Below are 64800 nucleotides of genomic sequence, written 5' to 3'. Positions count from 1 at the left end.
CACGCTCGTGGCGGCCCGGGGGCCGATGAGCTCGTCCCGGCCGTGAGCCGGCGGGGCAGAGGCGGCTGCATCCCCTCATCGCACCGTGCTGAAGCCCTCAGCGCCCCGCGCAGCGAGGACGAAGCCAGAGGTGGCACCGGGCGACGCGTGAATGTACAGCATACGTGTATTCGAACCCTCGGCTCTCACCGCTGCCAGGTTATAATTAATTCCTATTTGCGGCTCGGTCCAATTTCCTTCACGCAGCCCCCAATTCAATCCAATTGCCATATGAGATTTCTGTAATCGCTAATCTTATCAGGCCCATCAGTGTGAAGTGAGAACGCTGCAATTAGCAGGACCAGGAGCAGGGCGGAGTGGAGCAGCAGGTGATGTGCTGCTCAGCGAGTATTTATTTCACCTGTGCCAGGGGAAAGACGGTGCTGGGCCAAGCGTGTGCTGGGGCTGTCCCTTGGCCCCTGGCCTGAGCTGTGAACGATGTTAGCCAGGGGAACGGGCTCAGCCCTCCCAGCTCCACCGCTGGGAGGCACGGCTGCTCCTGCCTCGCTTCTCACCCCGCCTGGGTCCCCGAGTCCCAAAGGGGAAACTGAGGCCCAGCAGCGATGCAGGGGAGTGCTGAGATGCCAGCCGTGGCAGGCAGAGCCTGTGGGTGAGGCACCAAGTGCTGCTGGGCTCCTCCAAGGGGCCTAGCACGGCTCTGGCCACCCTCTGGAAGCACAGCGCCGAGACACCGGTGAGGAGCCAAGAAACGCGAAATTGGTGCTGGCGGAGTGTCCTTAAACAGAGCTGCCTGTGCCGCTGTTTGTCACAACAGTAGGAGTTAAAGACGAAGTGTCAGCCTGGATTCTGGGTTTCCTGGCTCTGCTTGCCGGTGCCTCAGCCCCGCTCCCTTTCCCAGCCCGGCTCACGCTGCCGCTCGCTCCGTGTCTGCGCAGACGGAGACTTGGGCTCTAGGGGCAGGAGGAAGCTGTTCACATCCTGCCTGCCCTCCCACCAAGCATCACCGGCCTTTTGGCAGTTGCAGTGGGAGAGGCTGCTCTGGTCCTGTCCTGTCCCAACCCCGTGAGGACCAGCTCAGCGCCCACCCCACCAGGCACCGCTGCAAGCCCCGGAGCGCCCCGTGCTGCAGCCCCTCCTGCCTGGGCACAGGTCGGGGGAATTCTGCCCCACGCTGCTGTCCGTGTGGTTTTGGGGCACTGTTTTCCTCCCACCGCCGCTGGCTGCCTGCCTGCAGCCGCAGGGGCGTTGGGTGGTGGGATCAGGCCCACCCGCCAAGCTGCTCACTGGGGCCCGGCTGCCTTGGTGCCACCAGGGCCCTCCCTGCGCCCACCGGGACCGGGGGGACAGCAGCGGGGGCGAGGAGCGGCCGCTCGCCCTGCTCGGCTGGCGCAGGTGGTTCTCGTGGTAGGGGCTGGTGCAGATCCACCCCTCTGGGCACCCCGGGAGCATCGCCGCACACCGGTCCTGTGGCACGCGGGACGCCCCCGGCAGCATGTGGAAGGGCCATCAGGGTCCCCATCGTCACCACAGCTGCAGCGTCCACGGGGCTGAGTGGCACGGGCGCTACCAACAGCTCTCGCTGCGCCGCCCCCAGCCGTCTGTCGCTGCTGACACTCACCGACAGGAATAAACTCCAGCACCTGCCATATGCTTCGCTACCTCTGCTGCCTGTGCTCACTTGTTACTCTCTATTTCAAAAGACGGGGCTGCATCCGCGTGGGCTGTGCCCCTGTCAGGAGGGAGGAGGGGCGGGGGCAGCGCCCGGGGGCACGGGGTCTCTGACGGCTCTGGGTCCCTGCCTCCTCCCCAGCCCACGGGTGAACCCCTCGCCTGGACACTTTTCGCCTTGCGCGGTCCTGTGCAGGCACGGCCGCTGTGCTGCTCCCGTCCCGTGCGGCAGCTCCATGGCTCGGCCTGGCTGCGAGGCAGGATCGGGCCCCTCCACGCCAGCTCTGCCCCGGCAGCGTGCCGCTGGCTCGCAGCCGCCGCCGCGCCTCACGGGGCACCGACAATGCTCCCGGCCGGGCGGTGCCGCCGAGCCTCTGTGCCGGAGCTGGGCACGGCGCCTGGAGCTGCGCTCGCCTGCCTGGGAGCAGGGCGCCGGAGGCACGGGTCCATCCCCTGCACCCCGAGGTGGGACAGGGACGTGAGCCAGGGTGGTGGCGGCTCCGGGTCCTGCCTGGCCGCTGCCCCGTCCCTGGGGGATGCAGCACAAGCCCAGGGACTCGGCAGGATCGGCCTCCAGGAAGGAGATTGAATCCCCTGCAAAGGCTCTGAGCCGCCAGTCTATTCCCTTCCCTCCTGAGCTGCTCCGTATGTTTAATGATCCCTGCAGCTGGGAAAATTAATCTTGTTTCAGGAGTGGATGTACCAAAGCGCAGCTTCCAGGCGTGGGGTCTGGTGGGGCTCCGAGCAAGGGAGCAACCTTGGCAGACGGTGCCGGCCGCTGCTCGCCCTGCGTGTGCCGTGCCCCCGGGCCGAGCTTCGACCCTCGCGAGCCCCGGCGCCGAGCAGGAGGACGGGGGGCTCAGAGCACAAACAGCGGCCGCCTGCCTTCCCGTGGCATCCTGCGTCCTGTGCGTAGTTCTAATTGCACCATGCAGCTTTGATTCCTGGTTTTAATTGCAGCCTAACGAGGCTGGGGCAGCAGGAGAGGAAAACATCGAGCTTAAGGGAAACAAATTGGGAGAGAAAAGAACATTTACTGGTGACTAATAGGTCTGTGGATCGGCGCGTGTGTGTTTGCCTGCCACAGCGCGGGATGCTGCCAGCACGAGGAGGAGAGGGGATTTCTTCCACGCGTTTGGCAAGCCGAGCCGCCGTTTCATCCTGGGGCCTGTGCTGTCTCTGGGTTATTTTTAACCCCTGTTGCACAAAAGCTGCCCCCTCATCCCCAAACAGTGGATTGTGACTGCTTGCACAGGGATTGGGGCTAAATCTTCTAATTCTAACAAATGTGCCAGTTTATACACTGGGCTGAGCTCATCAGAGGGAACCAAGACTAATTTGGTGTGGATGACAAGAGGAAACTTCTGGAGCTGGCTGCCGTCCTGGCACCCAGCGCCGGGGTGCCCGCTGCCCTGAGCCAGCTGCACCGTGGCCAGGGAGGGAGTCCCAGGGGAGTGAGCGTGGGGCTGGGGGGGGAACGGGGACCTGGTGGGGATGGGGACTGGGAAGCAGGGATGGGGACAGGGTGGGGTGTGGAGAAGGAGCTGGGGCTGGGGATAGGGACGGGGATGTGCAGGCAGAGCCATCTCTGGCCCCAGCGGTGCCTGGTGCCGTCCCGCTCTGCTCCCCCTGCTGCGGGTGCCTCCTCGGTCGGGCAGCGCGGCCCCACGGGTGCTCACACAGAGCTGCTGCGGCTGCGCACCGCAGAGGGCTGGGATCTCGTTACCGAGATCTTTGACTTTGAGCATCTTGGAAACCGATGCTCGCTAATAAGACAAGAAGAATGACAGCAAATAAGCCCAGCCGCAGGAATGTGGCCTTCTCATCTAGCATTTTTTATTCCCCCACGTTCTCCCCCTTCCCTTCTTTGCCAACGGATTGAAGCCACTTTAATAAAATTATTAAATAATAAAAAAAAGCTGTAGCCCCCACCTCGACGCAGCAACCATGGAAACCGGATCAAGGGGACACCTGTACATTTCCATTCTGGGCTTCTGCTATCTGAATATACAGAGGAGCACTAATTAAAAACCCATCGCTAGTGGCAGCAGAGGGAAGGCGCTGGGCCCAGGAGAAGGGGGCGCGCGGCTTGGAGGTGCGCCAGGGATGGTGGGCGGAGGAGTGGGTCCCCAGGAGGGGACAAGCCATCCCCTGGTGCCACCCCGATGCTCTCATCTCCCTCCTGGCTCCTGCAGCAGGAACGTGCGTGTGCCAGCCGCCAGTGGTGGGGAGGATGAGGCAGCCCCAGCCCCGCTGCTGCCCTCGGTGCCAAGGGGCCCAGGGGACCCCGTCCCCAGGCCTGGGGACACGTCCCAGCGGGGCAGGGCAGAGCCGGGCCGTGGGGCCGTTGGGTCGGGGTCTGAGCCCCGCGCCAGGAGGAGCTGTGCTGCTGCACCGCTGCGCGGGATGCGGGGCTGGGGCAGGCAGAGGGGGAGCATCTCTGCCGGCGTCGCCTCCCGGGGCTGGCACCGGGCGCTGCGTCATCGCCTCCCCGGCGGCGCTTTGGCACCCAGGACCCCCGGCCGGGGGCGGGGGGGCAGCGGGCGGCGGCACGGGGGCGAAGCGAAGTGTGAGATCTCGCACCTCCCACGGGGAGGGCGAAGGCTGCGGGAGGCTGCCAGCCGGCGCCGCCAGCTGCCTCCCTCCCTGTGCCAGTGCCAGCGCCGCGCGTGGTGCCGCGGGGACGGCACGCGGTGGCCAGGCAGGGACGGCGCCGCGGGGCGCGCAGGACGCAGCTCCCCAGCCGCGTGGGGCAGGGCCGCAGGGCGTGCAGGCTGCTCTGTGCCCTGTGCTGTACACCCCAGCTCTGCACTTGATTTCAGGGGTTTATTGCCTCCCTGGGAGGAAGCTCCTCTCCATCTCGCACGTGTGCACCCAGGAGGAAAAGGCTGTGTTTAACCTGCAGGTTTATTTTTGCCGACAGCTAACGGCAGCGCCTGGAACATTCCCCTGTTTGGAGTTAAATTTTGCTACAGCTTAGTTTTAGTCATTGTTGTCAAAAGCTGTCTCCTCCACATTTATTTCTCGAAAAAGCTCCTGGCGTTGAGCCCCCAGGAGCCCAGTGGCCCAGGCCGGTGCCTCCACCCACGGAACATGGTGGCGGCGCTCCCTGGGTGCTGGTGGGCAGCGGGGCTGTCCCCTCACCTCAGCACGGATGTGGGACCCGTGCCATCATCCAGGTGGTGCGCAGAGCGCGGTTCACAGAGCCCTGACCGCCGCTGGACTCAGCCGTGCCCGCTCCCCGGCTCCTGCCCAGCCGCAGAGCTCGCTCCCCCAGCACGGGGCTGCAGCTGTGGGGTGGGGGCTCCAGCAGGAGTGGGGGCTCCTTGGGCTCCAACCAGCGGCTTCCACCAAGGGGTGGTGCTGGGGGGCTCAGCGGGGGCAGGTGGGTCCCGGCATTGCCCGCTGCCCGCCCTGCCACTGCCCCTCCCTGCCCACTGCTGGCCCCGCAGCCCCAGCAGACAGCTCAACTTTGGGGAGAAGAAAATTCCTCGTTTCCATGGGAACCGGAGGAGGAAAGTTTCTGGGGCTGGGGCTGGGACGGAGCCAGCTGGGACGAGAGCAGCAGGGCCAGCGGCACCCCAGGGCTGGCCGCGCTCTCCCTGCTCCCCTCCTCTCCCAGGGCCGGCGGGCGCCCGGCCCCGCTGCCAGCGCCTTGCGAGGCACAGCCTGGGCGAGCGGCTCCGGGGGCTCCTCGCTCCCCCCGCGCTGTGTCGGGCGCGAGCTGACATTTCGCTCTGCAGCTCAGCGCGTGGCGATGCAGAGATAGCTCTAATCTGCTTGTCTCCTCCTCGCCCTCTTCCCAGAGGCAGGAGCTGTGGCCGGGGACAGCAGTGGGGCTCTGGCTGCTCCCGCTGGGCTGGGCTGGGGGACGGAGGGGACGGAGGGGACGGAGGGGACGGAGGGGACGGAGCTGTCCCAGTGCCTTCCCCGCCGCTCCTTCCAGTTGGGCTGCATCTGCCTGGCAGGGCCGGAATGCCGGCAGCAGAAACCGAGGGCGGCTTCAGAGCACCCGGGCTTCTCCTTCCTCCTCCTCCCACTGCTCCCCGCTCTGCCTGCACCCAGGCCGGCAGCAGCCCCCAGCAAAGGGCTGGCCGGGCCCCAAGGCCTGCGCGTCTCCTTGGGGTGCCCGAAGGGGCTGCAAGGGCAGCGCAGGCAGCGCCCCAGGCCTGGCGAACAGCCCCAAAGCTCTGGCAACCCAACCAGCCATGGAAAACCGCCACCTCCAGCCCCATAAATTGGGACCCTACCACCCACCCCAAGGCACCCCTGGTCCCTGGCTGCCCCGTGGGCTGTCAGAGCCCCGCCAGGCACCGGGACACCCTGTGCAGCCCTGGTTCCCAGTGGCTCAGCCCCAATTAGCGAGGCCCCCGTTAATTTTTCCTGCTCAGCAGCTCCCACCAGCTGCTAACGAGCTCCCACCGCCTCAGCCACCGCCAGCCAGGGGCAGGGGTCCCACAGCCCGGCGGTCCTGGCACCCTCCTCGCATCCGCAGGGCTGCAGTGCAAGGCCACAACACCACGGACGCGGGAGCAGGGGTTAATGATGCCCCGAGATGGATCCAACCTCGCCACCTTCCCACCTTGCAGCTTCTCCTGCAGCTCCCTTCTCCCTGCCATTATCTGCATGGATGCCTGTGGATTTCATTTCCATATTCATGGTGTTTTAATGACCCTGTAATGTCTTTATGGTCTGCAATTAAATGTGGAATCTTTTTTTTTCCTTCTTCTGCAGATTAGCATCTGCATAGGATCATTTGTGGCATTTGAGCAGAGGAAGGGAAGGCTGTGCAAGAGGGAGACGGGGTTAATTAAACTTCAGAGATCAGCGGGCTCCATGCCGCTGCCGTCTGCTCGGGACGGTGCTGGGTGGCCACGGCTGGGGGGGATCCCGGCCACCCCCGGGGCAGCTCCTGGGGGCTGGCAGGGCTCAGTCAGGCACACACAGGCTCTCATGGGCAGCTCAAAACGTGCCTCGAGCTCCCAGCCAGCAGCAGGCCAGGATCTGGCTGCTCTTGGCATCACCCCGGTGTGGGGGGGTCCTGTGCCCATCCCACCCCCAAGCCCCCCTCTGCAGCCCACCCCCAAGCCCCTCGACAGTGCAGGAGGCTGTCCGTCCGCCCTCCAGCATTCCGAGGCAGGCAGGCAGACAGACAGACCGCAGCCGGGAGCGGAGCTGCCCCAAACAGGGTCAGAGCTGGGGGCGGTGGGGAGGTGGGGGGTGGCTGCGGCCCCCCCCCGCAGAGCAGAGGCCGGCAGGGCTCCCATCACCCCATCGCCGCTCCCGGAGCTAATGCAATGGGCGTCTCGAGGCCGCAGCCGCCGCGGGCGATGGGACGTAATTGGGTTTCAGTGCTGCGAGATGGATGGGGCCGCGCTGCCAGCGGAGCGGGAGGAAGAGGAGGGGGCAGGGCTGCGCTGCAGGCAGCCCCCCCCCGCCACCCGCCGCCCCTCTGCAGGCTGCCACCAGCCCTGGTCTCGCTTCACCTCACAGGGCGTTGGGGACAGGCAAGTCCATGGGTGTCCTGGGGGGGCTCAGCACCTCCCCGATGGAGGAGGGGGGCAGAAGGCAGCCCCCAGGCACTCCCTGGCCCTGTGCTGCCCCTCGCAGCCCCCCTGCCTCCCTCCAGGCCTTTTTGGTGCTGCGGCTGTGAGCAAGATGCTTGCAGGGGTGCGGTGCAGGAGCGGTGTGCTCAGCGCCCTGGGCAAAGACGGGGCTGACAAACGCCTCCCCCCGCGGCTGCTCGGTGCGGGGGGCAGCGCCCAGCCCCTCAGGAGCGCTGCCGCCGCACCGTGCCCGCTCTGATGCCCTGCCGCACATGCAGAGGTTGTGCTCGTGTGGGAGCTGGGGTTGGGGCTGGGGGCACCAGCAGGGCCCTCCCTCCGCTGCCCTCAGACACCAGGGGGTCTCTGCGCCCTTGCTGGCATGGCTGGAGCTTCTTGCCAGGCTTGTCCCCACCTCCTTTCTTCAGAGACAGGTTTGGGGCCAGATCCTGCTCGCTGGAGCCCGCAGCATGCTCACAGCCCTCTGGTGCTGCTGTGAGTAAAAATGGAGTTGGGGGCTTGGAGGGTTCGGATGCCTCTGCATCCATGCGTGCATCTCCGCACATCGCCTCTGTGACCTGCAACATTTCCTCTGTTTTCCTTTGCAGGAAGCGGTTGTGTTCGTTACCTGCACAGCACCGCAATGGGGGCAACCAGGTAGGGAAATCGGGGGGCAGGAGCTCGCCCCCCGCGTGCGTTTCCAGCGGAGGCATTTCTGGGAGGCACAGGGGAGGCTGGGGCTGGGAAGGGCTGGGGGGCTGCGAGCCCTGGTGCTAGGGGGGATTCTGCCCGCTTGGCCCTCCCTTGGGCTGTGCCCTGGGTGCTGCTGCCCTGGTCGGGGTGTGCAGGGAGAGGACCCACGCTGCACCCATCCTCGGGGTCCTCTCTGTCCTCCCTGTGTCCTGGTCGGGGCTGGCAGTGCCGGTGGTCCTGAGGTGCTGCAGGTTCCCCGAGTCCAAACGCTTGCCTGAAAGCCTAAATGAGGAGGTTATTTGTGAGTAGCATAGCTCCATCTAGCATTCGTGACAATTGGAGCTCCTCTAAGGCTTAATTCCTAACTACTATTGTGAGAAGTGTTGAAAGCCTGAAGGCAGGCTGCGGCACCCTGCCCGGGCTGTCCCACACGCCCTGCGGCGAGGCGCAGCGTCCCCTCTCCCCGGGCAGGGGTCAGGCCTTGCCCGTGTTCATACAGCTTTGTCCCACCAAAACTGCTTTTTGAACCCACGTAAACTCTTCTACACCTGCAACACCTTCAGGCCAAAATGTTCCTTTGCTGAAATGTGAGGTGTGGAAGCATTTTCTTTGTTTCAGAGCTGCAGACCTCGCCCCAAAGAAGCACGGATCATGAGGCAGAGTGCGGGCAGGGGAGGGCAAGGAAGGCACGGTCGGCTCTGCCCGGTTCCACAGCCAAATCCCGCCTGGCTTCACCCAGCACCTCCTGCCCTCCGTTTTGCTGTCCTCGTCCACAGAGCAGCAAACCAGGGTGCTGGGAGATTCAAGGGCTCTGCAGCCTGGTGCCGTGGGCTGGTTTTGCGCCACGTTCCGGATCCGCTGCTGGCTGCAGGGTGAGTTACTGCACCTGCTAATTCTGAGGACAGAAATGAACGGCCTGGGCAAAGGAAGTGTTGAGAAGGGTTTTGCCATTCCCCCGGGCAAGCGCAGCCGCTTGGAGAGCCTCAGCCTGGCAGTTGTCATCAGAGTCATTAAACAGAGCACCAGAAGCTGGCACAGACACCGATCCAGGTCACTGGAACTGTGCTTCTGGCACGGAGCTCGCGCACTGGGTAGCGCGGGGCAATCGCTGTGGAGAATTAGGAGAAGTGTGCTGCAGCGAGCCCTTCCCTCCAAACGTCTGGGACAGCGCAGCTGGCTTGGCGAGGCTGAGGGAAAGCTGATGTCAGCACGGACCTGGGCTTGCACAGGAGCCTGCGGCCTCTCGCCTGCATTCCCTGCAGGTCTGGGGATGGATAGCACACGGCATGGCTGCGGGCAAGGGCCCCGTGGTAGAACCTGTAGCAAGGGCACACACGGCAGCTTCAGCTGCCTCGGAGTGGGGCTGCCTGAGCCTCATCTCCACCCCCCCGGACAAGCAGCAGGGCTGTTCCCAGAGTGAATCACCAACAGTCAGAGGGCCTGAGAGCTCCTGCACCACAACAGTTCCATTTCCCCTGGTCTTGACCCCAAGTCCAGGCTTTTCTGCTTTTTGTGGTGATGGTGCATACGGACACAATATTAAGAGCAAGGCAGGAAACAGCGGGTTTTGTGGAAATCTCTCTGAAAGCGAGCGACAAGGTTACTTTTCTAATTGAATAAACAGCATCTGCGCGCTGCTGGTCCTCTGAGCACAACGACACGGACCTGCGCGGGGAGCAGAGGCCTGCGGAAGCGCTCTGCCTCGCAGCTCGAGGGCCGCGCCGCCACTTCAGGGGCACTCGCCAGCACTCCGCTCCCGGAGCTCAAAGGCAGGAGCGGAGCCCAGCGCAGCCCGCCGGGGTGCCCGGCGGGGCAGCAGGGACGCGCCGGGACCCCCCGGGGCGGCCCCCGGGGGTCGGCCGGGCCCAGCGCCCCGCGGGGGGCTCCATCCCCGGGGCCGCCCGGTGCCAGCGGGGGGCGGGCCCCCGGCCGGCCGGCTCCCTGGGGACGCGGGCCCGGCGCGGGGGGCGCTCGGTGCTGCGGCTGGGGGCCGGCCCGGCCGCGGGGCAGCTGCCCGAGCCTCCGGTCCGCGGCCCCGAACCCGGACCGAGCCGCGGCGGCGCTGCGCTGAGCCCGGTGCGAGCGGCGCCTGTCACCGGGGCCGTCACCGGGGGACCGGGCCGGGCCCGGCCGGGGGGGGCACCGCGGCTGTACCAAGCCGTGCTGCAGGGCCCCGGGACCGGCTACGGGGTGGGCCCCGGGGCTCCCAGAAGGCGCCGCCGGCAGCGGCCCGGCCCCGGCCCCGGCGCGGCGCCCCCTGACCCCCGCCCCCTGACCCCCGGCCCCCGCCCCCCGCCCCCTGACCCCCGGCCCCGCCCCGCCGCGCCCCCGCCGCTCCCCCGCCCTCGCGGCGCCGCAGCCAATCAGCGGCCGCCGCCGCATCCGGGCCCCGCGGCCCCCCCGCCCCGCCGCACCCCCCCCGCCGCCGCCGCTCGCGCCCGGCCATGGCGGAGGTGAGCGCGGAGCCGCCGGGGGGCCGGGGCCGGGGCCTCCCCGCTCCGCCTGCGCCCGGCCGGGGACCGGGGAGCGGCGCCGGGCAGGGGAAGCGGCGCCGCGGCGGGACCGGCTCTGGGCCCGGCGGGCAGCGGGGGGGCTGCGGGGGGCTCCGGGGGCGCCGAGGAGCCGCCGGGCGGGAGCGGGGCCGGGGCCGGGCGGGGCCGCACGGGGGGGGGGGGGTCCGGCGGCAGAGAGCGGAGCCGCAGCCCCGGGGCTTTAGGGCGGGCGGGCCGGGAGGCCCGGGGGTGTCCCGGGGGAGCTCGGGGCCGCGGGGGCTGCAGGAAGCCCGGGGGGGGGGGGTCTGCGCGGCCCGGTGCCCGAGCGGGGCCCCTGCTGCCCCGGCCGTTGCGACGCCCCCCCCCCGCCTGGGCGCCTCCGAACCGGCCCCGCTGCTGCCCGGAGACCCCCGCCGGGGGCGCGCGGTGTGGAGCGGGCGTCGGGCTCGTCGCGGGCTGCCCGGGAGCCCCCCGAGCACGGCTCCGTTTTCGGGGCGCTCCGCGGGCGGGGGCTGCCCTCCCCTGCCCGCCCGTCCCTGCACCGAGCACCGGCGGGCCGCGGGCCTCCGCGCCCGAGCGGCGCCTCCGCAGAGCCTCGCCCGACTCGAGGCCCCGAGGTGGCCCCGCGCGCGCGGCTCCGTCCCGGGGTCCCGCGGCCGCCGCTGCCTCCCCGGCGGGGTTGGGCCGCGGAGCCTCTGCTGCGGCCTGGGCAGCGGCTTCCCGAGCAGCGCAGGAGACGACCCCCGTGTCTTGTCCTTCGCTAATTTTTTTGCTCTTTCAGATGCGTAGGCTGCAGAACAAATGTTTCCATCCGTACCGCTTCCCTCTGGCCACAGCTGGGGCTCGTAGGAAACAAATCTGTGTCACGTAGCACGGACGGGGCAAAGGAACCAGGAAAGCTTCTCTCACCGACCCTGAAACCCCTACCAAACTAGCTGAGGAAATCGCTTTAGCTATTAAAATAGTAAGGCTGGGAAAGGAAACCTTCTCTCTTCTTCCTCACTTTCTTGCAAGAGCTGCTTCAGCCTGGAGGGCTTTGTGTGGCAGGTCTGGGACGATCGCAGTCCGCGCTGCGCTGGAACACGGCCTTGCCTGTGCGAGAAGCTCGGGCTCTTCCTCTGCAGCGCTGCCTGAGGCGTGGCTGTCGCTGTGTCTCCTGTGCTCAAAAGCTTGAGTCCAGAACTGAGAAGGGAGAGCTGAAGTCACCCAAAAATGCAAAGACGAGAGCGGGTAACTGGCCGAAGTCGGTGTAACTCTTGGGAGAGGAAAGTTGTGCTGGTGCCTGGCAAGCAGAGAGCAACGGAAGGAAAGCAGCTGCAGGGAACGCGTGTCAGCTCCCCAAGGCTAAGTGGCCTGCTGATGTGTAGGCGCCGCTCTCCAGCATCGTGGGGCACCCTCCAGGTAGCGGAGTTCACCGCTGTGAACTCTCACGGGGGTGGAACCATCCCCAGCAGTAGGCGACACCGTCCGTGCCTCGTCTGAGAGCCCCCCGTGGTCTGGGGACGCCTGGTAGTGCCTCCTCAGCGCTCCCGCTGTCTTTCTGACGCGTGCAGTGCTCTCGTCTTTCCCCCGTTCCTCTGGCTCGTCCGTCCTCTTGCGTCTGCGGTCTTCTGGATTTGTGAATGATTTGGGGGTTGGTTCAGTGTCACGCATGTTTAAATCTGGGTGTACAAGTGGGCCGCTGGCTTTGTCTGCCACTTGTTTCTTCGTTTCTCAGTCCAAACGCAGCAGCGCTGACGGTTTTGTGGTGCCTCCCAGCAGTTCCCACTTGCCCTAATGCTGTGTTACTGCTCTGGGGAAATAAACTCATGAGTAGTTGGGGGCTTGTCATCCTGGCCTACTGGCTGTTAGTCCTCATTCCAGCACTGATCTTTAATACAAGATCTCATTATTTCCGAGGTATTCTTGATACCTTCTCAAGCCAGCCCTTCCACTGCTGACAATTTCAGTCTTCGTTTTCCAAATCCTTAGCATGCAGCTCCGTATCGATCCTCGCGTGAGGGAGGCGCGATCAATGTATCGATCGTGGTCTCAGGGAAGAGCTCTGCAGATCACTCGAGGCAAAAGGGAGGGAGTGTAATCCACACCCGTGCCCTTTTCATGAAACTGGGATTATTTGCTTGGGAGGGTTTCTCCATGAGGGCTTTGTGCGTGGTCACATCCCAGCAGAGAGACGCTGACGCCTCCCAAGGTAGGAATCCATCTCCTGGTGCGGCCGTCCCCACAGCGGAGGTTGGCCGAGCCCTTTCCGTCCTCGTCTTTCGCTAGCTGCGAACTCCTCCTCCCTTCTCTTCTTGGCTTGTGTGGCTGTTGGGCTCCGTCTGCAGCCAGACGAGGTGGTCTCCAGTGGGGTTCTCCTGCTGCTAATGACCAGGCACCGGGGACGGTGAATTGCAGCGCGCTTTGGCTGGGACCGGAGGCATCTCTTCAACACCTGGGTAGAGGAAGGAGCAAGAATTGCACGGACGCTTTCAGGATCCTCGCCCTCCCTCCCTCTCTCTGTCTTTCTCTCATGTGGGAGCATCTTCTGATGCCTTCCGTACCAACCGTCATCGTCGCAGTAATTACGTCTAGAAAATAACCGGCTCTGTAGTTGTTACAGACTTTGCAACGCGCGTTTAAACACCCGAAGGCGCTAATTCAGAGCCCAAAGTCCGGGGTGGCTTTTATGGTGTATACCTTGCTCTATTGGTAGAGGATCCGTTTTGATTTGAACCTGTGCTGTATTTCCTTGAGTTCTTAGAGAACTCAAGGAAATTCCTTGTGCTGAAGCACTGAGGATGTCCTGGCTCCCCCTGCCTGAGTGGGGAGCAGTGGGAGATGGCTGAGGGCCGCGAGGAGGTGTCACTGCTGACTGGGGGACCGACGCTCTGAGTTCCTGCTGCAGTCGGAGGCTCTCAGTCAGCTCGAAGGCATTGCCTAATTACCTCCTTGCTCCCTACCTAGGCTGAACTTGATGAACAGCATTTCCAGGTGCATCAGCCCAAGGAGCTGCAGATGTTCGGGCTTGTTGTCCAGGCCTCAGCCCATGTTGCTGCCTAAACTTCTGACCGAGCACCGAATGCCAGAAAGCAGGTGCCTCTTCTCGGTGTTTACCTGTCTCATCCTCTTTCCACCTCACCTCTGCCACTTCCAGACCCCCTCGCTGCCTGCTCAGCTCTGAATTTCCTTGCTGACCCCTCTGAGCCTCCTGAATGCAGCGAGGCGCTGGGGGCAGCTGGAGTGCCGTTGATAAAAACGCTGTGTTCAAAGTGTGTGCTTAGAATGACGGCTTAGGGTCAGAATCCTTCTCTTAAGTAAGATGTAAGCCATAAAGACCTGCGGTCTTAAACTGGTGAAGGGATAAATTATTAGTGGGAAGCTGAAGGTAAACTGGAAACGCTGCCACATGCACTTAGAGACCGAGGGGAAGGTGATGAACCCCGAAGAGAGGAGCCGTGGGAGAGCTGTTAAATACACCTGGCTAGAGCTCTTTTTGCACAGCGGTTTCCAGTGCTACCCTGTGTGGGTTTATTAACTTTTGCTTTGAAATTAAATTAATTGCATTTGCTGGAGGGGTTAAGTGGCTGGAGGTGCGTTACACTTTAAAAATGGAGAGTTGTCTCAGCCGTGTTTTTCTCTTTTCTTGAAGGCTTCGGTGGGCAGGCAGAGTCCGAGGGTGGTGCCATACCCAGCCCACAGCCTATGTCCCGGAGAGCCTGGCCTTCAGAGTGCAGCAGGTAAAGCCACGGTCTGTGCTTCTGTTTGTTGGTCTGGCTGCCAGAGGAAATGAGGCTCCTGTGCTCAGCCTGTCCGTTCCCTCCCCTTCTCCTTCCGACTTCTTTGGAACCTGTTGGGTGATTCCAATCACACTTGACAGGCGAGAAAAGTCTTAAAAATGCCAAAGCTCCCAGAAGCATCTGTCTGCTGGTTCTCCCAATAAATAGTAATTATCCTAAAAGTGCCTCAAGTGAGGAGAAGGCTGCAGTGTGCATTCAGATGTTATCATATCAGGGAATCCAGTCAGGAGGGAACCATAAATACTCAGAAAACCTTCAGATACATCTTCCAGGCAGTCATGGGGCCTGGATGTGTAGCAGCCAGGCTTTGCAGCGCGGTGCTCACGGAATGACTTCTGCTGGTTGTGCTTCTCAGCCCCTCTCACTCCTTTCTGCCTAATCTCTTCCGCTGCCTTATCACGGCCGCACACGCACGAGGACGGGTCGTCCCGAGCTTTGTCACATCTGAAGATTTGGTTCAGGATGATCCAATACCCAGCTTCTTCTAATCCCTGCAGTTGTGTCAATGGGCTCGGCTGATCACCGACTGAACCTAGCAGAGATCCTTTCACAGAACTATGGTGTACGGGAGGAAAGGGAAGAAGAGGAAGATACTCAGGAGAAACAGAAATCCTTAGAAGAGCTGGAGAAGAGTTTCAGTGCCTCTCAGGTAAAGGCGGGAGGGGAGGGGAAGGGAAATTACCTGCTGGATTTTCTTGCTTTCTTTGAAAGTGCTGGTACCATAGATCTTTGTGAGAAACTGTCTTACTTGCTCTGATGGCTGTGTGCTGTGTTTAGGTCCACCCATCAACAGGTCTTAGGTTTAAATTTGGATAGCAAATAATTGGTTTGCCAGCCGGTGGCAGCAGTAAATTTTGGAGACTTTGTCTGCCAGGTAGCTGCTCTGACCACATGGACTTCCTTCACCCACCTTGCTGAGGAGCCGTCAGCTGATGGGTGATGTCCATTCCGCAGAGATGATGGGATGTGGTCCTCCAGTGGGTAGTCTAAACATATTCTAAAAATACCGTTGACTGTATTGTTTTGGGGTGGAAGTTCCTGGCTTGTCCATACCTGTAAGACCAGGTTGTGGTGGGTTCTGGTGGACATGCCTCCTTCATTGCGCAGCACTGCCCAAGGCATTCAGAGCCCCCAGAAGAGCAGAGCTGCTTCGACTGCCTCTGCACGTGTGTTCGCTGCAGCTGCTGTTGTACTCGGTGATTGCTCCACTCCTGATGAAGCTTTGTCTTCCTCTCGCTCAGAACAGTGAAATGCCATTTGAGGAGCTGCTTGCACTTTACGGCTATGAGGCATCCGATCCCATCTCAGAACAGGGCAGTGAGAGCAATGATATTACTCCAAATCTCCCAGATATGACTCTGGATAAGGTAAGAGCAGCGGTCAGCTCGGGTGTGTGCTGTTAGGCTGCGCTGTAGGGTGCTGAGCTGGCTGAGAGCTTCAGGTGTCTAGTAGCTCTCCTCAGGTGGAGCTTGGCGAATGCCAGGGAAGGGGCCTGCCTAGTTCTGGTGCCCCAGCGAGGGGGCAGGAATGTGAATGTGCAGGGAATAGAGGGGACTAGGGGAAGGATAGCTGTTTTAAAAAGGACGCTGTAAAAACCCTTCATGGAACGTAGGTAACTATGCTTTGCACGTAGGTGGGTCTGTGGATGGTCAGGGCAGGTTTGTATCTTCCTTCTGAGCCAGCTGATGTAGAAAGTTGTTTCCTTATGGGATCTTTGAGCTCTGTACTCTGGGTGGGGGTCTGCAGAAAAGGCCTCTTGCTCCTCCTCGCTCTGGCTTCCATAGGAAGCCATTCTCCTCTTGATGCTTATAGAAGTGCTTCTAGGGAGAATAATCCAGGGGTGGCAGGGAGTGCAAGGCAGAATCTGTCTTTGAAGAAGCTGTGGGAGGGTGAGGAGGGCTATGGATGTGGCTGCCCTTGGCCAGAAATATTTTACTGTAGGCCTCACACACCCCCACCCCCTGCTTTTTTTTTTTTTAATTTAAAATATTTTTCACTTTCTTGTTGTTGTTAAAAGGAACAAATAGCGAAGGATTTGCTTTCAGGGGAAGAAGAGGAGGAGACACAGTCTTCAGCTGATGATCTGACTCCATCCGTCACATCCCATGATGCGTCAGACCTATTCCCAAACCAGCCTGGCTGTATGTGTTGCTAATTTCTAAGTAATTGTTTTGTACTCAGATGTTTTGTGCAGGATAGGGCAGGGACATATTTCTTTACTTTGTCACTAAGTTTCCTGAGTTACATTTTTCCACATTCTTTCTGTGGCTGCAAATAAACCTGAGTGCCAGTGGGTTCACCCAGCACCGGTTAGGACACTCATTTTTAGCATAGATGAGCAGGGGGATCAGGAGAAAATTGTCTTTAGCTGTAACTCACAACATTGGTAAAGTGAGAACTGTTTTGCTGCCTGTTGTAATTACGATCTGCTGGGTCTGACACCTCTACAAGTGAATACATTCAGTAGCACTACTGGTCTGATACATTGCGGCAGTTTCAGAATGTGGAGGAAGCCAAAGTGCATGGGAGGCATGGTATAAAGTGATCTTATTCCTTTTGCTGTCTTGCAAAATGAGGGAGTCTGAGTTCTCCAGGTTGGTTGGCACCACCTGCGTGGCAAGTGTGCAAATTGTCTTATTTAAAATCAGAAAATGGAAATATGGGTAAGTAGTCACTGAGGACCATGCTGAATGTAACTTTAAGACAGAAAATAAAGGGAAGGGGAGGGAACATAGAGCAGTAGTAATAAACCATTTCATAACAACAGATCTCTTCATTTCCCACAAAGCAAACAACTTTCTTGCTGATGAAGACAAAGAGCCCTGTTCATCTCCATGTGCTTCCTCCATGGCTGAGGATTCAGAGGAGGACTCCATCCCATCCAACGAGTGTAAGAAGGTAAATGATCAGAATGCATCCAGAAGGGAAGCTGAGGCAATGGGCCTGAGGAAATTTGAGGAAAGCATGACACCAGAGCACTGTGGTATTTCCCTCAAGAAGTTTTCTTTCTTCATCTTCCTTTTCCTCAGTCTTGCATTTTGTGGAAGGCAGTGGCAGGCATGGGTTGCAAAGTGTATTTTTGGTGTGATCTTGAAATCTTCATCTGAAACTATTTTCTGCTTCAGATATGGAAAATGCTGTTGTTGCCTTGGTAAATCAGAACTGCAATCCATAGCCCTATAAAAGTGAATTGCTGTGCGATATTCCCAGTGGGTTTTACTGAGGGGGAACCATCATATGAAAGAGAGGAGCAGACTTCTGAATTCATCCTGGTTATGAAGGTTGCAGGAGACCTTTAGCATTCATTTTATCTCCAGCTATTTGCTATATATCTTTATTAAAACTATGTAAATACCTAAGGTCCCTAAAGTATGATCTGGTTGGTTGTAAATCTTTCTAGTTACCCTATGAAGTAAGTCAAGGCTCCCTAGAAGTAATGGTGACACTGGGGACTACTGATATATGTTGGCCTCGTGGTGTCATAGCCCTTAAATCATGCGGTACACTTCATTGCCTACATGGAGCGTGTTCCGTTTCGATTTACTGACTTCTCTGTGATGGTGTTTCAGGAGATCATGGTTGGACCTCAGTACCAAGCCACTGTTCCCATCCTCCACTTGAACAGGCACAGTGAAAAAGGTAAGGCAACTTGCTTTACGTATCTTGTTTGGATGTAGGGCTGCTGGCCTGGCCATTTGAAGGGGCTCAGTTCACCAGTTCTGCTCTGTATGTCTAGGCTTAGCACCTCTCAGTAATGACATCAAAATTTACAGCTGTACCCAAACTAGCTTTTAAACTAGCTTATCTGAATTTGGTGAGTAATACAGCTACAGACGCTCAGTGAAAACTGGCTTGGTAGGATGACAGGTTTGGAGGAAGGGGGCTCAGCTGTAGCCAAAGAGGGAGATGCTCTAATTTATTTTTCTCTGACATCTTCCTGAAGTAGCAAGAGTTATTTTCATTTAGTACTCCCTGGAACTAATCAGTTCCCGATTTGATAGCATGTCTGCAGAGTAGATAGAGTTGCCTTGATTTGCAGATTGTCTAATAACTAGTGTGATACTAGCAGCAGCTCGCTGAACTTCTGAAGAAGATAGCTAACAGAAAACCACCTCTTTAAAAATGACTCATTTCCTCCCTAGTTCTTTTAACCTAGCAGACTAAGCAAATGATTTAAAGAGATAAAAGTTATCAGCGTTGCAGGTACCATTTCAGATTTACTTGCTGTAGTTCTCAGAACTTTTTACTGCTACTTAATCAGGAAGTTTACGATGCTCTTAGCCTTCTGTACTGAAGACCATGGATTTAGTGCCTGTTTCCCATAGCCTGTACATTTGCATCAGTGCAAAATGAGGAAACTTGCAGTAGATCCAGATGGTGGTCTTCTATGCCCTGTCTGTACTTTCCTCTGACCTGATTTTGCATGGCAAGAGAGTGGGTTCCTTTGCCGGTAGAAATACATGAACAAGTAAATCGCATAGGGTGCTCATGTTTTTATGACCCCCCCCATAACCTCCCTGGGTCAGGGGGGTTGGAGTTAGGTGATCTTTAGGGTCCCTTCCAACCCAAGCCATTCTGTGGCTATCTGAATAGAAAAATCGCTGTATTTCTGATTATTTTTATTGCAGAATCCCTTCTTGCTTTCCTCTGTGCTGCAATTTTACTTAACCCTCTGTCTGCATGGTTGTGTGCTTTGTTCTCATGGACCAAGAGCCTTGAAAGCTGAAAGGGGCAAGAACCACTCAGTGCTGCAGTGTGCTGCTGCTGCTTTGTGTAGGTGGAGCAGCTCACAGTGGAGCATTACAGCCTTGCAGATGCTTAGTTTTGTGCTTAGGACAGAGAGGGTCTTGAGCCTAGGCCAGGCTTGTAGCTCAAAGGTGCCTTGCTTCAAAGTCCTTTTGTTTACTGTGTGTGGGAAAAGACACCTTAGAACACAGGGTTTTTAAGTTGCCACGATTAATGAATCAAAGCAACAGCCTTTGAGAACATGGTAACAAAAAACTTGTCAGCCAACCCTCTGAAGAAGCGGAAACCAGACGAGCCTGTGCCTAGGGCTCTAAAAAAGGTATAAGCAGTAGTAAGCTTACCTGCCTCCAAAATGAGGAGGGGAAAATGCAGCACCTTCACACTGATGGTTGTCATCTCTAGTGCCAGGTTAGGAGTCCAAGCAAAGATTTTCTCCCTTCTTCTGCCTCTGCCATGCCCAGACACGCAGACCATTTCTTAAAAGCAGTGGGATTCTCTGATTAGTTTATTTTGGTGCTTTTTCTTTTAGCCTATGAAAATGAAGATCAGCTGCTTTGGGACCCAAACATCCTTCCTGAGAGAGAGGTTGAAGAGTTCCTATATTGTGCAGTGAAGCGGCGGTGGGATGAGCTGTCTAGCAGCAGCCTGCCAGAAGGAGAGATGGTGAAGGACAATGAACAGGTAAAATCTTGCAGCCGGAGATATTAGAACGATGCTGGCATAGTAGTGCAGCGCTTCCTTCAGAGATCTTGAATGAGACCCACTTGAAAAGAGACTGGGACCTACCTCCTGTGATCCTCTGCTCCTGCTTCATGGATAAGTGAGAGTGCCTTCTAGATGGAGTCTTAGGAGGGTCTTCACTCTGCTTTTGGGAAGACAGGAAATGTCTGCAGTGGATCAGACCACAGACCTGCCTAGCTTAGTACTTTCCTTCTAAAGCTGCTTGTAGAAGGCATCTGTGGATGCTTGTGGAAAATGTGTAACAGGCAGGGCAAGTAGAGAATAGTTAGTTTTGACTGTATTCTCTTGGTATCCCAAAATCTCTGAGACAGAGCTTGCAGCAGGACAAATTTGGATCTGTACTCTGTAAAATTCTGTCGTCTTTTGAAGGCAGCAGAAGATCAAACATTTAACTAAGAAACCAGAGTGGCTGTGTTTCCTCTAAAGTAGGCAGGCTAGATTCTCACGATAAGCCCAGTATCTGCAGAAACATGGGAGCACACCTGTAATCCCTGGAGTTGCTGGTAGAATTGCATCTTTTCAGTCGTAGGGTTTGTAATGCAGTTCTGTGAAAATTGGAATGATGTATGCTGGCTGCCAAGCTAGGGTTAGTGGAAAAGTGGCTCCTGGGAAAAATAAGTTTCACAAGACAAACATGAGTCATGCAGAGGTCTGCGTGTGGCGTGTTGCTGTCAGTCACTTTCTTTTGTTTCCTAGGCATTGTATGAACTGGTTAAATGCAATTTCAATGCAGAAGAGGCATTACGGAGGTTACGGTTCAATGTGAAGGTTATCAGAGGTGAGAACCCCTATGTCTGGATTCCAGTCCAAACACCAAGGCACGTGTAACTCTTCCAGATTCTGTATGCTTCCTCCAATTCCTCTTTCTGCTGTAGATGAGCTTTGTGCCTGGAGCGAGGAAGAATGTAGAAATTTTGAACATGGCTTCAGGGTCCATGGGAAAAACTTTCATCTTATCCAAGCAAACAAGGTAAGAATGTTCACCCCTGCATCGCACTAAGACAAAGGGAACGAGGCAGGTGCATTTGCACCAGAAGTGTTATTTGAGCCTTGGCTGATGCAGGAAGTTCAGGACTGCTGAGTTCCAATCCCAGGCTTTGTGTTGACTCATGCTAGCAGGTGATGGGCTGTTCACTGCCCTGCTCTGCCTTATTTTCCAGGTGGGAGAAGTGACAAACAACACTGACCTGCATGAGTGATGTCAGTTAATTACTGATTAGCCCTTTCTGGAGTCTCAAAAGTTCTTTCCAAACTCTCAGCCCTTGCAGTACTTCTGTGAATGAGTGAGTTGAGCATGTGGATGTTTTGTAAAGTCCCCTGGGGTCCTCTAGAATGAAAGATGCTGTTGTAGGGAGAACTGGGCCCCAGGACATATGCTGCTATGCTGGGAGTTGGCAGAACCAGAGAGTCCAGTCCTACCACTGATTCACTGTGGGCATGTTGACACTGGCCAGTGAAAATGGATGCAGGTTTGCTCTCTCGGTGTTAAGTGTGCTGCTGGAAGTGCAGGAAGGTCCTGCATGAATGTACTGTGCGTGAACCCACACTGGGGTCTGCGAGAACAATTGTGCACCATGGGGAGTTACTTCTCTGGCCGATTACCGCCTTGGAAATCTCGGTATCTGCTTCTGTTCTGTAGCGCAGATGTGTCCATAGCAATGTAAATCGCTGTAATGCACTTAACTTGCTGTGCTGATAAAACGGGTGAATAACCCTTGCTCCACGAAGCACGTCTGGATGTGTGGCATTCTGACTGTGGTGTTTCTCCTCAGGTCCGCACCCGGTCAGTGGGCGAGTGCGTGGAGTATTACTACATGTGGAAAAAGTCAGAGCGCTATGACTACTTCACTCAGCAGACTCGTTTAGGAAGGAAGAAGTACGTCCTCCACCCTGGAGCCACGTGCGTGGAATATTCTCACACTAAAATTAGTAATATTAACCTCCCAGTGAAGATCCTGGCTGCAAAGCACCTCTGCTTTAAAGGCTGCGCTTTCTGCTCTAGAAGGTTTCTTGGGTGGGAGCATGCAGAGATGCATTGGGTGTTCTCAGACCATAACGCACTGTTAGTGTGGGAGGGGACAGTTAAGCAATTATTTGCTTGGATGTGGACTTTCTTGTGTCAGAAAATAGTGTTTTCTTTCAGATAAATGCATTCACAAGAAAGATTAAGGTTATGGTCAGGGATTCAGGGCTGATCTCAAGAAGTAATTCAGCTGGATGCAGTTTTGGGAAGGGATTTTTTTTTACGTACAAAAATACCCCATTTCTGATTATTGGAGGAGAATTAATTTCTTTCCCTGCAAATAACCTTTGAGGCAAATTCTTCACTTTGAAATATATGTTAATTACAGCAAATACTTTTCAAAAAGGTTGAAACTTAAATGTTTTAAAAGGTCAAAATGAAATATTTAAGTTGAATCAATTAAAAATATTAGATGTTAGAGCTTGAAAAATGTTTAAGTCTTAGCTTTTTTTCTGCTGACTCAAGACAGGAAAATACCTGAAATCTCAAATTTCCCCATGGTAGAAAATATTTTTTTGTCTCCCGCTCTTTGCTGGCACGCTGACATTGTCACAACCCTGTGCAATCATTCTGTGAAGCTGGCTGCTCCCTGGGGAGAGTATTTGACCATTTGTTTTGTTATGGAAGAGGCTGAGACTCAGAGAGCCGGAGGGCAGAGCTCTGCGTTTGGGAAGCTACACAGCCTGTTCTGGTTTAACGTGGGCTGGTCTCAGGCACCCTGACTTAACCGTGGGTATGGATGTTCCTCCTCGTGAGGCCTCTACAGCCCTGCTGCTTTATTTGTTGGTGGGTTTTAATCCCAGTTGCTGTTTCTCCTGCCTACATCTTTCTGCCCAGCGGGTGGTCACAGTTCTGTCTCTCTTTCCCCACAGGGATTACACCGACAATGACTTGGATGGGGGCGAGGTAGAAAACGCCAGTCGTTCTCGGAGCTCCCCACCGATTCCCTCTGCCACTAGCTGCCTGGACTCTCACTTTGGCCAAGATCAGCTAGTGATTGAGAGCACAGGTAACTGCCTTCTCTTCTGTCTGCCAGGGGGACAGCTCCCCTCCCTCCCTCAGCAGCACAGACCCTTCTCTGCCTTTCTCCTGCTGCTGTTATCCAGCTGCTGCTCTTCTCCCTGCACCTTGCCGGTGTGCTCACTTTCTGCCCTGAGTCAAACACCAGCCCTGGGCAGAGTGTGGTGTACGTAAAGGAGAGTTGGCTGTCCCTACGTTGATCAGTACTGGCTCCTTTAGAGTTGGTCCTGCTTCAGATGTGGAGGGACGGCCTAAGTCATTCCCAAAGCAAGAGAATTTGTGCGAGCTTTGGGTACCGGAGGCAGGCAGTTGCTTTCAGTGCACCTGCCTTAATTAGTGGACACTGGCACATCCTCCAGAGGCAGATTTAAAGCACCAGAAGTCAGGCTGTGCCTGTTAGCTGCCCTCAGAGAGAGATGGCTGTAAGAAGACTCTCAGAGAGCCCAAAATGGGTTCATTCCCTCTCTCTGTCCTACCACGGACAAGGGCTTTGTGTTAGCACCTGCCAGGGGACGTACGCTTGAGGGGACGGGATTTAGGATTGGGTTTATCTTAGAATCTCTTTTGAGATTTCCCTTAATTTCCATAGAAACACTGGTGGCCTCCTATCTGCTGTCTGCATCCTGCCTTTCTTTGGTAGATGCTGTCAGGATTTTTGGTTGCTATAATAAAGAAACATCTTTGCCATCAAACAAATCCTGTTCTGGTTAGGTGGGATTGAGCTGGATTCTGGTTTTCATACGTTATGGACTCACTCTAGTTTTATTTCACTTGCTGCCTCCCACCCTTTCTTCCTCCCTGTCTGTCCATCGTCCGTACGCTTCCCTCCTCTGCGGTGCGCAGAGCCTCTGAGCGTGGAGAGCACAGCCTGCAGCCTGGGCAGCATGAGCGAGTCGGGGCAGGGCTATGAGTGCAGTACTCCTTCGGAGACGAATTGTTCCTTCGACCCCGCCGAGGAGACCTCCTCAGGCACGCTCTCGGCTTCCTGCACACGGCATACTGTCACCCCCTCCGACACGGGGCTCTATGCTTTGCCGACGGCAGGACCAGGACTAGCGGAGAAGCAGGAGACGTTGCAAAGCTCTGGTGAGACGATAACCATGGACTTCACTCTCCCTGCAGACATTAATGAGGGCTTACCTTTAATTGCTGGCCCTGTGGATTTGGACAGAGACCCAGAGGCAGTGGTGGCCCCTGCGCAAGTGTCCTTATCGGTCACAGATTTTGGCCTCATTGGCATCGGAGATGTAAATAGCTTTCTGACTGCGCATCAGGCCTGCCCGGCACCCGTGGCTCGGTCAGAGCCCTTGTCACAGTGAGAGTCTCCAGTCACAAACCTGTCACAAATCCACCGAGGACTTTGACCTGACTGAGTGAAATCCTGGAACTTCCACTGTTCTCTAGGGACAGTATGGAGCTGTTGGTCAGAATCTGTCTTTCCATCCTCCTTGATCCAAGGCTACAGTGAAACCAAACACGTTTCTGCTCCAGCGTGTTCCGACACGATCACACAAAGCTGGTGGCCAGCTTGAGTGAGGGGGGAGGCCCACGACCCCCCGTTTTGTTGACCGTGTGTCACCCCAGGTCTTGCCAGGCTGTTGGGAGAGTCCCTGCCCCCAGGACCGGGGAGGTGGAGTCCCTCCTCTGGCTCCAGCGGGACGGTCTGAGTGCAAAAATGTGTTGAGAACAGGGATGTATCGCAGGCACTTTGGGGCTGGGACAGAGGATGCAGTCTGGAGGTCCGAGAGCTTAGGAAATCAGCATGGAGCACAATCTGCCCGGGCTGGAGGGCTGCTCACCAGCGGAGATGGGCATGGCGATGCCAAAGGAAGGCGAGGAGTCGTGGCTGTTCACCCGCACAGTGGGCTGCAATAGAAGTCGTTCTCCCCGTTCCCCTTCTCACAGCTACCCTGCGCTCCTGAGCTGAGCACTGTAACAGGCGCTCGCAGTCCTGTTTTCAAACCTCCCGGGGCTGCGCGTTGCTCTCTGCCCACACTGCTGCCAGCTCCGGCTGGGATGTCGCCTGTTCCAGTCCTTTGGCTGAAACTTAGGTCTTGGAAAGGGGTGCTGTGCGGTGCAGCAGTGTTGTGCATGCTAAAGCCCATCCCGCCTTCCCTTGTAGTGCTCTGCCATGAACTGGGCCGGGGAGATCTTGTGCTGGGAGTCAGGGCAGTGTCCAGACCCACAAAGTGATGTTGGCCTTCAGTGCTGCACTGCTGCCCCATTTGTTCTTGCCGGTGAATACCTGGATCGTTTCTGGCCCTGCTGCACTTCAGGAGGGTGAAATGCAGCTACAACCTCTGTAACGTCTCAGCTTGTCCCAAACAATTTGCTAGCTGGGGAAGGAGGAGGAGCTGGACGCAGGAAGAGAGGGCCAGAAGGGGATGGTGATCTCTGAGTTGACCCTCGCTTTGTTGGGTGCCTGAAGCTAGAATTGTGGAAATGGAGAAGCAGCAGCTGCCACTGGGTAAGGGGCAGCTGCTGCCTGACCTCCCCGGGCAGCGACAGCGAACAGAGCGAGGATGTGCATCCTGGCAGGGCAAGAGCTCCCAGCCTGTCCCTCCCTGGAGTCACCCACAGCGGGGCCGTGCTTCCTCCCCCCCGCTGCGCACACCGCGTGCACCTCAGCTCCCTGCGCACCCCGCGTCGGGCACCGCTGCTAGCGCCGAGAGGCAGGCAGGAGAGCACGCCAGTCCCAGCGCATCCCTACCCCTTCCCACCTGCCTCCGTTCTTCTAAAACGTCACCAAAAAAGCTCTCTCTTCTGAGAGAAAAGTGCGTCTCCACTGCCAGCGGCGTTTTGAGGAGGTGACGAGGGTCAGCACCGAAGCGGCCAGAGGCCGCGCAGAGCTGTGGGTGCGCTGAGTCGGAGCTGGTCTGCGTCCCGCTTGTGTGCCAGGTCTGGGGCTTGTCACTGGCTTATGTCCACTGTTCGCATTCCTTTCTTCCATGCAGGGAATGCTGCTGACTTGCTGGGCAGGGCTCTAATGCAGATGTTCCCTTCCTCCAGCCATTTGCTGTGCTTGGGAAGGGTTTGGGTTGAGTCTTTTTGCTTATTTTGGTAGAGGTCTTCGGGCGGTGATCCTGCAGTTGCTTCTGCTGCCAGTGGATTTGGATGACTAAAGGCATTAGCCTGGGACCCCCTTTTACCCGGCCCAGCGAGGTTGTGCTCACTCCTGCAGCAGGGGCATGGAGACAGCACCAGACAGCTTCACGGGGTAGCTTAGGATCAGACCTCATCTCTCCCTTTCAGGCCCCAGACCCATTCGCCTCCTGCTAGGAGGTGCTGAGCTCCAGACACCGCTCTTGTGGCCAGGCATTGCTCTGTGAAACGTGCCGTAAAATGGAGGTCTCGCCTCTGGCTGCTGCCGGCTGCTGGAAACAGAAGGCAAACAGAAGTGCCCGCTCCATAGTGAAACTTCCCAGGCTGTGATTCCCCTTTTCTGGGGGTGAGAGGAAGCTGCTTGGCTGGAAGGAGAGGAGGTGGCAGGGCGAGAGCATCTGCAGCCCTCCCAGGGAGGGTCAGGCCTTGGCTTCTCCTCTCCATCAGCCAAGAATGTTCTTAGTTTTTCCTGAAACCATTTTTCTTTGGTTTGTTTCAAGCCCCAGTGAAAGGAGAGAAGAGGCTGGAGGAGGCAGAAATGTCTTATTTATATTATTCAGTGTTGTTTACAGATTCGCATGGGGTCTTTCAACATGAGCGCAGCGCTTTTCCCACATAACTGTAAGGGAGAGGGGTGAAAAGGGCTGGGGCAGGGCGGGGAGTCACTGGGGGAGGTTTGGTTTTGGTTTTGTTGGGGTTTTCTTTTTCCTTCTTACAAAGCACATTCACTTTGAGACGCTCCCAATGCTGGACTCTTCCCCCCACCCCCAAGCCCTACACTGTGAAGTGATACTGCCTTGAAGACCCCTCGCCGTTATTTATTTAATTAAAAACTTAATTTGAAAGCAAGCAGGAAACCTGTCTTGGTTTTGGAGACTGAGGTGCTGCAGGCCTGCGTGTGGGGGTGGCAGAGGTGAAGGGGGGTCCTGGCCTTTTCCATCTCCTCTCCGCCGCCGGCGAGTGCTCCGGTGCCCCACGGGCGAGGGCCAGGCGTGCGGCCGAGCGCCGCTCCGGGGTGCAGGCATGGGCCGGGACGGAGCCCAGAGCCCTGCGGGGTTGTGTCCCCTGCCTTGGGTGCTGTCATCCACAGCTGTGCCCGGCAGAGCCCAGTGGTCCTGGCACAGCCCTCCAGAAGCTGAGCTCAGCCTGTTCTTGACCACAGCTGCTGCTGCTCGGCGTGGAGCACGTTCACCAGGGGCTGGGGCAGTGCCAGTGCCTCCAGTCCACCTTGCCAGGCCCCAGCTCCGTGGCGCGGTGCTCCCATGGCAGGAGGCTGGGCGAGCTGCCCGGGGGCTGCGCTCCTGTCCCGGCGGGCTCGGGGTGCTTCCCTCCTTCCTTCCTGTGCCTACGCCAGGGATGCCCTCACAAATGGGGAGGAGGCCCAGCTTCCTTGGCTGAATTTACCCTCCCGGTGCCGAGTGTGGAGGGGAGGGAGGTGTTCGCTGGTCTTACAGGTGCCCTGGCTCTGAAAATGGCAGCGCTGGGACAGCCCCGTGGTGGCAGGGGTGGGAGGCAGGCGTCCGTCCGCGTCTCACCGGCCTCGGCCAGGAATAACATCCTGGAGGCGAGGGAAGCGTTCCTGCAGGAAGGCTCATTCCTCACTACAAAGCCCCTCTGTTTTGTCAGAAACCTCTCAAACTTCCCCAGCTCCTGTGCTCGTTGCTGTCAGCCCCGTGGTCAGCATGGATTGCTCCAAAACCAGAAGCAGGAGGTGGGCAGCAGCCGCGGCCAGCCCGGGTGCGCAGGCAGTGCTGGGGAGGGACCCCAGCACCCCCTGCGCCCCCCTGGCACCTGCGGCGCTGCCCTGCCCCTGCCAGGCCTGGTAACGTGGGCTCTCGTCTTCTGTCCCACGGCCTGGAGCGGGAAGGGGGCTCGACGCTCTCTCCTTCTCCGGTCTCCTCCGCTCGCAGCCCCTGCCCAGCAGGGAAACCACCCCGAGAGCTGGCAGCAGAGGGGCACCCCGCTCCGCTTGGCAGACCCCATGCGCCGCAGCCCTCCTGGCAGCGCGGCCTTGAGCGCAGCCCTCACGTGCAGTGGGGCGAGGAGAGCGAGAGTCAGCAGAGAGACTGCAGGGCACCTACGGGAATGCTTCTCCCTCCTGGAAATTCTGGATCTGGGTCAGATTTGACCCCGTATCTATTACAAAAACAAACATATGCAAGTCTGCTTTTCTAAACAGAGACTTCGACTGTCTTGAAGTTTCTGGACTTGTCAGGAGAGCTTCCTGCTTTCTGCCGTGAGCTTGGGCATGCATGCTGGTGACAGCAGTGGCTTCACAGACATGCCTTTTGTGGTTTTTTTGCATGTCCTTCAAAAAGAGGAAAAATGGTGTTCCATGTTTCCTCTGGGCTGCCCAACCCAGTAGTTCAGAGAAAGGCTTCCCAGCCGGGGGCTGGGGCGAACACCTCCGGGACAGGTGGGAGACGCGGGCACCTGCTTGGTTTTTGTGAGCAATCCCTGGTGAACAGTCAGCATGACACATGGCTCCGCTAAGTGCTCCAGCCAGAGCCTGATCTTTAATTACTCTGAAGAAGAGCAGCTCAATCACTGCTGCCAGTGGAAAGCAAATTAAGAAGACCTAAAAGACTGAGCAGACCTCAGCTGTCCCGGTGGACGGACCACGGCCGTGGTGTAGAAATCCCCATGCGCTGCTGCAGGGAGACGTCCTGCAGCCCGTGGCTGTGTCCTGCCCCTGGGGCAGGGAGCCCCGCGCCCCAGCATCCCGCTGCTCCCGGTGGGCGCAGCCGCTTCACCGCCTGGACTTTGGATGCCACGTGTCAGCCGGGCATCGTCCGCAGGTGGAGCAAGCGGCACGCTGCCGCCACACGCCCAGGCCAGGCCACCTTCCCTTTGCTCACCCCACGAACGCCCTGGGGAAGGCTGGGGGGGGACAGCAGTGACCTTTCCAGGGGGGTCAACTCAAGAAGGACCAAAACCACCCCAAAGGCTTCCACAGCAGTGGGGCTTTCTCGCTGCAGGGGTGACGGGGGGGTGGCAGCGGCATGGGGGGGCTGCGGGCGGTCCCTGACCCCCGGGGCGGCAGCACCAGGCTGGTGCGGGGCTGCTGCAGCCGTGGCGCTCAGGCAGCAGAGGAGCCGCGAGAAGCCAGACCCACGGGGCTGGGAGGTTCCCTGTGGCTGCCGCCGCCTGGCATCGTCCGCCAGCCGTGGCACCGTGCGGGGCAAAGTCCTGCTGCGGCGCCCACGCTGCGCACCCGGGAAGCGGCCGCTTATCAGGGCCCGGCTCTGCCCCGAGCCAGCGTGGAGCCACAGGCTGGCACCTCGGGTGTGTGGCCCCGCCAGGCCGTATCCTGCCTGCCCCAGCCCCACGCAACCACTTGGGTGCTCCCGTGGTCAAACCTTGCCCGTGCATCCCCTCCTCTCCTGCCCTGGGGCTCTTAAACCCCACCCAGCATTTGGGGAGCGAATCCTGCCCGCCGGCTGTGCCAGCCCCCGGGCACCCACAGCAGGAGGAGACTGCACCGGGGCACCCCAGAGGGTCGGACCAGGCCGGGCTGGGGCAGCCAGGAGCGGAGGAGGCCGCTGAGGGGCTCTGCTCCTCTCCTGAGCTCCCGGGGCAGCCCGAGAGGGTTTCCAGCTCTGCTGGCTTCCGACCACAGCCTCGAGATTCTCCACAGGCCGCTCACGGCGCACTTAAATAAAGCAGCCCAGTAGCTATCATTTGGGTGGTTTCTGTATTATTTATGTTTCCTTCCGCTCCTAACCAAGAGCCAGGCCTGGAGCAGCCAGGAGGGCTGTGGCTGTCCCCGCTCCCGCAGGGCCTCACCGCAGGGACCAGCGCTCGAGCCTCTGCTCCCATCCCTGCTCCGGGCACATCCCGGGCAGCGCTGGGAGCCCGTCCTGCCCCGGCACCGTCTGAGGCACGGGAAAACCCCACCGCGCGTTTCAGCGGTTAAATCACGGCTCCAAACGAACTCGTGCCGTGCCCTGCGTTTGGAGCCGGCTGCTCGGCTTCCCACCGCCCCTCGCCGCCGTCCCGGGGCCTCATCCTGCCCGCAGCAGGCACCGCGTCTGTGTCAGCTCCTTATCGGCCTCGCCGTAGCCGGGCGGCTGCAGCACCGCAGCGGCCAGCACGTTGCTGCGGCTGCATTCTTCCAGTCCCTGATTTTTATTTTTTTTCTTTTTTTCCACTTCTTACTTCTCAGAAGAGGAGCCCGGGGCTGGCGGGACACGCGCTGCTCCCGCGTGAGGCCTCGCTCCTTCCCTCCTCCCCTCCCCTGTGAAGGGGCCGGGGGGCGGCGGGGCCGGGGGCGACCCCCGCCCGGGGGCCCGGAGGCAGACGCGGGGACCCCCCCGCGCCCCGTACCTGCGCCCGGCCCCGCTCCCCGCCCCGCGCCCCCGGCCCCGGCCCCGCCGTCCCGCCCCCAGCCCGCGGGCGGGGGCCGCCCGGTCCCGCCCCGGAGCCGCCCCGGAGCCGCCCCGTCCCGGCCGCCCGGACTTTACCTCCCGGTCGGGCCCGCGCCGTTCCGGGCCATGTGAGCCGCGGGGCCGCCACCGACCGGGCACCGGCATGGAGCGCAGGAAGGTCTTCGTGGCGCTCGACGTGCTCTGCGTGGTGGTCGGTAAGGGCCCCGCGGCGCGGCCCGGGGCTGGGCCCGGTACCGGGCTCGGTACCGGCGCGGCCGCGACCTCCCCTCCCGTCCCGTCCCGTCCCGTCCCCTCCCCGCCCGTCGGGGCTGCGCCAGGGGCGAGGGGAGGGGAGGGGTGGGGGGCCCGGGCCCGGGCCCGGGCCCTCTCGGCGCCCACCCGCGGCGCTGCGGCGGCCCCGGGGGCCGGGCTCCGGGGCAGCCCGGGGAGCACCTGCCCGGCCCCGGCGGCCTTTGGCCCCGCGCTGCCGGCACGGCGGCCGGGGCTCGCTGCCCCGACGAGGAAGCGGTCGGCCTCGCCCGCGCCGCTTCGCCTCCCGGGACGGCCCGAGAAGGTCCCGGGACGGCCCCGAGAAGGTCCGGCGGGGCCGGCCCGGGGCCGCGGCGGCCGCCCGGTCCCTGCCCCGCGGAGCCGCCGAGCTGCGCCCGCCGCCGGGGGCTGCCAGACGCCGAGCGCCGTCCGACGGCGGCCGCGGGGCAGCTGGAGCCGGTGCGGGGCCGCGGCGGGGCCGTGCCCGGTGCCGGCCGAGCGCTGCCGGTGCCTCCTCCCGAGCAGCCTCCGCCCGTTTCTAAAACCGACGGTCGCAAGCGCCTAATTAAGACGGATGGGCTAAAAATAAAGGCCCAGGTCGTAATTTCGGCCTCCTGCGCCGGGGAATTGCATTCTTGGGCTCTGTAAGCACCGGTGGAGAGGGGCAGGTTCCTGTTGTTGTTTGAGTCTCTTTCCTCTCGTGTGCGGGTGCCTTTTATTTTTAGGGGAGCTTTTTTTGGGGTTGAAATTATCCAGAAAGAGAAGCAGCATCTAATTTGAGCGGCAAATGAACGTTTGAAGCGCACCCAGAGGCGTCTGAAAGCACCCCCTGCGCGCAGGGCACCTGGCTCCTCCGCCAGCCGCCCGAGCGGCAGCGGTTAAGGCTTGTCCTGGCTTTCTCACAGCTTTTTTTTGGCTGCTTTTGCTTCTGCCTGGGGAGAGCGTGGAGACAGTGGATTTGGAGGCCTGGAAGCAGCAGGGGGATTCTCTACCGTGACTTTGCACTCGGATGAGCAGGAGGTGGCGGGCCCAGGGGCGCACGGGACCCCCGTCACGCACCCTGGGGAAGGGGCGCTGCGGGGAAGGTGTCCGCTGGGGACAAAGGTGGGGTTTTTTCCCTGGAGACGGTTAAACAATGGGCAGGCGGAAATCGCTTTATGAAGGCGGAACCGGGAAAGGAGCCCGGGCTTAAGGTGGACCGCAGGGCCGGGGAGGAAGGTGCTTTCTGCAGCCGGTCCCCGCAGGAGGAGCATCACACCCGGCCGAGCGCTGCCAAAGCGAGCGACCCCGGGGGCTGGAGCAGCCGTGGGCAGGAGGTCGCCTGCTGGTGAGGGCTATGGCAGGGGGCTGAGACCGCCCCTGAATCCCCTCTTGGTTGCTGGGATGTGCAAGGGAAGAGCTTGAAGATGCCCATGGCTGGCATGCACAGGGTGGAAAAGCCTCCTCAGCTGGACTGATCCAGTCAGTCTCAGCACCGGTGCAGAGCCATGCCGGGAGGCAGGGAGAGGCCGGCCAGCAGCAGGGCTGCGGGAAGGGAGAGCGTGGGCAGGGGCTGGATCCCCCACCAGCTGGGCTGCGCCTTCCAGGCTCTGGCTTTGCCCACGCCTGCAGGAGGGTCCTGCCTGGACCATCGAGGGCCTGAAAGTACTTCCCTGGTGGAAAACGGGTTTGCAAGACACCTGTGCTCATTAGCCCTAAGAAGCTGTGACCTCCTTGGCTGGAACATCCCGGGGAGCGTGAGGAGCGGGTGCATCATCAGCCCTGGGTCTGCAGCCCGGGGAGGAGCAGGAGCTCTGGGGGTGCCTGAGAGCAGCCATCGGCTGCGGTATCTGGGTGCTGCAGGCAGCTGCGAGCTCCGATAGCACCCTATCAGCAGCGGGGCCGGCGTGCTGCCCTAGGCGCAAGATCCTTCCCCAGCAGTGGGGAGCAGGAACTGGGGGGATGTGGGACGGGGAGACCATACATGCTGGGTGCCTGCGTGGAGCCTGCAGGCCCGGGTACCCCAGGCCTCTCCCTCTCTCTGCCTTGCAGCATCTCTGCCCTTCGTCATCCTGACGCTGGTGAACTCCCCGTACAAAAGGGGCTTCTACTGCAATGACGACTCCATCCGCTACCCCTACAAGGCGGACACCATCACCCATGGCCTCATGGCTGGGGTCACCATCACCTGCACCGTCCTCATTGTAAGGAAGCACTGTGCCCCCCTCCAGGCCCCCGGCAGGGCTGCAGGACCCTCTGGCCAAAGGGCTGGGCGTTCCCCTGAGGGGATGAGCCCCATGGCTCGTGGGGCTGGGATCCTGAGGGGTGAGGGCAGGCCCTGGGAGAGTGCCGGGGGCTCCTCTGCTGCAGCCCGCCAGAGCATCCCGTGGCCCTGGAGCCAGGACCCTCACCCTTTGGCCCTTGCTCTCTGCAGATCTCATCGGGGGAGGCGTACCTGGTGTACACGGAGCGCCTCTACTCCAAGTCGGAGTTCAACAACTACCTGGCTGCCCTCTACAAGGTGGTGGGGACCTTCCTCTTCGGGGGGGCCATCAGCCAGTCCCTCACCGACCTGGCCAAGTACATGATCGGCCGCCTACGGCCCAACTTCCTGGCTGTCTGCAATCCTGACTGGGCGAGGGTGAACTGCTCCACCTACGTGCAGCTGGAGAACATCTGCCTGGGGGAGGGCAGGAACGTCACGGAGTCCAGGTGAGCCGTGGGGCCGCGCCGCACGTCCCCAGGCTTGCGGCTGCCCCAGAGGGGCAGGGGGCTTGCAGGGGGCTGGCGGCCCCCTTCTGTGGCCTGACCCCTCCCGTCGGCCCCCAGGCTGTCCTTCTATTCCGGGCACTCCTCCTTCGGGATGTACTGCATGATGTTCCTGGCGGTAAGTGCGGTGCTGCAGGGAGGGGGGGAGCTCCGGGGCACTGCCCCCGCGCCGGGTGACAGCTCTGCGCCCCCCCAGCTCTACGTGCAGGCCCGGCTGGTGGGGAAGTGGGCCCGGCTGCTGCGCCCCACCATCCAGTTCTTCCTCATCGCCTTCGCCATCTACGTGGGCTACACCAGGGTCTCTGACTACAAGCACCACTGGAGCGATGTGCTGGCAGGGCTGCTCCAGGGGGCTCTCATCGCCGTCCTCATCGTAAGAGTCCCCTTTCCCTCTGCCCAGGGAGACAGTGTCCCCGCCTTGGGGTGCGCGGCCCCGGCAGGACCCCACGAGGCTGGTGCCAGGGCCCGGGGGGGCGGGGGGAGCCGGCTGGCTGCCACCCCGCAGAGGTGCAGGAGCAGACCCTGAGCCCCAGCCCTGTCTGGCTCTTCCAGGTCCGCTACGTCTCCGACTTCTTCAAGCACCGTCCGCCCCGGCAGTGTGACGAGCAGGACCCGGAGCGCAGGCCCAGCCTGCCGCTGACCAGGAGCGACTCGGAGCACAATCACTACAGCTACCGGGGCACCCCGTGAGCTGCGCGTGGGCCGTGCGCCCCGGACTGCCGACGCCGCCCCGTGCCTCGCCCGGCGCAGGGGCAGGGGCCGTGCGCTTCGTGCTCACTGCGGGCTCCTCGCTGCCGCCGGCCCTGCCCGGCCCCGCTCCCGGCCGCGCTGCGGCTCCGGCACACAGCAAAGCTGGGGCTCTGCGGGGCCTGGGAGCGTGGGGAGGGGGGGCCCTGGTCCCATCGGCCTGAGTCACGCTCCGCAGCCGCTTTCCCAGCCCGCTGCGTGGCGGGGAGGGAGGGTGGCACGGGGGGGTGGATTTGGGGCCAGCAAACAGCAGCGAGTGAACTCCTTGGGCCGTCTGAGGCTGCCTGGCGCTGCACGCGTGTTGTCCCTGTCAAATTACACCGCCTTATGAGCACAAATCCTCACGAGCACAAGGGGAGGAGGACAGCTGCTGGGCTTGCAATGCCTTTTTTGAAAGGACTGGAGCAAGCCAGAGCTCTTCTGTTCCTTGATTACCTTTAAAAGTGCTGCTGGCTGCCAGTGGCCGCGGGGCTGGGGTGCCCAGGCTGCTCCTTGCCCCCCCTGCTTGTGCCTGGCTCAGGGTGCAGGGCTGCTCCTGACCCTTTGTCTGCTGCAGCTTCAGCTGATCCTTTAGGGGGTAGGGGGAAGGGGAGAAATCTTCTGTGGTAAAGGGGGGGAAAAAGGGGGACGTGGAGCTGGGCACAGGGCTCCTAGCTCCCTGGGAAGGTGAGAAGGGGGCCACATCCCAGCCCTGTCTCTGATCTACAGCTGGCACTGGTGAGCCGTGGGCCTCTTGTTAAACTGCGTGCATTTTGATGATGATGTTTTTGTAAAAATGTGTTTTTTAAATTAGATCATCCTTAAAGAATGTCTGTCTTGGGCCTGTTCTCTTGCTCCATGGATGCTTCTGGCCTTGGAGTGGATGGGCTGAAGAGTGCAGGGCTTCCTCGCCAAAGGGCCCCTCGACAGGGGGTGTCTGCTGTGCCCCGGGGGGCTGAGGAGCCCCTGGGGGTTGTGCTGGGACACGGGGCTTGAGCGGGGACTGACGGGACAGCAGGGACCGACTGAAGCAGCTGTGTTCGGATTGGGCTGGAGGAATTGCTGAGGGACCTGCCAAGGTGTTGAAACCATTGCCTGCTGGGGGAATTGTTCTCCTGCCACCCCTCCCTCCAAGAGGCGGCGGAGCAGAGGAGCCCCCTCAGGTGCTCCTCTGGAGGCAGAAGAGCCAGGGGCTGCAGCACGGGTCCGGTGTGGGGCCTGAGCTTTGTGCGAGGCCTGGCCGAGGCAAGGGGCAGCGTGCGGGGATGGGGGAAGCCCTGGGGATGGGGCCCAAGCTGCCTGCCTGTCCTGGGCTCGGGGGGAGGGGGGGGCTAGGGCTGCTCTGTGTGGCTGCGCCGCTCCCAGCCCCGCGCTGCCCTGACCCTAGAGGAGCCTCCGTGCTTCCCAGTGCCGCGGCAGGGGGAAGGGAAGGTGGATGGAGCCTCTTGGAAAAAGTGACGTTGTGTGCCTGCAGCTCCCTTGGCTGCGGGTGCTGGAGCCAAGGGAGGCTCAGAGCTGCCTGCGTCCTGCTGCTGACAAAGGGGTGCGGCGGGGGGAGGCAGCAGCCCCAGCATGGGGGCCGCTCTCTCAGGGAAGCCGGGGTGCGTGCGGGACAGGGATGGGGCTCGTGCCTGGTGTGGGGCAAGGGGAGCTACGGCTCTCATGGCAGGGGGAAGCCCAGCAGCCCCTCTGTCTGGGCATATCTCAGGCTCTTTGCTGTACCCAGGAGTGGTGGTCAGGTCCCAGGAGGACCCAGGGGTCCCCTGAGACCACCAGCTCCGTCCCCGGTCAGCGCAGCCAGGTCCCTCCTGGCTGGGCGCAGCAGGGGCCACGTGCGCCCTGGGCTTGCTGCGTGCTCTCGATGTGCTTATGCAGCAGTTGCTCCAGTCTAGACAAGCCCTGACCAAAAAACACCTTCCCTGGGTGGGGGAAAACTTCCTTGCTTCATGCTGCTCTTCCTTCCCTGGGAGAGCTGTCCTCCTGCCAGCCAGTCCCTGGTCCCCCCCAGCAGCGTCCCCGTTCCTGTCCCGGCCCTCTGGGGCTGCTCCCTCCATATCTGATGGCACAAAACAATGCAGCGGAACCGCCAGGGCCTGAGGGCAGGGCATCTCTGCTGCAGTCTGCAAACAAAGGAGTGGGGGCAGCAAGGCACAGCCCAGGCTGTGGGGTCGTGGGATTGCTGCCCTGGGTGGGGGCTCCAGGGGTGCTCTCAGGGCAGCGGCTGGGGCCGTGGTGCTCAGCGACTGCCTCAGCTCCTGGCGTTGCCTCGACAGCTCCTCTGCGCAGCCAGGAACGTGCCTGCTCCCTTCCCTTGAGATCTGATTTCACCCCTTGGATGCAGCTCTGGAAAAACCAGCTGGGCCACAACGCCGCAGCGTGTGGCGGGGCTGGGCTGGGGCACCCGGAGCTCGGCTGCTCCGTCCCCGTGGTGCCTGCCCCCGGGCCTGGCTCAGTGCGCCCTGAGCCCCCGGCAGCCTGAGGACAGAAGGAGCTCCCAAGCCACGTCTGGGCACAGCGAGGGGCCATAAGGCTGCGGTCAGCCCCTGACTGCTCCCCCGTGCCCCCCTGTCTCAGGAGGGAGGGGGCTGCTCAGGGGCATTGTCCCTGCAGGGGCTCCTTGGACCCGGGGATGGAGCAGGTCCAGCTGCTGCTGCAAAACCTGTGCTGTCCTCGGAGCTGGGGAGGGGCAGAGTCTGGTGGGTGGGGTGAAGGGCTCCCAGCAGCTTGCGTGCTTCAGTTTCCCTGCTCGAGGCTTGGTGTCGTACCCAGCCCTGTGCTGGCGAGAGCTCTGGGCACCCTGCTTGGTACTGGCCCCTTTCACATTCAGGCTTTGGGAAGGGTGAGCTGCAGCCCTGGGCATCGTGCTGGCTCCCAGCTGGGGCACCCAAACCCCTCTGCAGCGGTGACTCAGGAGTTAGGGATCTGGTCCTGGTAGTGCTGGGTCAGGTTCAGCCTCAGGCTGAAGATGAACAGCATCGGTCTGCAAGCAGTGGCTGGGACCTGCTCCCCGAGAGCTGCCCTGTTCCCCAGCGTCAGCAGCTCCACGCACCGTACGCTCAGCCAAGACGCCTCCTTTCCAAAATAAGCCGTTTCTGGCAGCGCTGAGCCAGGCTCTGGCTTCCAGCCCTGCTCCGGGGGGAGCCTGGGCTGCCTCCCCCAACCTGTGCCTCCTGCCTTGCCACGCTGCATCCTCTCTCCCCTGTCCCTGGCACCTGCGACTCCTCCACCCCTTGCATGGTGCAAACGGGCTCCATCTGGGTCCCTTTGCCCTGGCCCCAGCCCCAGGCTGCCTCCCGCTCTTGGCGTCTTTCCCTGGCTGACTGGGGTAAGGGGCAGGCGAAGGGGCTGAGCTTCCCGGTGCCCCCAGCACGCTTCCAGGAGCGGGCAGAAGCCTTGCCAGGAAGGATGTTACTCATCCCCTAAACATCCCCTTCCCTGGCCGGCAGCCACAAGGAGGAGGCTGCCAGCAGATGAGCCTGCGGCGTGTGTGTGCGGGGGGGGTACGGGGTGGTCCCTGCTCGGGGGGACACCGGGAGGCGACCGATACGCGAAGGTGCGGGGGCTGCCCCCCCGGGCACCGGCGGCGACAGCTCCCTGCCCGGGTGCGGCCGCGAGGGCAGAGCCGGGCAGAGCCCCCCCGAGCTCCCATGGGCGCCCCTGGGGGGCCGCGGGGGCCCGGCGGTGAGCGGCCGGTGCTCGGGCGAGGCCCCCGCAGCGGCCCCGAGCCCGGCAGCGGCCCCGGGGAGCGCCCTGCGGCTGGGGGCCGCCGCCACCGCCCCCCCGGCGAGCCCCGGCCCCGGCCGCGAGCGGCTGCGGGCGGCAGAGGGCAGCAAGAGCCCGGCGGAGCCGCGCCGGGGCCGCCCGGAGCCGCTGCCCTCCCAGCGCCCGGCCGGGGCCGTGCCGCGGCTGCCCCCCCCCTCCCGAGCCCCCCGCGCCCTGGAGACGCCGCCTACGAGGAGAGGCGCCCGGTGCCACGACGGCTGCTTGGATCTCGCTGCAAAAGCCGGGGGGGGGGACGGGAAGCAGCCGGGAGAGGAAGCGGGGGGGTGGGGGGGGCAGCTCCGCGGGGGGCTCCAGCCGTCGGCCCCGGCCCCGGCCGCTGTGGCGCGGGGGGGGCTGGCAGCGGAGCCCCGGGAGCAGCCGGGGGGGGCGAGCGGCGCTCGGGGGCCGCCACCTGCCGGGGCCGAGCCCGGCGGAAGCGCTCGGAGCGCCGCGAGGCCTCGGGGGCTGCCTGGGGGGCGGCCTCGGGGGCTGCCTGCCTCGTGCCCGGGGACGGCCTCGGCCGTGGCGCTCTCCCGCTCGGCAGCGTTCCCGTCGGCTCTTCCCGGGGCCCTTCGCTAGCTTGCTCCGGGTGGTGACGCTCGCACGGACCCAAGGGTCGCTCCGGGAGGTCCGCGGGCTGCGGGGCCCGTTGGCGGGGCTCTCCCCATCTCCAGCACCTCTCTGCCCCTCAACGTCTGCCCCGCAGCTGGCCGAGGCCGAGCAATGCCCAGCTCCAGAGCCTCGGATAAACGAGCAGCCCCTGCCTCGGCGCCGCCTTACCCCATCGCCCCTCACATGCTCGCCTCTTGCCCCCTTTCCACCTCCCAGCACGGGTGGAAGGCAGCGAGGATGGCGCTGCCCAGCCTGGGTGCTCTGAAGGGCACCGGGGGGCTGCCAGTGCCCTCCCCCCCCGCCTCCCTGCAATGCTGTGAACACACGGCTGCAAGACACGGCCGGGCACATGGCACTTCCCTCCCGCCGCACTTCCCTCCCTCGTTGCCCTGCTCTGACTCCAGGCTCGGCTGAGGGCACAGGCACCAGGCTCCTGCCTGGGGCCGCTCTCTGGGGTCTCCTCTCCCTGGGGCTCTCCCATGCAGCCCCCCCCCGTCCCAGCTCCCTCCGCTCTGGGGGTGCTGCTGGGAAGCGATGGGGCAGAGGGGACGGGGTTCCCAGACTGGGGAAGGGACTTGGGGGCAAAATGGCACAGCACTCCAAGCCCTCAGCTGCTTTTTTTTTTTGTTGTTATTTTAATATTTTTCCCTTTAACACTGATGCTGCCTTAACGTGACCTTGGCCAAATTATTTCCCCTCCCTTCGAGATTTATGGCCTTCTTCCAGAAATGATCTGTTCCATCTACGAAAATAGACATCATGCTGTTATTACATTTTAAAATATAATAAGGGCTGGGAGACCGCTGTCGTGCCACCCTCCAGCCCCAGCCAGCACCCTCGGCGGAGCACAGACCCCACAGGTCTCCTGCGCAGGGCCAAGACAGGCTGCAGGGAGAGCGGGGGCAGCCCCAGCCCCTTCCAGCCCCAGTGGGGGACGTCTCCTTCCCCGCCTCACCCAGACGGAGCAGGGCACAGAGGTCCCCACGTGAGGGCATGGACGTGGGCAGCGGGAGGTGCCCAGCCCCGGCCCCACAGCACCGGCGGGATGGGCTCGTGGCTGCTGGTTGCCACTCGCTGCCCGAGGGGCTGGCGTGGCCATCGCTCCCAGCGCTCCCTGAGCCCCGCGGGCATGTGCAGGGTGGCCTCAGTGCGGTCGCTCGTTTCAGTGGTTTTGCTGAGATCATTATTATCGCTGTGTTCCACCAGGGCCTGCCTGGGGCACGCTGCTGTCCCCGAGGACGGGCTCTCGTTCCCATCTGCACCCCCTGCCACACGTGAACCAGTGCGGGCGGCCGTGCGTCGGGGTCTGGCGGTGACAGGGAGCTGAGGCAAAGGCAAAATCACGCCAGCTCCCCCCCAGCGGGGTTCTCGGGGATCGTGGGGCTGGTCCAGGGGAGCAAAATGGTTGCAAGTAAACAGGGAAAGGAGAAAATCAGATCAAATCTTGACATTTCGGCTGTTGCTTTTCTTCTCCATCACCACGTTTGTTTCCTGACTGGTGTGTGCCTGTCTGTGTGTGCGGAGGGGTGTCTGCACGGCCCCGTAGGGATGATTTGCTTTCTGTCAAGTGGCTTTCCCTCCTGTTGTAGGCGCAAAGCCTGCTGCTGGCCCCGCAGCAGGCGAGCTGCAGATACCATTGCTTGCACGTGGCCACCCCTGGGCACAGGACGGACGAGCTGCTGATGCCAGAGGTGCATTTAACAGCAAATTTTAACGTTGCGGGACGGAGCTTCCCCTCTGCATGGCCAGTGCCTACGTCTCCCTGGATAAATGTCATCTGAGCAAAGGAAAAGGGGCTACGCAGCGGCTTGCTTTGCTTTGCTTCCTGCTCCGAAGAGTCGCTTTGATGGCCCAGGAAAACCCATGGCCTGCGAGGCCAGGGCTGTCCCCTGACCGGTGGCAGCGGGACCGAGGGGACGGAGCTGCGGCGGGGGGGAGGCCGGGCCCGCTCTCGCCTCGAGGTTAAGCAGGAGCAGAGGCTGAGCCCTCGCCGCTGCTCAGACGTTTGATTTCCTGCGCCGTAACCCCAGATCGACTGCGGGAAATGTCCGAGTGCCGCCGATCTCCCCGAAAGGAGAAAACCGCCGGAGAGACCCCGAGGGAAAGCCGGGGGCTGCGGGGGGGCCGGGGGGAGGCTCGGGGGGCCCCGCCCAGGCCCGTGCCCGGTGCCGCAGGGCAGGATTTGGGGTTTTCCTGCTCGGGATCCAGAAAGGTGTCGGGGGCGCGGGGGGGCCGCTCGGGTCGGCTGAGCGCGTAGCAGAAGAAAGCCCCGAACGCCAGCCCGCCGCGTCGGGCGGAGGCCGGGACAGAGCCTGCGGCGGAAGCCCGGGGAGCGCGGCCCGGCCCGGCCCGGCCCGGCTGCGGCGGCGGAACGCCGGGGCCGGTCCCCGGGCACCCCCTGCGGCCCGGCCCGGGGCCGTGCCCTCCGCGGGCCGGGGGGGGTGTCCCACGGCCGGGCAGCCGGGCCAGGCCTGCGGGGGGCGGCCTGGGGGCCGCCACCACCCCCGGGCGCGGACGCCGGGGCCCCGGGCCCGCCCCGGTGCCCCCCGGCGCCCCCCGGCGCCCGCTCCCGCCGCGGCCCGCCCGGCACCGCAGGGGTTAAGCGCCGCTCCCCCGCCCGCCCCCCGCAGACTGACACAGCTCCTGGCGGCCGGGCCCGGCCGCCCAATAGGAAGGCGGCTCGGCGGGCCCCACGTGGGGCGGGCCGCTCCCGCCGCGCTCCCATTGGCCGGCCGCCTCGGCGAGCGCCCGCACGGGCCAGGCCCCACGTGGAGCTGGCGCCCGCTCATTGATCGCGCTCCGCAGAGCGGCTGCCGCGGCGGGCGGGGAGGGGGCCGGGGTCCGGCCCGGCCCGGTTCGGCTCGGCCCGGCCCGGTTCGGCTCGGCTCGGCCCGGCCCGGCTCGGTTCGGCCCGGCCCCGCCCGGCTCGGTTCGGCCCGGCCCCGCCCCGCCGCAGGGGCGTGCGGCCGGGGCCGGGGCCAGCAGCGCGGTGAGTCCCAGCCCGGTCCGTCCCGTCCCGTCCCGCCCCGCCCCGCCCCGCCCCGCTCCGGTTCGGTCTACGCCGGGCCGGGCCGGGCCGCTCCGTGCCCGCCCCCCGTGCCCCCGCGGGACGCGCTCCGGCCCCGCTCGAGGCTGGGCGGCGGCGCGGCCGGGCCCTCCCCGCGGCCGTACCTGCGGCGGGGCCATTGTCTGCGCGGCGCGGGGGGCGGCGGGGCCGGAGGCGGCGCGGGGGGGCGCGGGGCGCTCGGCGGGCGGGGGCGGCCGGGAGGAGCCCGGGGCCCCCCGGTCCCCGCGGGGATGCGGGCGGGGGGCGCGGCGCGGCCGGGGTCGGGGGGGCGGGGGCCGGGTGCCGGTGCCAGGGCCGCGGCGGGGCCGGGGCTCGGGCTCGGCGCCCCCGCGGGGTCATTTTCCGGTGTCTTCCTTCCCCCAGGGCCGGAGCCGGAGCTGGAAAACGTCCCCGGGCCCCGGTTCTGAGTCCGCACCTGCGGTGCGGAGCGGCGGAAGGAACCCCGGGCCCAGCCGGTGCCAACGATGTTCCCTCAAAACCGGCCCCCGGTGAGCGAGCGGCCCCGGCCTCGTCCCCTCGCTGTGCACGTGGCCCCAGGCCCGCTCCGGAGCCGGGACCCCGCGGGGCTGCCCGCTGCCCACTCCCGGTGCCCGTCACCACGGCGGGGTGCCCGGGGTGCTCGCGGCCGTCGTCCCTCCAGAGCCCGCGTCCGCATCCCAGAGTTCGGCTTCGCCACACGCTAGGGGCCGGCTCGGGGCCGGACGTGGGGCAGTCGGATGGGGCAGGCAGAAGGCGACTGGGGCTGGGCAGTGCCCGGTCCCCGGGGCCCCCGCGCCCTGCTGCTGGGCCAGGGCAGGGCTGGGAGCGGGCCGCGCTCTGCCCCAGGCACACCTCACGCACCGCTGGTTGTTAATTCTCCTCTCGTGGCCCAGTGACCAAACCGTTACTGAAGAGGTGGAAGGCTGTTGCCCTTCGTGGCCGGCCGTGCCCACTTTTCTCTGAAATAACTCCTTCTGCCTCCTCCTGTGTGGGCCACCATCCCCACTGTGCTGACAGCCCCCTCCTCAGGGTGCAGGGACCCTCAGGGCTCGCGAGCCCCGTGGGTGCTAGCCCGGTCCCAGCCCCACCAGGCACCTGGGCCAGCAGCCGTGACCCCGACCGTCCCCTCCTGTGCCCAGGCCCATCTCCAGGCACCCTCCGCTGCATCAGGCACCGCTGTCGCCGCCGGCACCATCCCTGCCACCCCGCAGTCCCTGAAGCTGACGTACCCTGAGACCTTGGACCGCATCAAGGAGGAATTCCAGTTCCTGCAGAACCAATACCACAGGTGAGAGCTGCCAGAGCCTGTGTGCCAGCACGGTGCTGGGCACTTACCCGGAGCTGGCAGGCAGCGGCTCCCTGTGGTGCTGGGCGCTTCCATGGCTGGCATGAGGCACCGGGAGGCTCCCTGCGTCCGTGGGGCTGTTGTGCCAGGCAGCGCCGCGGTAGCTGGAGAAGATGCCGCGTGAGGGGGAAGCTCGTGATCGCCGGCCTCCCCCTGCCAAAAGCCCCGGGGGTGGTGCTGGCTGGGGGGTGCTCAGCTGGCTCCTGGGCTGCGCCGGTGGGTGTAGCGGAGCCCCGGTCCCTCTGCTCCCCTCGCTGCCGGGTGGGATTGCCGCCCCCTCCCCGTAGAGCCAGTTGGAGCAAGGGCTGAAACGCAGCTCAGCTTTGTAGTTCGCTCCATTTGGGAAGCAGATGCCGGGGAGGGGGGCTAACGCTCCCTGTGGGTTGTTCCCTGACACATGGATCCCCTCGCTGCCCACCGCCTCTTCCTCCCCAGCCTATTTCCCAACCCCGCCGCAGGTGGTTTCCTTGGCCTGTGCTGGGAGAAGGGGCTCAAACTGAGAGCAGGAGGTTGAAGCACGCAGTGTGCAGGGAGGGCTCTGCCCTGTCTGGCCCGGGAGCCCTTGCCTGGTGGAGGGGCACAGGGGGGCTCACTCTCTCCTCTCTCTTTATTTTTACAGCTTGAAGTTAGAATGTGAAAAGCTGGCAACAGAAAAAACAGAAATCCAGCGTCATTATGTCATGGTTAGTGAGTTCCACCTGAAAGGAGCGAGGCCGCTGGGGGGTTTCTCCTCTGAGCCATCAAAGGATGCGCAGCACCGGGATGCCTCGGCTCCCCCGCGTATTTGGGTTGTGGGGCCAGGCCCCGCACCCTGCTTCCTGCACTTGTGACCGTCTTTGCCCCCCAAACAAGCCGTGGTGTTTGAGCCGCAGCAGCTTGTGGAGGGGGTGGCGAAAGCCGCCTCCGTGTGGGTCGTCCCCCGGGGAGCCCGGCAGTGCCGGTGGCGTCGGGCTGAGCTCGTGCACCGGCGTCGGAGAGGACTCGCCATCCCCGAGCCCGCTGACGCTGCCTTCTCTCCTGGCAGTACTACGAGATGTCCTACGGCCTGAACATCGAGATGCACAAACAGGTAGGCTTGGTGCCAGGGAGACGAGCTCTGCTTGCTGCCCTCCTGTGCTCGGTTGTCCCCAGGGGCTGAGGAGCGCCCTGCGGGGGGAGGGCTGGGAGCCGTGCGTCCCCTTGCTGCTTCCCCCCCTCTCACGGAGCCACGCTCTGGGCCACCAGCTGCTCCCGAGCTCAGAGGCAGAAGGCTTCTTCTCATCTATTTTTAAAGAGGCTGCAGAGGAGCCTGATGAGGCGTGCTCCCACCGGCCCTCTCCCTGCCCGGCCCTGTGCTCCAGCCAACTGTTGCGTGGGATCCAGCTCTGGCACGGGGGTGTCAGCCCCTGGCCCCCCAGCGCGGTGCTGGGGCTGTTCCTGCGGGTGTTGGGGCTGTGCCGGGCGCTCACACGCCCCGTGCTGCCGGCCCCACTGAGGGCATCTCATGAGCACCGCGGGTCTGCCCATGGCCGTGCCCTCCCCGCCCGCCGCTGTCCCCTGGCCGGGCTCGTGGTGCCCAGTGCCGCTGGCCGCCTGCCTGCCGCTGGCTGTGGCCGCGAGGAGGCCCCGCACCGCTGTGTTCTGCCAGCTGCCATCCCGTGGGGCAGGGCTGTGTGGGAGCTGCCGGGGTCAGAGCCCCGGGGGGGGGTCCGGTGCCCCCTGTGCCCTCCGTTCCCCCAGCCTGGCGATGCGCCACGGCCGGGGGCCAAGCGCTTGCAGCCCCCCAGGAAGCGGCTGCCTCCTTTCTGCTGGCAGAAGCAGGGGGGGCCCCGGGTAGTGCTGCCATCGCCCAGCCCCGCGGCCCCTGCTGCTGGCCCGGGCCGGGGCAGGCTGGCTCTGGGCTCGTTTTGCAGGTGATGGCCCATCTCTACGGGCACGGTGCTCGAGGCGGCCACCGGCTCAGCAGGGGATGCTGGAGGCAGGGATGGGCAGGAGATGTTAATTTTTTATTGTTGTTTTGTTTTTGGTGTGGAACTGGCCTGTAGCTTTTTATAAAACCACGTCCCTGAATGTGCCTGGCCTTGGACTCGCTTACCGCCAGCCAGAGGGGAGGTGACGGTGCTGGTGGCTGGGGGGGCTGCAAACAGCATGATCATTTTTCATGCTGAGAGCGTTAAAGTGCCAGTAAATTGCACATTAACGAGTGCGAGTGAATTGGAGGCAGCTCTCCCCAAGGAGCTGCTGCCCATCAGTGCATTAGGGAAGAGAATCCATCACTGCCGGCCCCAGGAGACAGCTAAATCCTTCCCAGAACTGCCGGCTGCCAAATCTCCTTGCTTGCTTGCCTTTTTTTTTTTTTTTCTTTCCCTTTTTTTCCCCTCCTCTTTCTTTCTTCTCTATCTCCTTTTTTCCTCCCTCGGAAGGGGAAGTGAGGGCGGATGCTGGATTGTTTCTGCTGTCTGTGGGTCTGGCAGAAATGAGTTGGTGGCTGTGCTGCAGGGTGGCACGAAGGTGTCCCGGGCTCGGTGTCCCTGTGTGGGCTGGGCAGCGCTGCAGCCCCCTCGCCCCCAGCTCTGGATGTGCTCAAGGTCCCTGGTTGAGAGATCTGGGGTCTGACCGGGGCACTGCGACTTCTGCTCCCCTCATGGGGCCCTCTCCTCTCAGCCCCACAGCGCTCCCTTCCTCCCCATCGGGGTCCCCCTGCTCTGGGTAGGGCGCTGCTGGGGGCAGCCCCGTACCTGGAGCCCCACGCCAGGGCATCCCCAGTGCTCCTGGCAAGGCAGACACGAGGGTTCACGAAGCACCCCTGCGCTTTGTGCCCTGCTGCTGGGCTGGAGGACAGCCGGGGCTGCTCTGCCACTGACTGTGGGCAGCGGGGCACCATGCCCCAGCAGAGCGTGGCCTCCTGGCCTTTCCTGGGGGCTGGAGGAGGTCAGATCCATCCCAGGGCTTTGGGACAGGGGGTGCAGGGTGCTGGGCTCCTGCTTTTGGAAGCGGCGGTGTTAGGAAGCTTCCCTGGTCCTGCCCAGGGTGTTTCGGCTCTGGGGAGCCAGCGGGGCCCTTGGTGGGAGGGGGCTCCGGTGGCCTCTCAGCCCTGACCCCACTCTGACGGTGCCCCCCCGCCCCCCGACTCCTTGCAGACGGAGATAGCGAAGCGGCTGAATGTGATCTGCGCCCAGCTCATCCCGTTCCTGTCTCAGGAGGTGGGTGAGCCCTCCCGCAGCCCCGTCCCTCGGGCTGCTTCTCCCAGTGCCCCGGGGAGCTGAGCCGGCTGCCCAGTGCCGACTCACTCCTCTCTCCCTGCCAGCACCAGCAGCAAGTGGTCCAGGCCGTGGAGCGTGCGAAGCAGGTGACTATGACCGACCTGAACGCGGCCATCGGGGTACGTTGACCCTCTGCCCCCACCCCTGGCCAGGAGGGTGCTGGGCTCCCGCAGGTGACGGCGCCTCCTGAGCTGGCACCGGCCCAGGGCTGCAGACCCGTCCTGCCCCCTGCCCGTAGCTGAGTCGGGGGGGCCCAGCCAAGGTGGTGTGGGGGGGCTCTGTCAGTGGGAACGGGGCCGGGGGTGCAGCTGTGCCCCCAGAGACACCGCTGCCGATACAGCGATGGGATAGCAGGGCGTGGGCGCGATGCCGTGTCCTGCGGCCCTGGGTGGGCGTGGGGGGCCGCCACCATCCCCGCCTGTCCCTCATTCCCTTGAGGCCATGGTGGCAGGGATATGGGGGGGTCTTGGGGCAGGTGACCCCAGTTCCAGGGGGGGAGGTGGCAGAAGGTGGGATGTAATGGCCCCCAGTGGGCTGGGGATGCCCCGGAAGCCTGACCCCCTTCAGCCCCCAACCCCTGCCGGCCGCCGTCCTGACCCGGGCCCTTTGTCTCTGCGCTTTCCTCCTGCCCCCCTCCAGCACCAGCTCCAGACCCAGCACCTCTCGCACCACGTGCCCCCCATCCCGCTGACCCCCCACCCCTCCGGCATGCAGCCCGCCGGCCTCGCCGGCCTTGGCAGCGCTTCCGGGCTTCTGGCGCTCTCGGGGGCGCTGGGGGCCCAGGCTCAGCTCCTCGCCAAAGACGACCGCGGAGTCCACGACGCTGAGCACCGGGGTGAGCGGCAGGATGGAGCCGGGGGGGGGGGGGGGCCCTGCTGGGCTCGGGGGGCCGGGGGGGTCGGTGCGAGATGTCCCGGCCGGGAGGCACCTCCCGGGGGTGCTGGGGAGGGCTGGGCCGGGCTCATCCCCGCTGCGGTGGTGCCGGCGCCCCGGGGCTGGGCCGAGGGCCCCGGCACCCGCGGGAGGAGCGGGTGCCGTGCGGTGGCACAGCCGTGTCCCTGCTTCCCTCCTGGTCCTGCTGCTCGGCCGCGTCGCCATGGAGACAGAGCGGGACCCGGGGCCCGTAAGTGTCTTTCGCAGCCGCTTCCCTCCCGCCGTGCGGGCGCTGCTGGGGACGGGTCCCTGGGGGGCGTGCCGGGGTCCCTGGGGGCCCTGTCCCGGTGTCACAGAGCCCCCAGCAGCGTCCCCGTCCTTGGTCCTTGCTTCTTTGTCTGCTGGCCTGGAGGCTGCGCCAGGGCCCTGTGTGCTGGGAGCCCCACGTGGTGCTGGCTCTCTGAGAGCAAAGCGCTGCCCCCCTGCCCCAGTGCTGTTCCCCCCTGCCCAGAGCTCCCTAGTGTTGCCCCCCCTGCCCCTAACACTGTTCCCCCCAGCCCCTAGCGCTGCCCCCCAGCCCCTAACACGGCTCCCCCTGCCCAGAGCTCCCTGGCGCTGCCCAACGGGGAGCGGGCGCGAGCCATCTCCGAGTACCTGAGCAACAGCAAGAAGAGGAAGGTGGAGGAGAAGGACTTTGTGACAGACTACGTGAGTGCGGGGAAGGGGCGGGGGGCTCGGCAGGCCGGGAGGAGCTGCCTGGGCCCCTCCGCTGCTCCAGGTGGGGCAGCCCCGGCCCATTCGGTTCCGACCTTTCCCTGTGTTTCAGGGCAGTGACGCGGACAAAAGCGAAGACAACCTGGTGGTAGATGAGGTCAGTGCACAGGGTGCTGGGGTCTGTGGGTGCTGCCTGCCCCCATGCCCGAGGTGGGGGTACGGGGACGTTACAGGTGAAGCGAGGGAGGCACGCGGGGCGGCGGCGGTGGTGGTAGCCCCTGGGTCCAGGCTCCCAGCTGCCAGCTCGCTGCTGACGCGTGGCTGGGGCCGTCCCTGCTCTGCTCATCTCCCCCTACCCCTGCCCAGGACCCTTCGTCCCCGCACAGCGTCCACTCCTACTCGTCCCGTGAGAACGGGGTGGAAAAGCTGCCACTGGGGAGGAAGGAGGCTGTGCCGCTCAGCCCGACCTCCATGGCCTCCTCGAGCAGCACGTCCCCGTCCCGCAGCAAGGATGTGCCCACGGTACGTGCGCTGATTCCCTCGGTGCTCACTTCCCCACCGCCCAGGGCTCGGCCATCCGCTGCCCTAAACCCACAGGGGTGCGGGGTGATGCTTGGGGGGACGGGGAGGGCCCCTGCCCTGTTGGACCCCTGTCCCATTGGACCCCCATCCCATGTCCCCTGCAGCACTGCTGGGTTCAGGGCTGGGGACCAGGGACCAGCTCGCTGGGTGCCTCAGGAGCACTGCCTCCTGCAGGAGGAGGGTCCTGTGTGACCCCCCCCCGCTCTGCTCTGGCAGGTGGAGAAGGCAGGGACACCCAGCCTCAAGTCCAGCACCCCCACGTCCCAGGGCGATGCCGTGACCCCAGGCTCCAGCGGTGCCCAGCAGTTCCGCCCCGCTGCCCCCAAGGCCCCTGTGGACCCCCTGGGTGAGCCCTGCCTGGGCAGCGCCTGCGAGTGGCACCGAGCCGTGGTCCCGCGGAGCTGGGCCCTGCTCTGTGACCCTGTCCCATCGTGCTGCCTCTCCCCTAACAGCCCTGGGCCTGAGGACCCCGCTGGGAGTGCAGAGCCCCTACTCTGCCACCTTCGGCATGGCTCACCCCGCTGTCAACGGGGACATGGCTGGGACCGGCGCCTATGCCAGCCTCCACCTCGTGTCCCCACAGCTCAACGGGGCCGCAGCTGCCGTGGGAGCTGGCAGCTACGGGCGGTCCCCCCTGGTGCGTGAGCCCCCTCCCCATGGGGCGTGGGGCCGTGGGCCGGGAGCTGCTCTCACCCCGTGTCCCCTCCAGGTTGGCTACGACCCACACCCACACATGCGGGTCCCGGGGCTGGCAGCCGGCATGCAAGTGGGGACGTCGGGGAAGCCGTAAGTGGTCTCGGACTGGGCAGTGATGGGAGATCAGGGTGTCCTGCTGGGCAGGGGGCACGTACCGATGGGAGTGCGGCCCCCTGGGAGCACCCATTCCTAGGTGCCCAGATGCCACTGATACCGCTCCGCTTGCAAATCCGTCCTCAAACAGTGTTCATGGGCCAGGCACCCTGGGTCCGGTGCGGCGCCGGCTGCGCTCGGTGCAGGAGCCTCACCTTGTCACTACTCTTGTGCCCTTGCAGTGCCTACTCCTTCCATGTCAGCGCCGACGGGCAGATGCAGCCCGTGCCGTTCCCCCCTGACGCCCTCCTGGGCTCCGGCATCCCCCGGCACGCGCGGCAGCTCCACACCCTGGCCCACGGCGAGGTGGTCTGCGCCGTCACCATCAGCAACTCCACGCGCCACGTCTACACCGGGGGCAAGGGCTGCGTGAAGGTGTGGGACGTGGGGCAGCCGGGCACCAAGACGGCCGTGGCTCAGCTGGACTGCTTGGTACGGGGGGCGCTGGGGTCCCTGGCATGCAGGGGACAGGTCCTGGGAGAGCGGGCGGGAGCCGCATCCGTTTGGGGGCTGCTGCCGTGTGCTCCCGGGCAGGGACGTGACAGCTGTGGCACGGCTTTGACAAAAACCCCGGTTTCTTGGGTGGAGGTGGTGTGGGGCTGCAGCAAGGGGGGGTGGCTCTGTGGTGCCCGTGTGCTGCTCCAACTTCTTTGACCCCCTCCAGCCCCTGGGGCCTTGCACCGAAGGGCTGCAGGCGGGAGCTCCGTGGGCAGCGCCTGGCCGGGCGCGAGGCCTGGCCAGTTTCAGCCCCTGCCTCTGCCCTGGCTCTCACAGGGCTTACTGGAGCCACCGCTCTCACCTGAGAGCATTTTTTTAATCTGTGTTCTTTGAGTTTATTCTGAACGGGCTGCTGGAAGTGGAGCCCCTGGGCCTGCTTCGAACAGCCCCAGCACATGTCCTCCTCTCCTCTGGCCTCGGGGCCTGGGCAGCCTGACAAATGTTCCTGGACGGTGCTCACCAAGAGGATGCAGATGCATATACAAGGAGCTGACCGAGTCCTCGCCAGCTCAAGCTGCAGCAGAGCCTCAGAAAGAGGAGCGGGGTCATTGTAGTGCTCAGAGCCTGGGGCTGCTGCGGTCTTGCCCCATGGCTGCTTTCAGCAGTGGGGTTGGAATGGGCTGGAGTGGGGAGGGGGGGCAGGCAGGGAAGGGGCAGGGGCATCCCCCTGCATGCATGGAACAGTTGCAGCCCCGCGCTGCTCAGGGCAGGGGAAATGGGGGCTGTGGGGCTGCCCCTGCCTGGCCCTGCTGCCCTGGGGGAAGGGGGCAGGCAGGGTAAGGTGGGTGCAGAAAGGCAGCAGGGGAAGGGGCTGACGGGGTCCTCCCTGCACCCCAGAACCGTGACAACTACATCCGCTCCTGCAAGCTGCTCCCCGACGGCCGAAGCCTGATCGTGGGTGGGGAGGCCAGCACCCTGTCCATCTGGGACCTGGCGGCCCCCACACCCCGCATCAAGGCCGAGCTCACCTCCTCCGCCCCCGCCTGCTACGCCCTGGCCATCAGCCCCGATGCCAAAGTCTGCTTCTCCTGCTGCAGCGACGGCAACATCGTGGTGTGGGACCTGCAGAACCAGACCCTGGTCAGGTGAGTGCCTGCGTGGGCAGGGGGCACTGAGCGCCCCCAGACCGTAGGAGGGGCAGCCCTGATGGCGGTGCGCTGGCCTGCTGTGCCCCCCCTCCCAGGCAGTTCCAGGGCCACACGGATGGTGCCAGCTGCATCGACATCTCCAACGACGGCACCAAGCTGTGGACGGGGGGGCTGGACAACACGGTGCGGTGCTGGGACCTGCGGGAAGGGCGGCAGCTGCAGCAGCATGACTTCAGCTCCCAGGTAGGGACAGGGGCTGGATGAGCCCCGGGGGGGCCGGGCCCTGCCACCCCCTGACCCCCCCCCGCTCCCAGATCTTCTCCTTGGGGCACTGCCCAACGGGCGAGTGGCTGGCGGTGGGCATGGAGAGCAGCAACGTGGAGATCCTGCATGTGAGCAAGCCGGACAAGTACCAGCTGCACCTCCACGAGAGCTGTGTTCTCTCCCTCAAGTTCGCCGCCTGCGGTAGGTGCCTGCTCCCAGCTCCTGGGGTGGCCCCAGGGCTGTGAGGGATGGACCTGGGTCCGTGGTGGTGTTGTGTCGTTCCCCCCCCCCTGCCATTTGTGTCCTCCTAACACTGTGGGTCGTTCCTCGGGGGGGCTGAGACACTGCCACCTCATCCCCTCCTTGGGTTCAACTTCGGGAACCCAGCCAGGGACGTTTGGTGACATGCTGCTCTTGCGTCCCTTCTGTGCCTCCTGCAGGGAAGTGGTTTGTGAGCACGGGGAAGGACAACCTGCTCAACGCCTGGCGCACCCCCTATGGCGCCAGCATCTTCCAGGTGGGCAGGAGCAGCTGCACAGGGGGAGCGGGGGTGCCCCTGGGGCTCCTAAAGCTGTGAACTGACCCCTAGCCAAGCTTATTCCCTCCAGGGCCCCCTTGGGGTGGGGGAGCTTGCTCTGGGGCCGCAGCTCATACCCCCCCCCCCCTGCAGTCCAAGGAAACCTCCTCCGTCCTCAGCTGCGACGTCTCCACCGATGACCAGTTCATCGTGACTGGCTCGGGGGACAAGAAAGCTACGGTCTACGAGGTCATTTACTGAGCGCTGGAGAGGGGACAGCCGCTGGGAGCGGCCACTCCACGGGAGCAGACGGACAGACGGCCACGGGGGCTGGCGGATGGACGCTGCCCTCCCGGGAGCTGGCAGCCCAGGGCTGGAGCAGGCAGCAAGGGGCGGAGGGGACCCCGCAGCCAGGCAGGGCTGGGAGGCAGCTGCTGCTTGCAGGGACCTTCCTGGGGACTTTCTTCTTGTTTGGGTCTTTAGCTGTTGGGTTGTTTCTAAGTCTGGACTGGGGGTGGGGGCAAGGGGTCTTTTTTTTTTATGTAACTCTTTTGTTGTTGTTAAGGCTCTGGGCCATGCAGGGGAGGATGTGCTCCATCCTCATCTCCGTGAGCCTCCTCAAGTGTATTTAATAATAAAAACAGACAAAACAGCATCACCATGCCTCCTCGGGGGTTTGGGGGGGGTGGGGGGGGTGGATGGGGTCGGTGGCAGCTCCATAAGGCACCACCCCAGGGGTGCCCCCCCCCAACCCCTGCTTCATCAGATGTGGAGTGGCACTCAGCCCGCTTCAACGAGACTGACACTGCTTTTGTTCCTTTTTATTAGGAAGAAAGTGAAAACACTGTTAAATACATCTCTTTACTGATAATTTACAGCTGGTTCTGCAGCAGAAAATCGGTGCTGTTAAATCAGTAGCAGTAACGGGAGCAACACCGAGCTCTGGCCTTTCTCCCTTCCCCTGGGTCTCCAGGGCTGGCAGGCAGCTGGACCTGCCCCTGCCCTATCCCCCACGTTGGGGGGGTGCCTGGCGCCCTCCTCCCCAGCCCCCCCCCGCTTCATGCTGCAGCCCCGTCCCCTCTGCTGTGTCCCTCCCCCCCCCCCCCCCCCCCCCCCAAGCCCCAGCTGCTGAAAGAAGAGAGGGGAGGGAGGAGGAGGAGGGCTGCAGCGCAGCTCGTGCCGCATCCGGGCTGCCCAGGCGCAGGGCGGTTTTGGGGCTCAGTCCCAGGGAGCAGAGGGCCAGCAGCGGCTGGGCCCTCAGTACACCACCTCATACACCGTGGCCTTCTTGTCGCCAGAGCCCGTGACAATGAATTTGTCATTGACGGAGATGTCACAGCTCAGCACTGAGGAGGACTCTTTGGACTGGGAAGAGGAAGCAGTGATGAGGGACAGCGGGTGGGGGAAGAAGGGGTGAAGACCCCCCGCCCCCCCAGCTCACCTGGAAGATGCTGGCACCATAGGGCGTGCGCCAGGCGTTGAGCAGGTTGTCCTTCCCCGTGCTCACAAACCACTTCCCTAGGACAGGACACAGAGCAAGGTCTTCTGGGGGAGTGGATCCGCAGGGACCCATCGGCTCTGGGCCTGCAATAACCAGCCCCCCGCCCCCCCCCCCCAGCCCACGCAGGCACCTACCGCAGGCGGCGAACTTGAGGGAGAGAACACAGCTCTCGTGGAGGTGCAGCTGGTACTTGTCCGGCTTGCTCACATGCAGGATCTCCACGTTGCTGCTCTCCATGCCCACCGCCAGCCACTCGCCCGTTGGGCAGTGCCCCAAGGAGAAGATCTGGGAGCGGGGGGGGGTCAGGGGGTGGCAGGGCCCGGCCCCCCCGGGGCTCATCCAGCCCCTGTCCCTACCTGGGAGCTGAAGTCATGCTGCTGCAGCTGCCGCCCTTCCCGCAGGTCCCAGCACCGCACCGTGTTGTCCAGCCCCCCCGTCCACAGCTTGGTGCCATAGTTAGAGATGTCGATGCAGCTGGCACCATCCGTGTGGCCCTGGAACTGCCTGGGGGTAGTGGGGGAAACAGTGCGAGTCTGCTGCTGTTAGGGCTGTCTGTCTGCTCCCCAGCCTCCCAGAAACCGTCATCTCCTTCGCTGACCTCTCCTTGTGCCCCAGACCCCCACGCACCTCACCATGGTCTGGTTCTGCAGGTCCCACACCACGATGTTGCCGTCGCTGCAGCAGGAGAAGCAGACTTTGGCATCGGGGCTGATGGCCAGGGCGTAGCAGGCGGGGGCAGAGGAGGTGAGCTCGGCCTTGATGCGGGGTGTGGGGGCCGCCAGGTCCCAGATGGACAGGGTGCTGGCCTCCCCCCCCACGATCAGGCTTCGGCCGTCGGGGAGCAGCTTGCAGGAGCGGATGTAGTTGTCACGGTTCTGGATGGCGAGCACAGGGACCAGCAAGCGAAGAAGGAGCCGATGGATGCAGCATCACAGCCATGGCAGGACCGAACCCCCTCTATGCTAACAGGGGCGCATTCTCTCCCACCCCCCACCCCCACCCCCCAAAAAAACCCACTTGCTGCCCACCCCGTACCAAGCAGTCCAGCTGAGCCACGGCCGTCTTGGTGCCCGGCTGCCCCACGTCCCACACCTTCACGCAGCCCTTGCCCCCGGTGTAGACGTGCTGCGTGGAGCTGCTGATGGTGACGGCGCAGACCACCTCGCCGTGGGCCAGGGTGTGGAGCTGCCGCGCGTGCCGGGGGATGCCGGAGCCCAGGAGGGCGTCAGGGGGGAACGGCACGGGCTGCATCTGCCCGTCGGTGCCGACGTAGAAGGAGTAGGCGCTGCAAAGGGACAGATTGGAGAAGTGAGCAATCCCTGAGGGCAGCCGGGGTGCAGGAGCTGCACTCTCCCCCTCAGCCACGCTCCCACCGTGCAGCGGGCACCTGCAGCGGTCTGGCTAACAGGGGCTGCAACCAGCTGTAATCGGCCAGCTCCTTGTTTGTCAGTAAACAGCTGGAATGAAACAAACGCATTGGCCACAGCTGTGCAGTGAGACCCCCGCCTGCCCCTCGCTGCCGCAGCCACACTTACGGCTTCCCTGCAGGGACAGTGGAGAGCGATGCTGGGAGCGCGGAAGCCCTCAGGTGAGGGTGCGACTCGAAAGCCACCTGCACAAAGCAAGGGGGCACAGGCTGAGCAGCGGGCTCCTGAGAACACAGCCACAAACATACGGGGCCAGTGGGGGCTTCTCGGAGGGCGCTGCAGCCTCCAGTGCCCAAACCAAGCCCCCCCCAAGCAGGGATCTCATCTCCGTGGACAGCCCCTGATGAGCTCCCTGCAGCTGCGTGGGGACAGGCACCATGGCCAGCAGCACCAGCAGCAGCAAGGGCCTGTCCCCTGGCAACTTACCATCGGCGAGCGTCCGTACATGACGGCGCTGCTGACCTGCGGCGGGAGGTGGATGCCCACGTACATGCTGGGGGCCGCAAGCTCACTGTTGAGGGCAGCATGGGGCACCAGCCCAAAGGAGGCGGTGAAGGGGCTGGAGATGCTCAGGGGGCTGCGGAGAGCTGCAGGAGAAGAGACGCGGCCGTTGGCCCCAGCCCTCAAAGGGAAAGCAGTGCCCAAAGGAAAGGGTGCCCGGCCCTGAGCCCAGGGAGCGCCCCTGGAGGAGGAGGAGGAGGAGGAGGAAGGCAGGCTCAGGCCTGGGCAGCAAAGACCAAGGAGGAGGACGGCCCCTGAGCTCCACCAGCCGTGGGCCTGGCACCCGGGTCTGGAGAGCAGCGGGACGCATCCCGCTGGGGCCACAGCACGGCCCAGCTGCCCAGCTCCGGCCTTGTCCCACCGCCAGCCCCGCCAGGCCCCCGTGTCTCTGCCGCTGGGGCTTTGGGGGTTACTGAAATCGATTTGGAGTCAATTTTTGCTAAACCTCCGTAATTTTCCAGCCCAGTCAACGGATTAACATCTCCACTCTGGCTTTAGTCCTCCCCTGTGCTATCTGTCCTCCTCCTCCTCACACCTCCTGTGCCCTTTGGCTGGACAGGGGCCCAGCTCTCCCCCAGGCCTCAGCCCTCCTCCTCCCAAAGCGTCCTGAAGGAAAGTGAGGCAGGAGGAGGGAGCGTGACCGGTCCAGGATCAGCCACCACCACTGCTGAACCCCTGCCCTTGTGCTTTCAGGAGGTGGCAGCCGCTCACAGCACCTTTGGCCATACCCGAGCCTCGCCAGCATGAGGCCCCGGCCACATCCTTGCTTCCTGCATCCCCGCTGCAGCCTGGACCTGAAGCACGCACGTAGCTTCCTGCAGCACCACCGAATTGATGACCTGTCAGACAACGACCCCCAGCTTCCCATAGCAAAGAGCTCCCCACATTGGCACAAAACCTTCTGTGTGGTCTGAGCCTGGCCCGAAAGCTTCAGCAGGCACTGAGGCGGTAATACATCAGTGCACACGTTTGCTGCGTTCCACGCATTTGATAGCACGGAGCCAAACCGCTCGCCCCAGCCCTCCCGGGCACTCACCTGTGGTGTCCGTGGCCGGCGCCTTGGCTGGAGGCTGCCGGAGGAGCGCGGCCGAGCTCGGCCCCGGGCCAGGCGTGAGGGTGTCGCGGGGTGGAGGGGACACGGAGGACGTGGAGGCTGGGGGGTCTGGCTGCAAGGCAAAGGAGGAGCAGCCTCAGCTGCCGGCAGCACGGCCCCAAGCAAGCCTCTGTGGAAGGGGCCCTCTGGGCACAGCTCTGCTGCTCCCCACGGGACAGTGCCCTTGCCTGGGGGGGGCCCAGCCCAGCGGCAGGGCCAGGGACTGCTTGGGAGTGACCAGCCTCTCCCATCCCCACGGCCTGTTCAGTCCTCTCTTTTTTCTTGCCTCTCCTATTTCTTCTTCTTTTTCTGCCTGGGGATTTTGTCGACACCAGCAAAAGAAAAAAAAAATTAATAACAGAGCAAAGCTGCGTGCTGCGCTGGCAGATTGCTCAGGGCGCTTTGTCTGCTCTAATCCGATTGTCCTGGGGAGCAGCCGCTCGCTGCTCCCCGCGCCCACAGCCGGCTCCCGACCCCAGGGCTGGCAAGGACGAATCGCTTCGGGCTCCCTGCGGCGGCCGGGAGGGCCGGGGGTGACAGGGCTGGCCCTCCCCCTCGCTGATGTTTCAATCTGAGAATTGGGCCGGTGCTTGGTGAGGAGGAAGGGAAGGGAAAAAAAATAAAAAAAAAAAATCAATTGCTCAGAGCAGCTCTGGGGAATCCTGCAGGCAGCCAGATGGAAAATACCTGCAGAGCTGGGCCCTCGCCTAGCAGACGATTAACCTCTCCCGCCGACACCGACCTCTGCCCCCAAGCGCTGGATGCTCAGTATTGAGCACGCCAGAGCAACCCCGTCCCCATCACGAGCCCTGGTGCCCCACGGCCCACACCGCCCCGGCGCTGCCCCTTACCAGCTCCCGGTCCTGAAGCCGCGGGGGGGTCACGCTCCGGCTGGAGGCACCGGAGGCACTGCCTGAGGCAGGGCTCTCGGGCACGTCCCGGGCTGGCGGGAGCTGGCTGCTGGGTGCACGACTGGGGCTGCTGGGCTCGGAGCGGGGGTCCTGGGGAGAGAAGGGGTCTTCGGGGAGCGGAAACTGCAGTCCCTCTGCACGGGAGGGCAGACGGGAGCAGCTTCAGAGGCAAGGCCGCCCGCCCGTCAGCTGTTGCACTCCTATAACCATTCAATTAGGGCTGTGATTTTTATCACCGCAATTACACCACTGAGCAGTTTTTAACGTGCCATTTTCTGCAGAAATCCCAGCTGATGTTCCTTCCAGAGCTTGTATTTTCTTGGGAAGTGACAGGAGGGAAAAAAAACCATGTGCTGTCCCTCCCCAGTCCTCCCTGGGAGGAAAAGGGATGTCCCCAAAAACATCACCTCTGCCAAGAACATCAGGGCTGGGCTGAAGCACTGGTGTACCCGCCTGGGTGGCTGGGGAAGGCCGCACCAGAAGGGCCTGGCAGCTGGACTGCACCACCTCCTCCCGAGACCCCTCAGCGCGCCCCCGCTCTCACCACCACCATGTGCGTGAGCAGCGAGCCCAGGGCCCTGGGGCGCCTGCCCCGGCTTACCGCAGGATGCTGCGGGAGAGGCGCTGAGAGGCCGCGAAGCAGAGCCAAGTCTGCAGCTGGCAAAGCCAAGCTCTGGCTGGCACAGCCGTCAGCCCCCAGCACCGCACTCAGAACCAGCCTCGGCTGGCAGGAAGGCATCAGACCAGAGCTGGCACATGCCCTGGCCGGCTGCTCCAGCACAGGAGCCCAATGAGCCCCAACCTCAGCAAGCAGAGTCCCGAACCCAATGCTCAGAGCTTGAGCCTGGTATCCTGCAAGGCTTCGGTACCTGCAGCAGTCTGGGCTTACCTCGTCCACCACCAGGTTGTAGTCGCTCTTGTCCCCATCGCTATCCTGCACAGGGGAGAAGCCCAGGAAGGCTCAGTCAGGGGTGCAAGGCTGGATGAGCTCTGGCTCTGCCTGGCAGCACCGCAGGTAGCAGGCAGATTCTGCCACCACCACCCCCCATCACTTCTGCAAGACAGCCCACCCTGCAGGTGGCTGCCCACGCCATCTCCCTGGGGCTTTGGGCTGTTTTCGTGTCTCCTTGCAGGATTTCTGCACCCTGGGGCTGGCAGCGATGCCCCTGCACCCCCACGGATGCTCTGCAGCACTCACGTAATGCCCAGCCGGGTCCCTCTCCTCCCAGTTCCGCTTCAGCCCTGCGCCCCCTGTCTGCTCCTCAGCAGGGGGGCTCTCCGGAGGGGACGCCGAAACGCTCTGAGATGCAGAGGGGAGGTGTGAGGGGTGGCACAGGGGGAACGAGACAAGCCTCAAAGCCCAGCACCGTGTGCTGCCCTGCCGCAGCCTCCTGCGGTGACCCGGGGAGGCTCGGGGTGGGGTGGGGGGAGCAGCAGCTCCGGGGGGCTAAGGACAGGCTCCGTGCCCCCCCGGGCGCTGCCATGACTTACTCGGCCGGGGCTGCGCTCTGCAACAGGACCATTGGCCGGACAGGTCGGCACCAGCAAGGCAGAGCAGGAGAGGGAAAGACGCTGTTAGTGGTGGGGCCGTGCGCCCGCAACCTCCGCAGCCCCCACCACCCACAGACCTCACCCCGCGCCTGTCCGCCCACCACAAAGCCCCCGGCGCTGGCTCCTCAGTGAGCACTTCAGGAACTAGCCATCAGCAATGCTGGGCGTTGCTGGTAACTTGGCCTGGGCCTGCCAGGAGCATTCACAGAACTGATTTAACAATGATTAAATATTGATGATGTTTGTAAAGCACTTTGTGATCCTGATAGGAGGAGGCACCAGAAGGACGAGGAATTAGTACTGTTTACCAAGCACCAAGCTCTCAGCATGGCCGCGCGTTCTGAATTCCCTCCCGCAGCCCCCTGCCTCCCACAGTCTCTACCACAGGTGTAGTACATATTTTCCTGTAAAGCCTCCGCTTTGGGCTACGGATACTTACCTGGAGTAAGCAGGAAGGAGTTCTCTGTGGCAGGGGTCTCACGCCTGCCCAGCTGCCCCTCGGAGGGGGCACCCTCATACTAAGAACACCCAGGGGTGCAGGAGGACCCAGGTCCCCAAGGGGACGGGCGCAGAGCCCCGCTGCACACACGGCCACCCCCCGTGTGCTCCCGGGAGCCATCACAGCAAGGCAGCTGTTCCCTTGGCCAAAAATAGAGCCAGCCTCCCAGGGCTGCAGATACTTAATTAGCTGGATCTGTCACTCAGTGCCTGCCGCTCCTCCTGGCCCCAGGGAACGGCTGCCAGCATCAGGGAGCCCTGGGGAAGAGGCAGAGCAGGCAGCAGAATTCCTGCCGGCCCACGCGGGCACCTCTGTGCTGTCCGCCCAGCACGGATTCAGCCAAGCTCAGAAGGGCTAATCCAGCTGTGCTCAGCCCCTCACCTCTGCTCTCCCCATCCTGGGCCGCTCTGTCCTCCTTGGCAGCCAGCTGCGACTGTGCCATCAGTGCCCCCGAGAGGGCCAGGAGCCCCGCCGCACTGCTGGCCCCTGCCAGGCTGGGCAGCTGCACGCTGGAGGGGTGCGGTGTCAGTGCGAGGGGGTGGACGTGGTGGGAGAGGTGCTGTAGCTGCTGCTGCTGGAAAAGAAAGAGCAAACGGTCCTCGATCCCGGGAGGAGGCAGCCGCGTGCCAGACACACCTGGTGCCCCCGTGCTTTCTGCGTGAGTGGTGATGCGAAGCACGATGAGATGAGAGCAACACAGGGACCAGGTGGGGAGCAGAGGCATCCAGGCTGCACGGCGGGGTCGCAGCGCCTGCCCCTTCCCACCCAGAGCACCGCAGGTGTCCCCCCCCCGTGGACACAATCCCTGAGACACAGCAGAAGACCCAAGCTGGGCTCCCCTCTGCGCTGGTCCGGGTGGCCGGGGACGATCCCGCAGGCTCTCCGCCCTCTTCTCTACCCAGCAGCAAACCCCAGCCACCACTGTAGACCAGTCCTGGGCTCATCAGAGCACTAAAGACCTTCTCCCATCATCACAGCACATTGCCTGGAGCAGGACAGAACCTTCCCTCGCCAGCCGGGCAGCACGACTCACCCCGACGATGCTGTTGAGCTCTGCCATCGTCACCTGCTTGGCCCGCTCCACCGCCTGCAGGACCTGCTGCTGGTGCTGGGATGAAGAGTGCGGGGAGGGAGGGCGCTCAGCGCTGCTGGCTGGGGCGCCGCACGGCCCCGCGTCCTGCCCAGCCGCCCCAGGGCTCTGCAGAGCCCCCTTCCCCCTCCAGCCCAGGTACTGCGGTTTCCCCTCCCTGCCCACCCGTGCTCGGCCTGGCCCAAGCTCACCCTTCGGGTGCCCGCCCCCCGCTCACCTCCTGCGCCAGGAGCGGTACGATCTGCGCGCAGATGGCATTCAGCCTCTTGACAATCTCCGCCTGAAAGAGGAGGCAGGTATCAGCGCGGCCACGGGGCTGTCGGCCCGTCCAGCCCCCCCGGCGGGGCAGCCGAGCACCCCAGGGACACACGCTGCCTCCCCGCAGCTGAACCCTCCCCACCCTGCGCAAATCCTCCCGCCCGCGCGGCCCTGCCGGGATTTCCCAAGCTGCTGCCAAGGGAGGGCCGCCGCCGCCAGGGCTGCGGGACCCCCGCAGGCTGCCAGGTCCCCCCGGACACACGGGAGGGAATCCGACACCCGAACGCCCGCGGAGCCGGGCCAAGCCGAGCTCCGCGCTCGGCCCCTCGCATCCAGCTGGCTGCGCCCAGCCCGAGCCTGGCGGGGCTTCGCGGGCTGCCGCAGGCTGGCAGGGAGAGCTGCGCCGAGCCGCCAGCGCTGGCGCTGGGCCATCAGCATCCTGCTTCCTCTCCCCGAGCGCTGGGCTCGACGCCAGAGGGGAGCGGGGGCGCAGAATTCACACAATGATGCCGGGGGCCCCCCCTACCCACCCCCACCTTTCCGGGTGACCCCACAGGCGTTACCGGCATACCCGCCCGCACCTCGGCTGTCCCCGTCCCAGCGGGCAGCAGCAGGGCAGTGCGGAGGACCTGGGGCACCCTCCCCAGCCAGGGCAGCCCCCAGCCCCCCCACGGCAAAGGGCCTTTCCCGGGGAAGGGGCCGAAGCCTCCAGCCTGGCCTCCCAGCCACGTTTCCCAGGGAAAACCTGACCCCCCCCACCCGGCCCACGAACCCAGCCCGGCTCTCGCCAGCGGAGGGATTGGCTGCTCTGAAGTGTTTTCTCATCTCAGGTTTCCTACAGTCCCTGACAGCCTTGCAGAGAGGTCAAACCAGGCACAAAGCCGCGGAGAACAAAGGGAACATTTACGGGCTGCTCCCCGAGGCTGCCTGCGTCCCAGGGAGGGCACAGGCTGCCCCCCAGCACCCAGGTCACCCCCAGGTCCCCACAGCTGCTGCTCCGGGCTCTGCCCTCTATCCCCCTGCAGCAGGGGGCCTAGGAGACAGGGACCCCCGACTCCAGACAGCCCCTGCCAAGGCAGGGCCTGGAGTCAACTCAGGGCAGGGGGCTCCCCCTCCCCGGCTGCCTGGCCCCCCGTCACCCCATGGCCCCATCACCGGCCTCACGCGACCGGGCCACCTCTGGCTCCCAGCCCCACCAGAGCTCGGGGCGCACGGGGCCAGCAGGAACGTGCTCGAGGGCTCTGCGAGCTTTCCTGCTAACAAAAGGAGCAAACTCAGAGGGGCTGAGCCAGCTGGAGGAATATGGCAGTTGACTTGCCACTTTGTCAGGCATTGGTCCAAACTAATTTCCCTGGCAGAGAGCCCGTGATGACTGGATTGATAAATCTGAAGAGGGAAAGCAAATTAACACTGGAACAAAAGGGGAACCAGGGAAGGGTGAAAATACTCCTCTGGCTTCAGGAAAGTAAAAGGGGATTAAAAAAAAAAAGAAAAGAGAAAAGAGAAAAGAAAAGACAGACAATCCATTTGCCTCTGAGCTCCAGCTCTTGCTGCTTCCTCCAGGCTCCCTCCCGAGCCTGGGGCCCCAGGGAGCTGCAGCGGGGAGGCGCCCGCACGGGGATTTGGGATCCACAGCCACGCTTTCAGAAGTGCTTTGGGATGGTGGGGAGCAAGCCCCTCCCAAGGCACCTGCAGAACTCGGCGCTGCACGCCCTGACAGCGCTGAACCCCTCTGCAGGCCAGACCCTTGCTCAGAGCTGTGCCATGCCCCGTGCCGCTGCGGGGACAGGGCAGTCACCGTGCTCCTGGCAGCCTCTCCCCCTGCTCCTGCTCTCCTCCCCGCTTACCTGCTTGTGCATCTCGATGTTCAGCCCGTAGGACATCTCGTAGTACTGAAAGCAAAATCACAGCAGAGCCAGCTCGGGAGCTGCCTGGGGCTGCCGGCCCACCGCCCGGCCCTGCTTCCCCAGCCCAGCTCCCCGCTGCTACCGGGGGTCCCAGCTCCCCGCAGCCCCGCAGCCAGCCATCGCCACCCACCCTTGCTGCACCGTGAGCCCGGTGCAGCCGCCCCAACGCAGCTCCCCCCGTGCAGGCACCCCGGCCCCAGTGACGGGGCTGTCATCACACGGGCAGGGGGCGAGGGTCTAGGTCCCCACGCCTTTGGGATGGGATGAGGCGGGTTTCACCAGAGGGGCCAGTTGTGCCAGGTGCTGAAGGAGAGGGAATGCTGCTCTGTCCTGCAGCTCCCGTCCTCTTCCCTTCCTTCCCACAGCCACCCCCAGCCCGCGCTGCCCGCGGCTGGTGCCAGCGTCCAGCAGCTCCAGGCTCGTGCCACGCAGCTCAGAGCCCCGGAGCCCCAGCCCCAGGGTATTGCTCCCAGCACCCCTCCTGGGGAGGGGCAGAACAGAGGTCTCGCAAAAGCCCAAAAAGGAAAAAAATAAATAAAAGAAAGGAAAAGAAACGAACCCCCTGGCACGGCTCCTGGGCTCAGGCAGCACGGAGCGGCAGCGGCTCCGGCAGAGCAGCCAGCTGCTGCCAGGAACTGCGGCCGACTCCTGCCCGGCCCCTGCGCCCCGCGGCCAGCACCCAGGAGAGCCCCAGCGAGGCGCCCCCGGCACGGGGGGGCTCGGGAAAGGCTCTGCCCCCCCCGGGGCAGCCTCCGAGCAGCATCGGGGGTGCTTCGGGGGGCAGGGGGCGAGCGGGGAGCTCACCATGACATAGTGCCGCTGCATCTCCGTCTTCTCGCTCACCAGCTTCTCGCATTCCAGCTTCAGGCTGCAGAGAGGGGCCGCGGCCTCGCTCACGAGCCCCCGGCCCCTGCCCCCCGCTCCCCCCCCCCGGGCTCGGGGAGCTCCGCGCCGCTGCCGCCTCCCCCCGGCCCCGCCGCACGCCCCCCGCTGGCGCCGCCCCGGGGCCCCCAACCCGCGGCGGGGCTGCCCGAGGGGCCCCCGCCCCGCCCCGCTCCCCCCGCGCCGCCGCCGCCGTCCCCCGCGCGCCCCCAAACCGAGCTCAAGCAGCGGAAACCGAGGGGCGCTCCCCCTGCGGACCCCCCCCCCGCCGCCCCCCGACCTGTGGCACTGCGCCTGCAGGAGCCGGAACTCCTCCTTGAGCCGCTCGCAGGTCTCCGGGACCGAGAACTTGAGGGGCCGGGGGGGGGGCTGCGGACACACGGCCCCGGCCGCTGCGTGAGGCCGCCCCCGGCCCCGCCGCGCCGCCCCCGCCCCGCCCGGCCCCGCTACTCACGGGCTGCCGGCCCTGCGGGAACATCCTGGGGGCGCGGCCCCCGCCCCGCCGCCGCCGCCCGCCGCCGCCGGGGGCAGCCCCGGCTCCGCCGCCTGCGCCGCGGGTGGGCGGGGGCCGGCGGGGCCGGGGCCGGGCGGGGCGCGGCCGGCGGGCGGGGGCCGGGGGGGGCTGCCCAGGGCTGGCGGCCGGCCGCGGGGCTCCGGCGGCTCCCCGCGTGGCGGGGGGGGGGGGGGCCGGGGTCCCCGCTCGGCGGAGCCGCCGCCGCCGCCGCCTGGCCGAGGCGCGCTTAAGGTGGCGCGGCCCCGCGGGGGTCGCCGGTGGGGCCCCGGGAGGGGGCGGCCCCGCGCCACCTTAAGCAGCCTCGCAGCCCGCCGCGGCGGGGACCGCGCCCGCCATTGGCTGTCGCCGCGGGAACGCCGGCCAATCGCCCTGTCCCGCTCCCACATGGGTTCGTGACGCGCGTCCCGGGGAGGCCAATCGGAAGCGAGCGAGCCGCCAGAGCCCCAGCCGGTGCGCCGCGGGGCACGCTGGGAGTTGTAGTCTTTCTCCCTTAGCTCGCGGGGCGCCGCCGCCCCACGGGGCCCGCCCGTCCTCCCGCCGCCCGCCAGGGGCCCGCGGTGGCGGCGCCGCTCACGGCCGGGGGGCCGCGGCCCAGCGCCGCCGAGCACGGGGCCTCCGGCGCGGGTGGGCCGGGCGGGCGGGCCTCGCGGCCCACAAGGCCTTGCGGCGGCCGGCGGCTGCCACTCAAAGTAACGTGGGGCCGGCGGCGGGAGCCCGGTCGGGGCTCGGCACCGGGTGCCCCGCGGCCCGGCCCGCCGGTAACGGCGGTGTGCGCGTGCCCGCGCGTCTGCGTATCCCGGAGGCGCTCGCTCACCAGCCGGGGCCGTTCCAAGCCGTGCCCGGCCCCCCCCCGTCCCGTCCCGGAGCCGCCCGGGGCAGCCCCGTGGCCCCGCCGGTAGCGGCCGCCGCGGGCACCCGGAGACCCCCGCGGGGCGGGGCCGGCCGGGAGCCGCTCCCGGGACGCGCGGGGGGGGCCGAGGCAGGGCAGCGCCGCTTCTCCCCCCCGAGGCCGGCCGCTGCCGCTCCGCTCCCCCCGTGGCTTCCCGAGCCCCGCGTCCCCCAGGGAGCAGCGCCGGGAGCCGCTGGGAGCGGGGAGCCCCGGGCGCGGGGGGGCCGCCCCGGCCCCTTCCCGCAGCACCGGCCGGGGCCCTGCCCTCCCCCCGCCCCTGCAGCCCGGCCGGGGGCTCCCAGCAGCCGCGGGGGGTTTGGCCGTGCCGGCGGCGGCAGAACCGGGGGCGCCGAAGCAGAGCCCGGGTTCGGGTTTTCTCTGCTGGGACGCCGCCGGGCGGTCCGTGTGCCCGAGCTGTGGGAGCAGGGGGCGGGCGGGTGGGGGGGGGGGGGGGGGGGGGCTGGAGG

General features: G+C 63.8%; 4 protein-coding genes across 15 annotated transcripts; 3 read left to right on the top strand and 1 right to left on the bottom strand.

Annotated features, from left to right (window-relative positions):
- The first annotated feature begins 10277 nt into the window (after positions 1-10277).
- On the top strand, positions 10278-26656 carry MIER2 (MIER family member 2). Of its 7 annotated transcripts, none has more exons than XM_080566508.1 (14): positions 10278-10357; positions 13343-13471; positions 14028-14115; positions 14673-14824; positions 15417-15542; positions 16193-16316; positions 16964-17073; positions 17745-17814; positions 19451-19602; positions 20359-20440; positions 20538-20632; positions 21435-21562; positions 22558-22694; positions 23549-26656. In XM_080566508.1, the coding sequence occupies exons 4-14, from the start codon at positions 14681-14683 to the stop codon at positions 24022-24024; spliced, it is 1644 nt and encodes a 547-aa protein (XP_080422634.1). In that variant the 5' UTR covers positions 10278-10357; positions 13343-13471; positions 14028-14115; positions 14673-14680; the 3' UTR covers positions 24025-26656. The 7 variants fall into 7 exon arrangements, with proteins under 7 accessions (XP_080422634.1, XP_080422633.1, XP_080422632.1 ...); XM_080566507.1 differs by having other exon boundaries at positions 10306-10357; positions 11178-13471; XM_080566509.1 differs by lacking the exon at positions 10278-10357 and adding an exon at positions 10682-11360.
- Positions 26657-30222: 3566 nt separating this feature from the next.
- Positions 30223-34747, top strand: PLPP2 (phospholipid phosphatase 2). The gene is made up of 6 exons (XM_080566512.1): positions 30223-30389; positions 32476-32627; positions 32858-33135; positions 33253-33310; positions 33389-33565; positions 33745-34747. Exons 1-6 carry the CDS (start codon positions 30338-30340, stop codon positions 33880-33882), a joined length of 855 nt encoding a protein of 284 aa, XP_080422638.1. The 5' UTR covers positions 30223-30337; the 3' UTR covers positions 33883-34747.
- Positions 34748-41142: 6395 nt separating this feature from the next.
- On the top strand, positions 41143-51965 carry LOC308181923 (transducin-like enhancer protein 1). 3 transcript variants are annotated; one of them, XM_080565763.1, is made up of 21 exons: positions 41143-41281; positions 41723-41847; positions 42478-42626; positions 43303-43366; positions 43708-43752; positions 45803-45865; positions 45970-46011; positions 46565-46760; positions 47032-47048; positions 47402-47506; positions 47625-47669; positions 47879-48034; positions 48311-48440; positions 48547-48731; positions 48804-48880; positions 49126-49375; positions 50279-50526; positions 50625-50772; positions 50844-50994; positions 51234-51310; positions 51464-51965. In XM_080565763.1, the coding sequence occupies exons 2-21, from the start codon at positions 41824-41826 to the stop codon at positions 51569-51571; spliced, it is 2280 nt and encodes a 759-aa protein (XP_080421889.1). In that variant the 5' UTR covers positions 41143-41281; positions 41723-41823; the 3' UTR covers positions 51572-51965. The 3 variants fall into 3 exon arrangements, with proteins under 3 accessions (XP_080421889.1, XP_080421887.1, XP_080421888.1); XM_080565761.1 differs by having other exon boundaries at positions 45970-46044; XM_080565762.1 differs by lacking the exon at positions 41143-41281 and having other exon boundaries at positions 41634-41847; positions 45970-46044.
- A 118-nt stretch (positions 51966-52083) lies between these two features.
- On the bottom strand, positions 52084-63451 carry TLE2 (TLE family member 2, transcriptional corepressor). Of its 4 annotated transcripts, none has more exons than XM_080565765.1 (21): positions 63385-63429; positions 63211-63299; positions 62853-62916; positions 61989-62033; positions 60101-60163; positions 59827-59901; positions 59175-59364; positions 58235-58251; positions 57942-58043; positions 57633-57677; positions 56684-56833; positions 55776-55905; positions 54665-54825; positions 54347-54423; positions 54185-54268; positions 53847-54096; positions 53439-53686; positions 53168-53315; positions 52946-53096; positions 52752-52828; positions 52084-52675 (listed from the first exon to the last, which is right to left on the bottom strand). In XM_080565765.1, exons 1-21 carry the CDS (start codon positions 63406-63408, stop codon positions 52568-52570), a joined length of 2298 nt encoding a protein of 765 aa, XP_080421891.1. In that variant the 5' UTR covers positions 63409-63429; the 3' UTR covers positions 52084-52567. The 4 variants fall into 4 exon arrangements, with proteins under 4 accessions (XP_080421891.1, XP_080421890.1, XP_080421893.1 ...); XM_080565764.1 differs by having other exon boundaries at positions 52085-52675; positions 59175-59367; positions 63385-63425; XM_080565767.1 differs by lacking the exon at positions 63211-63299 and having other exon boundaries at positions 52085-52675; positions 59175-59367; positions 63385-63451.
- Positions 63452-64800: the final 1349 nt, after the last annotated feature.

This window comes from Anser brachyrhynchus (genome assembly GCF_964034855.1).
Source record: "Anser brachyrhynchus genome assembly, chromosome: 23".
Lineage (NCBI taxonomy): Eukaryota > Metazoa > Chordata > Aves > Anseriformes > Anatidae > Anser > Anser brachyrhynchus.
Note: the sequence above shows the minus strand (reverse complement) of the source record. Positions and strands in the feature narration are given on the sequence as shown.

Excerpts from the sequence above, each read along its gene's own strand:
- LOC308181923 (XM_080565761.1), top strand. The coding sequence starts at position 41,824 with ATGTTCCCTCAAAACCGGCCCCCG. Across the intron at positions 47,507-47,624 it reads AGGACTTTGTGACAGACTAC|GGCAGTGACGCGGACAAAAG; the intron begins GTGAGTGCGGGG and ends CCTGTGTTTCAG. Across the intron at positions 48,732-48,803 it reads GCTACGGGCGGTCCCCCCTG|GTTGGCTACGACCCACACCC; the intron begins GTGCGTGAGCCC and ends TGTCCCCTCCAG.
- MIER2 (XM_080566505.1), top strand. Across the intron at positions 14,825-15,416 it reads AGAGTTTCAGTGCCTCTCAG|AACAGTGAAATGCCATTTGA; the intron begins GTAAAGGCGGGA and ends CCTCTCGCTCAG. Across the intron at positions 22,695-23,548 it reads GCTAGTGATTGAGAGCACAG|AGCCTCTGAGCGTGGAGAGC; the intron begins GTAACTGCCTTC and ends TGCGGTGCGCAG.
- PLPP2 (XM_080566512.1), top strand. The coding sequence starts at position 30,338 with ATGGAGCGCAGGAAGGTCTTCGTGGCGCTCGACGTGCTCTGCGTGGTG. Across the intron at positions 33,136-33,252 it reads AGGAACGTCACGGAGTCCAG|GCTGTCCTTCTATTCCGGGC; the intron begins GTGAGCCGTGGG and ends GTCGGCCCCCAG. Across the intron at positions 33,566-33,744 it reads CTCTCATCGCCGTCCTCATC|GTCCGCTACGTCTCCGACTT; the intron begins GTAAGAGTCCCC and ends TGGCTCTTCCAG.
- TLE2 (XM_080565764.1), bottom strand. The coding sequence starts at position 63,408 with ATGTTCCCGCAGGGCCGGCAGCCC. Across the intron at positions 57,678-57,941 it reads GGGACCCGGCTGGGCATTAC|GATAGCGATGGGGACAAGAG; the intron begins GTGAGTGCTGCA and ends TCCCCTGTGCAG. Across the intron at positions 55,906-56,683 it reads GGCTTCAGGACCGGGAGCTG|CCAGACCCCCCAGCCTCCAC; the intron begins GTAAGGGGCAGC and ends TTTGCCTTGCAG.